This window comes from Aegilops tauschii, chromosome 2 (assembly GCF_002575655.3).
Source record: "Aegilops tauschii subsp. strangulata cultivar AL8/78 chromosome 2, Aet v6.0, whole genome shotgun sequence".
Classification (NCBI taxonomy): Eukaryota; Viridiplantae; Streptophyta; class Magnoliopsida; order Poales; family Poaceae; genus Aegilops; species Aegilops tauschii.
The window spans coordinates 403,958,378-404,030,466 of NC_053036.3; the positions used below are offsets into that span (position 1 = coordinate 403,958,378).

General features: G+C 47.4%; 1 protein-coding gene and 1 pseudogene across 1 annotated transcript; one reads left to right on the plus strand and one right to left on the minus strand.

The window, feature by feature from the left end:
- Positions 1-15,494: 15,494 nt before the first annotated feature.
- Positions 15,495-16,508, plus strand: LOC109733793 (23.2 kDa heat shock protein). The gene has a single exon (XM_020293004.3). The coding sequence runs from the start codon at positions 15,648-15,650 to the stop codon at positions 16,305-16,307; it is 660 nt and encodes a 219-aa protein (XP_020148593.1). The 5' UTR covers positions 15,495-15,647; the 3' UTR covers positions 16,308-16,508.
- LOC109733792 (syn-copalyl diphosphate synthase-like) lies at positions 16,417-28,073 on the minus strand (annotated as a pseudogene).
- Positions 28,074-72,089: the final 44,016 nt, after the last annotated feature.

Consider the following 72,089-nt stretch of genomic DNA (forward strand, 5'->3'; position numbering starts at 1 on the left):
CACGGCCTCGACGCTGGACAGTTGCAAAGACGTGCGACGCCATCAATCCACAATAAGTGAAGCTTTTCCGCCCGACCTGCCGAGCCATGGGTGGCGCAGGCACCGAGATCCTCATCCTCCTGCCGGTCAAGTCCGTCCTTCGCTTCTGCGCCGTCTACAGGGAGTGGCTCTGCATCATCGACAGAGCGTCGTTGCCTACTTGAGGTCCTCCTTGGCCTCGGTCCACCTGCAGGAGCTGGACAATAGAGGTCTCCGCTCACCAGACGGCACCACGGTGTCATCTAGCGCGCTTCCCTAAGAAGAACCGAGGCCTGAATAATAGGTATTAGCGGAGGCATTACTGCTCTCTGCTGGCCTCGTGAGACGGCCTCCTCCTGCTCCCAAACAATGAACCCTTGGTCGGCGATGACCTTGTGGTGCCCCGTGACACAGCAGTGGAGCGACCTCCCACGGCAGAGGTTGGACGCTGAACAGGAGTAACAGGAGTCCGAGTTTTATTTCCACAAGCCCTTCGGCGAGTACTGGCCCTTGTGCGTGCAGGGCTTTAGCACGCATGTGCAATTCGCTGCTGATGTCCAACTTCAAGAAAGATTTGGCCTGCCAGGGTGCGCACTTATGCAGACTTCCTCTAGGAGCAGCTCGTCTGCTACGCGGTGCTCCAGTACGACGTGAAGCAGAGCAGCTCAGAGGTACAGCGCATACGCTGGCAGCGGAGGGGGTGATGCCTTACACCAAGGGGTAGATCGGGATGATGAGGTTTGGAAAGAGAAACCCTCTTGGAGCAGCTACCGCGTTGCAGCAGCTCTTCCGGCTCATCAGCAGCCAGTTGAAGTTCAGTTCATTCGTTACTGCACACTTTGCACATACAGTTTCTGCAAATATCAGCCAGAGGGAGCAGCGTTTGGAAACTACCTCATACAGTACACCTTACTACCTTAGCTCTGATAATTTCAAGATGAGTTAATCTTAGTTCTACACAACATTAATCTGAATCATGATCATAAAACCAGCCGAGCTCGCCGTGATCCTCCGGACCTACCGGTCGCACCAATCTATAAAGTTCATATAAGCCGGATAAACGACCACGTTGTTGGCGGTATCCCGAACCTGTACCATCAATCGACAATAAGATGTGTCCAGTTTGGAGTAGTCTTCTTCCCAAACCCGTATGTTGCCCTCGATTGACCTGTGTCGCTGGCTCGCTGCCGTCTATTGGACCGCGAAACCTTCGCTCCAAACTTTGGAATGCAGCCTCTAACCTCAACTAGGTAATGGAAGTGACAATAAGTGAAGCTTTTCTATTTCCTGTCAGATCAACTTCGTTCTGGTATGGTATTGGACGAAATGAATTTGTCCAATGACCCGTCTAGATTTCCTAAAATAAAACGGATGTTTACTAGGCTAACTTGCATGTGTGGGTACGGAGAGGAGGACCTTTACAATTACACGTGCAAACTAACATCCAATCAAGGCTTGCTTTTTCTATAGTATCAACTCTTGAATATTTATGCATAGGCGTAGCACTGTATTAACAAAGGTTCACACTTTTAATTCTTCTGTGACAATACTCTCCAGTCTCCCCTCTATTTCCTATTGCCATTGCTATTTTATGTAGCGCACACACATTTAAATTCATTTTTTATAAGTGTGCATGAATTGTCGAGGTAGAATGTTTTTCTTTCTCCTAATGATGCATGTCTTGTGCCTAAGGGTGAAAAACCAACCAATATCAGATATAGCCGGCTTTTGGTGAATCCTATTTCAATAGGATGACATTATTCACATGAATATATATCCACTGTGTGGGGTCATCATAGTGATGGTGGACGACCAGGCATAATGGTGGAGATCTGGAGGATCTCGAGCAGGATTGTAGGTAATGGCCTATGACCCTATGTGCTGGGCAAGAAGGACACGACGAGGATGTAGAATTACATATAACCCTGTCCAGCTTTTATCCTGAGATTAGTCTTTCAGATATTAATATCACTAGTGCAGAACCGGGCTTTAGTCCTTGTTCGTAATGGCCTTTAGTGCCGGTTTAACCGGCACTAAAGGGTGGGGACTAAAGGTGCCCCCCCCTTAGTACCGATTTGGCACGAACCGGCGCTAACGTGACACCACGTGGCACGAGCCAGGCCCGGGTGCGTGTAGGACATTAGTACCGGTTGGTAACACCAACCGGTACTAAATTTTTGGGGGTGTTTTGGTTTTATTTTTTATTTTTCCTTTAATTTTGTGTTTTCAATTTAATTTAGTGATTGTTTTACATTATAATGAGTTGTTAAATCTTTAGGTGAAAGTACCGCAGATTAGTTTCGACTGGATGCATGTGGATCCTAGCCATATTACTTGATCACTTAGGTGATCAAGTATAATATGGATATGACATATACTTGATCACTTAGCTAGGATCCATCCAGTTGAAACTAATCTGCGGTTTCTTTCATAAATGATATAATAACTCATCATCATCATATTAATATAAAAACTCTTGCATCATATCATCACCAACAACAGTATACTAGCTAGCTAAAAATCATCATAGTCGTCACCACTATTTAATCATCATAGTCATTACCGCTATCTAATCACCACCAACACTACCTTAAAGAAGAAACATTCACTTGTACCAGAAGCAAAGATATCATCGAGTTCAACATGGTCATGATATTATAAGCGTTCATAACACCACAAAAGCAAATTACTCTTTAAGATTAAGTTCAGGACGAAGAACACGAACATGAGAGGACAAGTACTAAGAGCATGAACTAGCTAAATCACTCCTGCTGCTCTCTCTCGGGTAAAATAGCATGGAACATGTATAGCTCTCCTGATTCATCATATTGGAGCATGCAGATGAACATGTCTCCTAATCGTGGGATGCGCTTCTGATTGCTGCTCCTAGTACTTCTCTGCGATCGTTAACAATTTTGCTCCACTCTTTCACGATTAAGCATTCATCGCTTTTAGAAATCCTGAATGCACTCATGTACAATGTAAGATATCTTGGTCGTAAGCTAACCATTGACATGCGACCTTTAGTCTCGATCCACTGAGGCACAACTGTCATCGGGAGTCCCTGTTGAAGAACATCGTATAGTAATTAATATACCTAGCAATGAAATTTTAGCTTCAAAAATAATGTATGCAAAAGATGCACTGAGGACAAATAGTAAAAATCTTACCATCTTTCCTAAATAGATGTGACCGTAGTTCAATACGATCACTATTGGTCGCACGTTTTGAGTACTAAGATTTTCAAATTCAGGAAAATAATTTCTCTTGACAGCATCAAGATCCTCAAGCCATGAAACATAATGACTTATCTCCTCGCAGTTTAGTTCAGCCCCGGGACAATGGACGGTCCTGTCTACCAAGCGCCGGACATGTTTGCTTGAATGGAAATAAGCTATCAATAGAAATTAGTTGTCAACTATTTTGAATAAATAATATCGAAGACATAAATATGGTTGAGAAACTCACATAATGGTAGAACTGGAGGCGTCTGCACATCGACCCAGATGTCTCTATTACCTTCAATATCATCTTCCGGACAAATATCAAAGGTGATAATCATATCAGGCTCAAATGCATAAGCCTTGCATAGTGCTTGCCAAATTTTGCATTCAAAATAGGTGTATGTGTCTGCATTGTATAATTTGACGTTGAAAGTATAACCATGCTTGGTCTTCAGGTAAACTCTCTTTACCTCCATAGTTTCCATAGCACTGAAACATATCTTATCCAAGACAAAAATTCTTGCATGGCAGGGGATGCACTAGTAGAATAGTGAAAATTTAAAATTATAAGTTGAAGCAAATGAAGCATAAGTCATGCTTAATTACGAAAAAAGACTTGTCGTTGTGACTTACTGTATCCACTTCGAAGGTCTCATCCAGCTTGATGCTGAAGTGCCTATCATCAACAAGGAAATTTCTGTCGCACAGGCGGCGCTGGTCTTCACAGTATTCGCACATAATGAAATCTTTTTCGTCGTCAGACGACATTTTCTATGTTCATATAGGTGAAACATTAAACACTTACTAGTTCTATTAATTCAACTAATTCAACTAATTTTATTAATATTAATTCAACTAATTCAACTAAGCATTTACTAAAAATAAACTAGTTCTATTAATTTTCTTACTAAAATAAAGTAGCTAGTTCTATATAGTAATATTTTAATTAGATCATCAAATCTCAGATACCTAAATTTTCTTACTAAAAATAAACTAGTTCTATTAATTCAACTAAGAATTTACTAAAAATAAACTAGTTCTATTAATTCTCTTACTAAAATATATAGAGTAGCTATATATATTAATATTTTAATTAGATCATCAAATGTCATATACCTAAATTAATTTTCTTACTAAAAATAAACTAGTTCTATTAATTCAACTAGTTCAACTAAGCATTTACCAAAAATAAACTAGTTATATTAATTCAACTAGTTCAAATAATCTTATATACCTAAATTTTCTTACTAAAATAAACTAGTTCTATTAATTTTCTTACTAAAAATAAACTAGTTATATTAATTCAACTAGTTCAAGTCTCATATACCTAATTCATCTAACATTAACATTCTAACATTCTACGTAATTCATCTAATTCGATCATCTAATTAACAATTTGACATGCATTAATCTAAACAACAGAAAACAGAAAATAAGTAAAAAATGTGTGTGTGTGCATGTGCGTGTGTGTGTACGAGCGTGGGGGGGCGCGAGACCGCGACGCGACGGATACGGCGCGACGGGCGGCGGGCCGGGGGTGACGGCGCAACGGGCGGCGGGCTGGGGGCGACGGCGCGACGGGCGGCGGGCCGGGGCGACGACGGCGCGAGACGGCGACATCATACTGGGCGGCGGCGCGGCACGGCGATGTACGGCCGGGGCGGCGGCGCGAGACGGCGACGACGAGCGGCGGGGGCGACGACACGCGACAGGGGCGGCGTGGGCGAGACACACGGCGGCGGCGGCGATGTCGCGCGAAAGCAGTTGAAGAAGAAGTGGGGAGATGAAACTGAATTTTTCGTAAGTGCTATATATATAAGAGGGGCCTTTAGTACCGGTTGGAGCCACCAACCGGTACTAAAGGCCAATTTTGGCCAGGCCAAGCGGCGGGAAGCGGCCCCCTTTAGTACCGGTTCATGGCTCCAACCGATACTAAAGGCCACCCTTTAGTACCGGTTGGAGCCACAAACCGGTACTAAAGGGGCGCGCTGTGGTGCACAAAGTTTAGTCCCACCTCGCCGAGCGAAGGGCAGCCGCACTAGTTTATAAACCCAGTCGCGGCTGCTGCTTCGAGCTCCTCTCTAAAGTAGGCTTCTGGGCCTAACTTTGCCGCGCTGCCCTGTGAGCCTGCCTGGCTTTATGGGCCTGCATATCCACGCCCAAGGCCGAGCAGGCCCACAGGGTAGCGCGCAAATATTTTTTAAATAGTATTTTATTTTATTTATTTCGGAGTAGTTTTTTTTGCTGTATTTAGTTTCTTTGTGAATATTTTTGCTTTAGGTACAAAATATTACAAACTTTCTGTTAGTGCTAGTAGTTTTAAAATTTGAATAGTTTAAATTTTGTAGTGATTTTTAATTTCACGGTCATTTAGCTTTCTAAACAAATCGGTAAATGAATGAAAAACGGCAAATGATGTCAGAAAGGGTTGAAAATTGATGACGTCGCTTTGAATGCTGCATACTGAACGCAAAAAAAGTCTGGAGATCAAATAAGTTTAAAAAATGAAGTAACCGTGTAACAGATGAGTTATCGTCCGAAACCGTGATACTCCGAAAGAGATTGTCCAGTTTGTACACGAAGTGCGTCCATTTTTTGCCGTAACCTTCTCTACTCTTTTGCACATGCTATGTGGGTGAAATGATGATACCATGCCAAGTTTCAACATTTTCAGAGTTCATTTTGTAGTGATTTTCAATTTCACGGTCATTTAGCTCTCTAAACAAATCGGTAAATGACTGAAAAAGAGCAAATGATGTGAGAACGTGTTGAAAATTGACGAGTTCGCTTTGAATGGTGCATACGGAAGGCAAAAAAAGTCTGGAGTTCAAATAAGTTTAAAAAATGAAGTGCCCGTGTAACAGATGAGTTCTCGTCCGAAACCCTGATACTCCGAAAGAGATTGTCCAGTTTGTACACGAAGTGCGTCCAGTTTTTGCCGTAACCCTCTCTACTCTTTTGCACATGCTATGTGGGTGAAATGATGATAGCATGCCAAGTTTCAACATTTTCAGAGTTCATTTTGTAGTGATTTTCAATTTCATGTAAAAATATACATCAAAAATACATTGATTATCAATGATCTTTTTGTGTACAATCTGAATTGTCAACATGAGTCCTCAACGGTTTAGAAACCGGTGAAGGCTCATATTGCGACCACAAATTCTACACATAGAGTTCAATGAAGACCAAGTGCTTGTGATAGTTTGAGAAGTAACATATTTAAGGTGGTAAAAATCTTGCTAGGGGAGTAAGGTGGGACTAAAAACAGTCTGCCACAACCTCTTTACTACCGGTTCATGCCACGAACCGGTACTAAAGGGGCTGGCCGGGCCCCAGCCTCACAACATCCAGCCACTGCCTCTTTAGTACCGGTTCGTGGCATGAACCGGTACTAAAGGTTCGCTCCGAACCGGTACTAAAGATCTCCTCCCGCCTAGCCGTTTGAACCGGCACTAATGGACACATTAGTGCCGGCTCAAATTCAAACCGGACTAATGTGTCTCACATTTGACCCTTTTTCTACTAGTGTATCCACTTCCACATTCATAGTTCAATGATAGGGGTGCCATGTGGTGTCCCAGCTCATCTGTTTCGAATGGTCATGTTAGAAGGCGTGATCAGATAAACATTGTGGCCATCATCGGCGAGGGCGTGGAAGAGGATATACGGCAACACGAATGAGGTCTCGTGTTAATATAGAGGACATGAACCTTTTGTGGGGAGGCATCTTACCCATGTTTATACTAGGTTAAAAGCCTGTGGTATATTTTTCACCCATTGCAACGCACGGGCATGTTTGCGAGTAAAGGATAAACATCACATGCAATCAAAATATGTGACATGATATGGCCATCATCATCTTGTGCTTTTGATCTCCATCTCTAAAGCATCAGCATGATCTCCATCATCACCGCCATGACACCTTGATCTCCATCGTTACGTCGAGGTCGTCTCGCCAACTATTGCTTCTACAACTATTGCTAACGCATAGCGATAAAGTAAAGCAATTACATGGCGCTTAAGTGATTGACACGCAGGTCATACAATAATTAAAGACAAACCTAAGGCTCCTGCTGGTTGTCAAACTCATCGACATGCAAGTCGTGAACTTATTACAAAACATGATCATCTCATACATCAACACATATCACATCACATCTTGACCATATCACATCACAACATGCCCTGCAAAAACAAGTTAGACGTCCTCTACTTTGTTGTTGCAAATTTTACCTGGCTGCTACGGGCAACTGGTAAGAACCGTTCTTACCTACACAAAAACCACAATGGTGATTATCAAGTTGCTATTTGACCTTCTGCAAGGACCGCCGTAGTCAAATCCGATTCAACTAAAGTAGGAGAAACAAACACCCACCATCCACCTTTATGCAAAACAGGTTGCATGTCAGTCGGTGGAACCGGTCTCATGTGCGTGGACATGTAAGGTTGGTCCGGGCCGCTTCATCCCACAATGCCCCCAAATCAAAACAAGACATTGGTGGGAAGCAATATGAACCTCACCGCCCACAACTCCTTTGTGTTCTACTCGTGTATATCATCTACGCATAGACCTAGCTCATGATATCACTGTTGGGGAACATTGCATGGAAAACAAAAAAAGTTCTACGCACACGCAAGATCTATCCATGGACATGCATAGCTACGAGAGGGGGAGAGCATCTACATACCCTTATAGATCGCTAAGCAGAAGCGTTTATCAACGCGGTTGATGTAGTCGTACACCTTCACGATCTGTACCGATCAAGCACCGAACATATGGCACCTCCGCGTACAGCAGGTGTTCAGCTCGATGACGTCCTCGCCTTCTCGATCCAGCAAGAGAGGCGAAGTAGTAGATGAGTTCCGGCAGCACGACGGCATGGTGACAGTGGTGGTGAAACTATCCGCAGGGCTTCGCCAAGGACAACGGACATGGACGGAGGAGGAACTAGAACTAGAGGGAGAGGGGGCACCTCACACGGCTTGGGGATCGTGGTGTGTGTTGCCCCCTCCTCTCCTCACATATATATAGGTGGAGATGGAGGGAAGGCTGCCTAGGGTGCGCCCTAAGGGGGCCGGTGGTCGCCCTAGGCGCCTGCCCTAGCCGCACCCACCTTTTCCTTCCTGGCGTGTGGGGGGAAAGGCAGGAGGGGAGGCGCCCCCTTTTCCTTTCACAGCATATGGAAGAGAAGGAAAGAGGGGCTGGCCCTCTTCCTTCCTTCCCTAGGGCTGGCTGCCTTGAGGTGGGGGCGCGCCAGCCCCATGTGGGCTGGTGTGCGCGCCGTTTGGCCCAATATGCTTCCATGGCCTCCCGGAACCCTTCCCGGCTGTCCGATAATTATCCGGTGCATTCCGAAACCTTTTCGGAGACCAAATACTATCATCCTATATATCAATCTTTACCTCCGGACCATTCCGGAGCTCCTCATCATGTCTGTGATCTCATCTGGGACTCTGAACAACATTCGGTCACCAACATACATAACTCATATAATACTATATCGTCAACGAACGTTAAGCGTGCGGACCCTACGGGTTTGAAAATGATGTAGACATGACCGAGACGCTTCTCCGGTCAATAACCAATAGCGGGACATGGATGCCCATATTGGTTTCTACATATTCTACGAAGATCTTTATCGGTCGAACCTTTATGACAACATACGTAGTTCCCTTTGCCTGTCAGTATGTTACTTGCCCGAGATTCGATCGTCAGTATCTCCATACCTAGTTCAATCTCGTTACCGGCAAGTCTCTTTACTCGTTTCGTAATACATCATCTTGTAACTACCTCCTTAGTCACTTTGCTTGCAAGCTTCTTGTGATGCTGTATTACCGAGAGGGCCCAGAGATACCTCTCTGTCATACGGAGTGACAAATCCCAATCTCGATTCATGCCAACTCAACAGACACCTTCGGAGATACCTGTAGAGCACCTTTATGATCACCCAGTTACGTTGTGACGTTTGATAGCACACAAGGTATTCCTCCGGTATCCGGGAGTTGCATGATCTCATGGTCGAAGGAATATGTATTTGACATTACGAAAGCAGTAGCAATAAACGGAACGATCATATGCTATGCTAACGGATGGGTCTTGTACATCACATCATTCTCCTAATGATGTGATCCCGTTATCAAGTGACAATACATGTCTATGATTAGGAAACCTTAACCATCTTTTGATCAACGAGCTAGTCTAGTAGAGGCTCACTAGGGACACTGTAATTGTTTATGTATCCACACATGTATTTAAGTTTCCGGTCAATACAATTCTACCATGAATAATAAACCTTTATCATGATTAAAGAAATATAATAATAACCACTTTATTATTGCCTCTAGGGCATATTTCCAACATTAGGGTGTTTGGGTCCCATGAATCGACTCTCGACAGGACTTTACTTATCCAAAACAAACATTAGTGGCTTAGATTTTCTCTCGAAGAAATGTTTCTTTTATTGGATCTCCGCTTGTTCCTCAATCTTCGAAGAATATGGTGTGGGATTAGAGGCCAAAAAAATTACATGCAAACATACGGCTAAGGCTTTTTGTAAGCTTACATTCCCAAGCGGCAATCAAATGAAGGCGTGAATGCAGTAGCTTGATCACAAGGCAAGTGCTTGCTTATGCTTTGTGTACAAGTCGGCCTTCCTAGCAAATTGTGCACGGTGAGCATCATTTTTACTTATTTATAAGTTGTATTCTTCATTTTTTTCAGTTTATGGTGTGCTGAAACACTAAACTATTTGTTCGCCATGTCAAGCGAAAGACTTAATCGAAGAAAGTTTTAAGTGAGTTTGTTGTAGCATTATAGGTCGTCAGGCAACCGGAAGGTTGCCATGAATACGGCTGGGAGACCAAAGGCAGTAATAAAACAACAACGAAGTGTTCCAGCGACCAACCATGATGCTCGTCTGCACATAAGGCAGACATTGAACGAAGGTTATACATAGATCCTTTGATATCCTCGGCAATCTGAGACTACACCATCACAACAACTCTAGTGGCACAAGGTGAAGAATAAGCATCTAACTGAAGTTTTACAACTTGGAAAGATGGCCCAACGAATAATGATTCTTCTATCTGGGATAACATGCTCAGAATTTACTAGAGTTTGAGTGACTTTATGCAACATCGGTGATCAGTTGAGGGCAAACGAGAAGCTATTCAAGAACATAATAGTCTAACTCAAGTGGCTTCCGTCAGTGGTTAAGGTTCGAGGCAGATATGGTTCTTGGGTTTCATCCTTTCATGCTCTTGGCCACCTTCACTGACTATCGAAGAAAGAAGCGACAGTTCAACATACTATGTTACAAGAGGTGTCTTCGTGCCACAGTGTTCACAATGGCATTATGTGCTCACCTATAATGGTGATGACTTATGCAACTCCTCAAATCCTTTGAGGTTAGCCCGGCCTATGAAGCAATAGCATGTTGCAACTTCTTTACTACAGAAATTCGAGTTTCAAACGATGGTGTTGGCGGCAACGAATATAGATGCCTTTAATAGAATGTGTATTTCTGTTTTGGATTTGCATTCTATTTCTTTTCATTTTGGAGATTCGTCAGCTTATGTTAAGCAGTTCGCGAACCAGGTCATGTCTTTCCTTTAAGCTCAGCTCGGCCTATTGTAAGCCCAACTAAGAACTCGTTCCATGAGCCTAGTGATACGTCTCCAACGTATCTATAATTTATGAAGTATTCATGCTATTATATTATCCATCTTGGATGTTAATGGGCTTTACTATGCACTTTTATATTATTTTCGGGACTAACCTATTAACCCAGAGCCCAGTGCCAGTTTCTGTTTTTTCCCTTGTTTCAGTGTTTCGTAGAAAAGGAATATCAAAAGGAGTCCAAACGGAATGAAACCTTCGGGAGCGTGATTTTTGGAATGAACGTGATCCAGGAGACTTGGAGTTGAAGTCAGGGAAGCTTCGAGGTGGCCACAAGGCAGGGAGGCGCGCCTGCCCCCTGGGCGCGCCCCCACCCTCGTGGGCCCCTCGTGGCTCCCCTTACCGACTTCTTTTGCCTATATATATCCATATACCCTAAAAACATCGAGGGACATAATAGATCGGGAGTTCCGCCGCCGCAAGCCTTTGTATCCACCAAAAACCAATCGGGACCCTGTTCCGGCACCCTGCCGGAGGGGGGATCCCTCACCGGTGGCCATCTTCATCATCCCGGCGATCTCCATGACGAGGAGGGAGTAGTTCACCCTCGGGGCTGAGGGTATGTACCAGTAGCTATGTGTTTGATCTCTCTCTCTCTCTCTCTCGTGTTCTTGAGGTGGTACGATCTTGATGTATCGCGAGCTTTGCTATTATAGTTGGATCTTATGATGTTTCTCCCCCTCTACTCTCTTGTAATGGATTGAGTTTTCCCTTTGAAGTGATCTTATTGGATTGAGTCTTTAAGGATTTGAGAACACTTGATGTATGTCTTGCATGTGCTTATCTGTGGTGACAATGGGATATCACGTGATCTACTTGATGTATGTTTTGGTGATCAACTTGCGGGTTCAGCGACCTTGTGAACTTATGCAGGGGTTGGCACACGTTTTCATCTTGACTCTCCCGTAGAAACTTTGGGGCACTCTTTGAAGTTCTTTGTGTTGGTTGAATAGATGAATCTGAGATTGTGTGATGCATATCGTATAACCATACCCACGGATACTTGAGGTGACATTGGAGTATCTAGGTGACACTAGGGTTTTGGTTGATTTGTGTCTTAAGGTGTTATTCTAGTACGAACTCTATGATAGATCGAACGGAAAGAATAGCTTCGTGTTATTTTACTACGGACTCTTGAATAGATCGATCAGAAAGGATAACTTTGAGGTGGTTTCGTACCCTACAATAATCTCTTCGTTTGTTCTCCGGTATTAGTGACTTTGGAGTGACTCTTTGTTGCATGTTGAGGGATAGTTATATGATCCGATTATGTTATTATTATTGAGAGAACTTGCACTAGTGAAAGTATGAACCCTAGGCCTTGTTTCCTAGCATTGCAATACCGTTTGTGCTCACTTTTATCGCTTGTTACCTTGCTGTTTTTATATTTTCAGATTACAAAAACCTATATCTACCATCCATATTGCACTTGTATCACCATCTCTTCGCCGAACTAGTGCATATATACAATTTACCATTGTATTGGGTGTGTTGGGGACACAAGAGACTCTTTGTTATTTGGTTGCAGGGTTGTTTGAGAGAGACCATCTTCATCCTACGCCTCCCACGGATTGATAAACCTTACGTCATCCACTTGAGGGAAATTTGCTACTGTCCTACAAACCTCTGCACTTGGAGGCCCAACAACGTCTACAAGAAGAAGGTTGTGTAGTAGACATCACCTAGCCACTGTTTCGTTCTAGCCTGCTCTTATAGGACCTCTTTTTTTGAAAAAAAAAAAATCTTATAGGACTTCTTATTCCGAGCAGTACATGCCGCGAAGACTCAGAACGCGCACCACCTGCTCCCCCGGGCGCCCTTTTGGGCCGACCGGGATGCCCACAATTTTTTATTTCTTTTTTTCCTTTTCTGTTTTCTTAATAATTGTGGATTTTAAAAAAGTTCTCAATTTCAAAACAAATCAAAATAGTGTTCTCAAATAAAAAATCACAATCTAATTTTTGTTCATCAATAAAAACTATTCAACTTTATTGTTAAAAATTGTGAATTTGGAAATTATTTGTGATTTCAAAAGTGTTCATGATTTAAGTAAATCACAAATTTGGAGTTGTTCCTAAAATGAAAAAGAAAAAGGAAAAAAAGAAAAAAAGAAAGAAATAAACGATGACGAGAAAAGAAACAGAGATGAAAAAAATAAAAAAATAAAAAGGGAAGGAAAAGGAATAAAAATAATAAGAAACTGGTTCAGCAAAGGTTCTAGAACCTTCCCCAAACAGATTTTTAAGATACCTTCCCCAAGCAGGTTTTTTTTTTTTGAGAAATTCTTCCCCAAACAGATAGGGGAAGAAACCTAGAATGGACCGTCCAAACAGAGGACCAGACGAGCGAGCAGGTACGCGCTAGGTGGCTATTCAGCGACCTACGTGTCAAATAGGACTAGCCTGCTCTTTCTTTTAGGCCTTCTCTTACTTTTAAGACCAGACTCTCTAAAGAAAAACCTATAAGCCCTTGTGCTAAGGGAGTTTTAGAACTTTCCCAAATCTGATAGGGTAAGAAAACGAAGATCATTAATTAAGAAACACTTTGCAAAGGTCACTCTCACCTTCTCAAATTGCAACAAGTGGGCGCACTTGCGTCATTTGTCGCAACCTAAGAGTTTTCCTTTTTCCGTAGACCCGTTTATTCAAAACGTTTTCTCTCTTAAATCGCGTGTTCAAATCTCAAACGTTTTCACCGTTGGATTTCTCACTCGAGATCTCCAAAACTAAACCCCATGTTGATATGGTTTTGACGGAAAAAAATTCACGAAAAAATGGACGAAAAAGTTGAACGAAAAAATCAAACCAGGAGCACGTTTTTTGTCTTTCCGAAAGAGGCACGTCTGTGCCTCTCACCGAAGCAAATCTGTGCCTCCACGATTAGTAAACGTGTGCCTATTGCGGAAGTAAAAAAAGAAAACACATTTTTTTTCATTTTTTGAGAGGCACAACCGTGCCTCTCGCAGAAGCAAAAAAAAAAAAAGAAAATATTTATTTTTCCCATTTCGGAGAGCATGACCGTGCCTCTCGCGGTAGGAAAAAACAAGAAAACAAGTTTTTTTCGTTTCCGAGTGGCACGGCCTGGAAGGCAAATCCGTGCATCTCGCGAAAGAAAAAAACATGCTTTTTTTCGTTTGACGAACTTTTTTCACGAAATATTTGCAAAGGTCAATCCCACCTCCTCAGATTGCGACAAGTGACGCACTTGCATCACTTGTCGCAACCTGAGAGTTTTTCCTTTTTTTTCGTAAATCTGTTTATTCAAAACGTTTTATCTCTTAAATCGCGCGTTCAAATCTCGAACATTTTCACCATTGGATTTTTCACGTCGAGATCTTCAAAACTAGACCTCATGTTGATATGGTTTTGACAAAAAAATCACGAAAAAAAGACGAAAAGCCGAACCGGGAGCACGTATTTTTCTTTTCGAAAGAGGCATGACCGTGCCTCTCGTCGAAGCAAATCCATGCCTCAACGAGAAGTAAACCCGTGCCTATTGCGAAAGTAAAAAAAACACATTTTGTTTTCGAGAGGCACGACCGTGCCTCTCGTGAAAGCAAAAAAAAGAAAACATATTTTTTTCCCGTTTCCGAGAGCATGTCCGTGCCTCTCGCAGAAGGAAAAAAGAAGAAGAAAAACAAGTTTTTTCCGTTTCCGAGTGGCACGGCCCGGAAGGCAAATCTGTGCCTCTCGCGGAAGAAAAAACATTTTTTTTCCTGTTTTGACAAACTGTTTTTCTTGAAATATTTGCAAAGGCCACTCCCACCTCTTCAGGTTGCGACAAGTGGCTCACTTGCGTCACTTGTCGCAACCTGAGAGTTTACCTTTGTCCGTAGATCCGTTTATTCAAAACATTTTATCTTTTAAATCGCGCGTTCAGATCTCAAATGTTTTCGCCGTTGGATTTCTCACGTCGAGATCTCCAAAACCAGGCCCCATTTTGATATAGTTTTGACGAAAAAATTCACGAAAAAATAGATGAAAAAGCCAAACGTAAAAACCAAACCGGGAGCACGTTTTTTTTCTTTTTGAATGAGGCATAACCGTGCCTCTCATCGAAGCAAATCTGTGCTTTCATGAGAAGTAAACGTATGCCTATTGCAGAAGTAAAAAAGGAAAATATATAGTTTTTTCATTTTTCGAGAGACGCGACCGTGCCTCTCGCGGAAGAAAAAAAAGATAACATATTTTTTTCCCGTTTCCGAAAGCATAACCGTGCCTCTCGCGCAAGGTAAAAAAAGAAAAACAAGTTTTTCCCGTTTTCGAATGGCACGGCCCGAAAGGCAAATCCATGCCTGTTGCGGAAGAAAAAAAATATTTTTTTTTTCATTTAAGAGAGGCACAACTCGCGGAAGCTGCGTCTCGTGCAAGAAAAACTAGCAGGAACGTCGATTGGCCCACTGGGAGCGGAGACTTCGGGAACTCTCTCCCGCCATCGCCAACATCTGAACACGCTCGAAACCTCTCGACCGCTCTTGTCTGACGAACCTTCTCGCTCGCTCGCCACCTCTCCACCTTCCGCCGCTTCCCAGCTCTCCCAGCCCTTATAAATGGAAGACACCCTCGCCGTCCGTCGTCATCAAGTCAGTCACTCGCATTGTCACATTCCACAAGGCAACAAATCACGACCCACGAGATCGAAGAATACACGCCGACACAGAGCGCTTGCGCGCACACACAATCAGCGAAACATCTCAGGGAAGTGCGTCCTCGAGCTCGGTAGCAATGTCGACTCGATGCTTGTTGGCGCTTGGCTGCATTGCCGTGGCGGTAATGTCGCTCGCCGTGGCGCCGGCGGACGGCGCGATCCTGCCTTGGTTCGGGAGCGGCGGCGGCAGCCGCGGCGCACGCGATGACGCGGTGGCGTCGCCGCTCCAGGACGTGGCCCTGCTCGCCGACCCGTTCCGGATCCTGGAGCACGTGCCATTCGGTTTCGACCGCGACGACGTGGCCATGGTGTCCATGGCGCGCGTGGACTGGCGCGAGACCGCCGACTCCCACGAGATCGTCGTCGACGTGCCAGGGATGAGGAAGGAGGACCTGAAGGTGGAGATCGAGGAGAACCGGGTGCTGCGGATCAGCGGCGAGCGGCGGCGGGAGGTGGAAGAGCGGAAGGGCGACCACTGGCACCGGGAGGAGCGCTCCTACGGCAAGTTCTGGCGCCAGATGCGCCTCCCCGACAACGCGGACCTCGATTCCATCGCCGCGAGCCTTGACGCCGGCGTCCTCACCGTGCGCTTCCGGAAGCTGGCGCCCGAACAGATCAAGGGCCCGCGCGTGGTTCGCATCGCCGGGGGCGACGACGGCGCCGCTGCGAAGAAGACCATCGGCGACGTCGGTGCCGCTGGAGGTGAAGAGCGCCAGACCAAGAAAATCGAGCTCTGAATCCTGAACTCTGCACTGCGCGGAGTGCCAATGTTCTTGCCACTTTCCAGTACGCGCTTGTCAGTTCCGCTTCTCAGTACAGCGTGTAGAAAAATGTGATGTACTACTATTTTTGAATGTAAAAGCGACACTGAGTGGTCGATCACTGTCGCATGTAAGAGAAGTTCACCGAGGAAATAAAAACCACAGATCACTTTGTTATACTATGAATCATCCAGATGGACCAGATCTATACATAACTATGTCTAGACATTGTCTGGATAGAGTGGTGGCATACTAACAGTGAGGTTTGTTTCCACAAGCATAAATTTATTTCTTCACCAACAGGAACATAGACAGGACAGGACAGAAGGTGGTTCATCCTAGATGACATTCTGGAATATGACCTTTGCGATGTGGCCATCAACCGTTTCAGGTGAGCAATGAGCCGAGTAATAGAAGCTTTTCACAACGTGAAGAAATGTCTGCCTGGTCTCTGTTGATGTCATGGCCACTCTGATGAACACGCCAAGATAGCTCTCGCATCTCGAAATCCACTTGCCGGTCCAAGTCCTCTGTACCCACACCTCCTCCTTTCTGTTTTTGTCATTGAACACTTTTTGTTATAGCTAGTTTGACAGATCCCAAACAGGCATGCTACCCAAGCGGACGCATACATGTATACATGGATTCAGGGTATACGATGCTTGCACATACGCACCTGAGCATGAACTTTTGCGGCAAGCTTGCGGCAGATGGAAGAGGTGAGCTGCTCGAGCTGGGAGTACTCCCAAAGGTTCAGTTTCTGCTCGGCGGAGGCATGCCTTCCCGAGCAGATTTCGATTGTGCGAACCAACAGCAGTGCTGTATCCCTGTCAATGGATCTATGGCTCCAATTTGCAGTCCATGCCATGAGCCACTGCTTCCACTGCAGTTACCAAAGAAACAAGAAGCTCGGCTGCTTCATATCCAGTGAAGACTCAGCATCATAATACCAGCTGTATATAAGCGTAGGGTTTGACGAATATTACAGCTTCACGAAGGCTGCTGGAAGCGTCGTCAAAGGAAACAAGGTCGATAAGCTCTTCAAGGTTCTCCGTTGAATCCTTTGGTCCCCTGCAACTGCAATGCGTGCACACAACCAGGCACATGTTACAATTTTTTCTTTTGAAAAACGGAGGGGAAGATCCTTGGCCTCTTAATCGAGTGATGCACGCAGCCGTATATTATTAATTATTAATAATACTGAATAAATTAGTTTATAAAGAGGAAAAACCAAAAAAGAAAGAAAAAACCTTGAGGCCAGCCACATAGAACACCTCGCGATTGTGGCATCCCCAAATCTAGACATATTCCATAAAACCAGATTTCGGAGAAGGAAAACTGTGAAGCTGCATACCCTGTGTATCGGTAGTGAGAGGTCACCGCCTCGGCAAGCACCGCCATGCGAGCCCATGCTAGACGCTCTGATGCTCGGCTTGGTTCGAAGATGTTTGCTGCGGCTAAGAAGTAGGTCGTCAGTGCGCTCTTTGGAGTCCCACCATACCTTTGCAGGCGGTTCCTGAAATACCACCTGCGCATACATGTAAGCACTCCTGGAATAAGTATAGTTGTCATGTATATATGTGCTAGCTAATTAGTTGAACTTGAGGATAGAGGTGGCAAAAGTGCATGTGACCAACTTTCTGAGGCCATTCCACTCAAGTCGGGAGAGCCTTTAGTATTCTCAGAAATCAGCTTTTGCCATTTTAAGGTACAGGTCATTGCTCACAAGATCCATTCTGAAAAATTGAAGTGTCAGAACCAAGGGGGTGACCAATATTTGGCCACCGGAAATTTCTATTAACGATTGGTCTAGTATCACAAGTTAGCTGAATACTATTACCTCCGTCCCAAAATGTGTAGATACATCCGTATCTAGAGACAAGCTTTTTGAGACAGAGAGTACATATATAGGATGGTAATTACCTGTAGAGGACCTTGGTGATCCAAACATCGGTGCTGCCTCCATACTGATCAAGATACATCCTTGTTTCAATTCGGGGCAAACTTGCTTTCCAGGGGAAGTCCAATGTGTACTCGACCTGTTTTTACAAGTAGTACAAGGCACCATAGAATTGCATATTACTCTGTTGTTTTCTGAAACTCTAAACAGTAGAAAAAATATTCTATGGTATTTTCAGAATAAGTATGGTAGAAAATATGGGGGCTTCGGGGGGGGGGGGGGGGGGGGGGGGGTTGAAAAAAGGGTCAACCAATACCAGCTCTAGGCAACGTAATGACAGAAATTCAGAATTTGGATGCTATCCAAGCTTGGAAGCAAGTATTATGCTTCTTCCTAATTATGTGACGGAGAATGCTCAAATCTCCTTGAACGAAACAAAGTTTGGATTTGTATTTCTGAAGATTTTTTCATTTCTTTGCAACCAATGTTCCGGCAGCCAAGAGTGATGATATCCATGGCAATGGCTTGGGCAATTTTTATTGTCAATGGTCTAGCTGAATTGCTCAGAAATAACTAGAGTTGGTTGGCACATACCTCACCTAGCAGGTCCTTGGTGATGATCCACTTGTCATACAACTTGTTGGAGGCATGTCTCTGTTTGAGAAATGCTCGACAATAGCACCCAGCCCGTGCCAAAACGTCATCATCACCTGGGAACATGAGCTGAGAAGCACGGTATGTGTTGTACATTGGGGTGACAGATGCGTGGTTGGTCTCCATCTCCATGGAGAAGCAGAAGAACTTGTCGTCCTGCTCGAAGTGCTTAAACACGGCTGCATTATTGTAGATGCACATTAGTCAAAGTAGATCCAACATGACATAGTTGCATGCCAAAGCACCATCTAGATGGAGTAGTTACATGGAGTGACGTCGTAGCCATGCAGACGGAGCAGACGGAAACCCATGGCCGTGTCATCAATATCCGTGATTGGGCAGTGCACGGTATGAGCTAGTCCCTTCTGAGTCCAGCGGCTGTTCAAAGTGTACACATATAGCTCCTCTCAAACTAGCATCCATGCCTTTCAAATTATTTGAAGTTCTATTTTTTAAGTTGAACATAAGCGTAAATTCCCTGACTAGGAGGGATGTGATAAGTCGTCCTAAGGAGTAAGGAGCAAGGACCTCTAGGGGTAGAGGATATAGAGATTAGAAATAAGTGTGTTAAGAAAATGTATATATATAAGATAATCCCTCTGCTCACTATTATAAGATGGTCTATCTTTTTTCTAAGAGAAAAGTATGTTTTTGGTCCCTTAAGTTTCCCAAAAGTAAAGATTTGGTCCCTTAAGAATTTTTAATAGACATTTGGTCCTTCAAAAGTCTCAATACCAGATAAGTTTGGTCCAAAACCAGATTTTGAGCACGTTGACCTGGTTTGACGGATGAACAGTAAATTCAAAAAAAAGGAAACAATTTTTAAAAAATCTGAAATTTTATGACAACCAAGATGCTTGGGTGTGCTAGGTGCATGTAAATTTTTGTGGTCAAATAACACCCGAGGAGCTCTAGCAAAAAAACACAAATTTTGGCTTTTTTAAGCCATAATTTGTTTTTTTGCTACGGACTCCTTGAATGTCAAAACACCACACAAATTTTCACGCACCTAGCGCACCCAAGCTTCTTGGTTGCCACAAAATTTCAGTTTTTTCTTTCAACTTTTTGCTATTTTTTAATTTACTATTCATCGGTCAAACCCGGTCAACATGGTCAAAACCTGGTTTTGACAAAACTTATCTGGTTTTGAGACTTGAAGGACCAAATGTCTACCAAAAAACCTTGAGGGACTAAATCTATACTTTTGGGGAACTTGAGAGACCAAAAACATATTTTGCTCACTCGTTTTGAGAAGAGAAATGTCGTTTTAGCGTGTAGGTAAACCTTGAGCGACCCAATGTCTACCACAAACATTGGATGTAAGTAAACACGTTTAGTGTGTTTGTTCAATCATTTCGGTCTGTATGTATCTCATATTAAAATATCTAAAACATCTTATAATAATGAACGAAGAGACTACTTACTAAGATCGGAGTTTGATAGGACTTGCTAGGAATAAATACCTATAATCTAAAACTCTCGCTGAGGTTCAGGCTGAATCAACCAATTCATCCTTCTTGAAAGGTATCATGGGAGTCGAGAATGAATTCTTTTACAAATGGGCATTTGTGGTAGGCAATGACCTAATTACTAGGTTCTGAGAAGATGTATGGTTGGGTCATATATATATTTGATAATATCTTATGATACTTTGATGGTTTGGCCACGCTAATTATTCCCTCCAGTCCGAATTAATTGAGGCAGCCTGTATACAATGTAAGTATTGTATAGAGGCTGCGTCAACTAACTTGGATAGGGGGGAGTAACTAGTTTTATATAGGCCGGACAAGTAGTTAGGCTAAAAATCTTGACTGAATGTATTTTAGGACCCAGTTCACGTTACCTGTAAATAAAATCTAAGCATTGCTCAATTTCAGCTGTGAAGTGCTTTGATATCCCTAGACGCATCAGCCGATCGACCACCCATAGTTGCTCAAAATTATCCATAGAGTGGCAACAGGGCACTGGAAGAAAAGGAATTTATTTGAATGGCAATATTAGTATGGGCCAGTGCAAGGGAAAATTGTGCATTCGTGCTGGTTGTGCAAGAAGTAGTGATTTTACCTCCGCCCTTGAACTTGCTGACGAGATGTTCCAGGAATGCAAGACATTCCTTGTCGCCGGTGCGACTGAGTGCAGCAGCTGTGGCAGCATGCGAGGAATAAAAGGAGCCGTCCGGAAAACGCAACTTGAGTAGCTTTTCCCAGTCCAGTTGCAAGGCTGCTATTCCTTCCACGCTGAAAAGTAGTGTCGTTGGTAGGGCGTGTACATCCAGAGGTATCCTACAATTTGAGTCAGATGATTGCTTAGTAACATATCAATGTACAAATGAAATCCAGGTTTAGGCATGTAGGTACGCATACTTAGAGAGCTTTAGATTCCTCTTGACATATATCTCTTCCAAAACAGGATGATTATACCGGATGTCCAAATCCAGGTCCTTGGCCTTCTCTAGGAGGGCTGGGAAGTTAATCTCGAAGCCGGATGGCATCCAGTCTTGTGTTAGAATTAGAGATATATTTTTGTAATCTCAAACTAACTCTATATCTTCCTCTCCCGTAGTTTCTCCTATCTCCTTTGTAACAAACCGAATCCCCAAGAGATCGGTAATCTTCTTGTAAGCCACGGCAGGGGCGTTTCCTGCCCCAGATCAATATATACACATGCGGCTCCCTCACGAGGGAGTAGGAACGCTTCCCATCTAACATGGTATACAGAGCCATCCTCTTCCTATCGATCTAGCCAGCTACCTCCTTCCTCGATCGCCCTCACCATCCTTCCTCGCTCACCCTCGCCATGTCGTCGTCATCAACCGTCTCCCTCAACCTTGGCGCTCTCCCATCAGAGAAGCTCACCAAGACCAATTTCATCCTATGGAAGGCACAGGTTATGCCGGGCCTGCGAGGACCGCAGGTCACCGGCCTCCTGGACGGATCAGACGTAGCACCATCGAAGACGGTGCAGCAGCAGCAGACGGACAAAACCGTCACCACCGAGCCCAATCCTCTGTACGCTCAGTGGATATCGAAGGATCAGCAAGTTCTTAGTCACCTCCTGAAGTCCCTGTCAATGGAGATTCTCGCCCAAGTTGCGAGCAAGGAGACGACCTTCGATCTCTGGACTGCCATCACCACCTTGTTTGCCTCGCAGTCCCAATCGCGCATCACCAATCTGCGGATCGCCATCACCAACACCAAAAAAGGCTCTATGTCTAGTAGTGCCTTCATCTCCAGGATGAAGAACCTGGGAGATGAGCTTGCAGCAGCAGGACGCCCCGTCTCGGACCCTGAGATGGTGGATTACGTCCTCGCTGGGCTTGACAGGGACTATGACCCTGTTGTGGCAGCCATTGGCGCAGTTAAAAACCAGATTTCAGTAGATGATCTGTTCGCCCAGATTGCAGCGTTTGATCAGCGCGTGGAGATGCTCGGTGACGGTCCAAATGCAGGATTCAAAACCTCGGCAAACCTAGCCTACAGGGGCGCGGGCGCGGCTACAACAGAGGCCGTGGGCGTAGCAACAGCAGGGGGCGCGGCCGAGGCAGGCGACCCTCCCCAACTCCATCTGGTAGAAATAGCAGCGGCAGTGGTGGCCGTGGTCGTCCACAACAACAGCGTCAGCAGGTTCGAGACTATTCAGAATGTCAGATTTGCTTCAAACATCATCCAGGAGGTGCTCGTGATTGTTGGCATCGGTATGATGATGAAGATGAACATGAGGAGAAGGGGGCTAATATGGTCACCGACTCCTATGGTGTCGACACCAACTGGTATGCGGACACGGGCGCCACAAATCACATCACAGGGGAGCTCGAGAAGCTGACGATCAGAGACAAGTATCGTGGACACGACCAAGTGCATACTGCTAGCGGTTCTGGTATGAAAATCACTCACGTTGGTAGTTCAATTGTCAAAACCCCCATAAAGAATTTGCATCTAAAAAGAGTTCTATATGTCCCTTCAACATCAAAAAATCTCCTTTCAGTTCATAGATTTACTCTTGATAATCGTGTTCTTATTGAGTTTTATCCTTATTTCTTTTGGTGAAGGACTTGGACACGAGGAGAGTGCTTCTTAGGGGCAAGTGTGTGGGAGGTCTCTACCCACTCATATCTTCGTCATCATCACTGAATAAACAAGCTTTTGTTGCTGTCAAGCCTTCTTCAGCAAAGTGGCACAGTAGATTAGGTCATCCTTCATCAGCTATTGTCAAGCTCGTTCTTAGCAAGAATAAACTTCCCCACTCTCATGAGTCTAATGTTGAGTCTATTTGTGATCCATGTCAACAAGCTAAAAGTCATCAGTTGCCATATCCTATTTCATTTAGTGTTTCTACTGCACCTTTGCAACTTGTTTTTTCTGATGTCTGGGGGCCAGCTCCCACCTCTGTTGGTAGACACTCGTATTATGTTAGCTTCATCGATGACTATAGCAAATTTACATGGATCTATCTTCTTAAGAAACGATCCGAAGTGTTTCAAGTTTTCAAGAACTTTCAAAACCCCGTTGAGCGGAAACTAAACACTAAGATTATTGCTATGCAAACCGACTGGGGAGGTGAATACAATAAACTCAATCTCTTTTTTCAAGATCTTGGCATATCACATCATGTATCATGCCCTCATGCACATCAACAGAACGGCTCGGCCGAAAGGAAACATCGCCATGTTGTTGAAGTAGGGTTAGCTCTACTAGCAAACGCATCCATGCCACTAAAGTTCTGGGATGAGGCATTCTTGACTGCCACATACCTCATTAATTTACTCCCTAGTAAAGTCATCAAGTTTGAAACTCCCATCACACGTCTTTTTGGTACAACTCCTGACTATAAAACACTTCGTGTCTTCGGTTGTGCTTGTTGGCCTAACCTTCGCCCATACAATACACGTAAGCTTGCATTCCGTTCCAAAAAGTGTGTGTTTCTTGGATATAGTCCAATCCACAAAGGAGTCAAATGTCTTGATGTTTCCACTGGTAGAGTTTATATCTCTCGAGATGTTGTGTTTGATGAATCTGTTTATCCTTTTGCATCTCTTCATCCCAATGCCGGAGCACTTCTCAAGAAAGAATTACTTCTTCTTCCACCACATCTCCAAAACATTGATCATGGGGGCGACAATTGTACTAACCCAACTGATGATCCTACTAGTGGAACCATGTCTCCTTGTATGCAGGATCATGCAGCAGAAATCGGTGCAGAAATTGGTGCAGAAAATGCTCAAAATTTTGAAGAAAACGAGCTTATATTGCATGTGCCAGAAGAAGACGGAGCAGGCGCGGAGCACGAAGCAGATCCGCCGTCACCTAGAACTCCTGTGCGCCAGGTCGCCTCGGATCAAGCGCGCATATTTGCTCTGGATCGCGCGCCAGGCAGGAGCATGCAGCGCCAGTTGGAGGGCGACGCGTCACCGCATCGCGACGAAACTCCGCGCCCCGCACCGCGTCCCACGCGCGGGCCCAACGCGTCGACAGCGATAGGCGGATCCGGGTCAGCATCGGGATCCCTGACCCACGCGCGCGTGCAGGCCAGCAGCGCAAGATCTTCTGCGGCTGCTGCTTCTGGTGGGTCGGCCACATCACAGGCCACACGGCTCGGATCGGGATTCGCTGTGGAAAGCGAATCTGAGGCATCCCCAGGATCCTCTGCGGCTAGTCCTGCTGCATCAGCTTCTGTGCCACCTCTAGCTACGGCTCCACGTGTCACGACTCGACTTCAGAAAGGTATACGAAATCCAAAGGTTAGAACTGACGGCACTATTCCATATGGTATGCTGTATATCACAGGAGAACTGGCAAGGTTAGAAGATGCCTTAGGGGATTCAAGATGGAAAAATGCAATGGATGAGGAGTACTCAGCTCTCATGAGGAACAAGACTTGGCATCTTGTACCTGAAAAACGAGGTAAAAATATTATTGACTGTAAGTGGGTTTACAGAATCAAGAAAAAGGCAGATGGCACCATTGACAGGTATAAAGCACGCTTAGTTGCAAAAGGTTTCAAACAGCGTTATGGTTTGGACTATGAAGACACCTTTAGTCCTGTTGTTAAAGCTGCAACCATTAGGCTTGTGCTAGCAATTGCTGTGTCCAGAGGATGGAGTCTGAGACAGTTAGATGTTCAGAACGCGTTTTTGCATGGTGTTCTGGAAGAGGAGGTTTACATGAGACAATCACCTGGGTATGAAAGTAAGAAAACACCTCATTATGTGTGTAAGCTTGACAAGGCACTTTATGGTTTGAAGCAGGCACCAAGGGCATGGTATTCAAGGTTGAGCTCTCAGTTGAAGTACCTTGGTTTTGTTGCATCCAAGGCTGATACATCACTGTTCATCTACAAAAAAGCAAGTATAACTATATTTGTGTTAATATATGTTGATGATATCATAGTTGCAAGCTCCTCTCAAAATGCTACTAATGCTCTTTTGAGTGATCTGAGTTCACAGTTTGCCTTGAAGGACCTTGGTGATCTATACTTCTTTCTAGGTATTGAAGTTAAGAAGATTCAAGATGGCATAGTACTGAATCAGGAAAAATATGCCACTGAACTCCTAGCTCGTATGGGGATGAAGGACTGTAAGCCTTCACCTACACCATTGTCTTCTTCAGAAAAACTTTCAGCTTTTGAAGGAGAGCCACTTAAGGAAGTAGAGAGCACAAGATACAGGAGTGCAGTAGGAGCTTTGCAGTATCTGACACTGACAAGACCAGATATATCCTTTGCTGTTAACAAGGTTTGTCAGTATCTTCATGCACCTACCACTGTACACTGGATAGCTGTTAAGAGAATTGTACGGTATATAAAGCACACTGTGAGTTTAGGTCTTTAGTTCAGACGCTCTAACTCATCCCTTGTTAGTGCTTTCTCTGATGCTGACTGGGCAGGATGCAGTGATGACAGGAAGTCAACTGGAGGTTTTGCAGTTTTCTTTGGCTCAAATCTCATTTCTTGGAGTGCCAGAAAACAAGCCACAGTTTCCAGGTCAAGTACTGAAGCTGAATACAAGTCACTAGCAAATGCTACTGCTGAAATCATTTGGGTTGAATCATTGCTCAATGAGTTGGGAGTTAAGCAGCATCGTGTGTCATGTTTGTGGTGTGACAACTTGGGAGCCACATATCTTTCTGCAAATCCAGTGTTCCATGGCAGAGCCAAGCATATAGAAATTGATTTTCATTTTGTAAGAGAAAGGGTTGCAGAAAAGAAGTTAGACATACGATTCATTCCTTCCAGAGATCAAGTTGCAGATGGATTCACTAAAGCTTTGCCAGTCAAGCCCTTCGAGGAATTTAAGAAGAATCTTAATGTAGGATAGTTGAGATTAAGGGAGGGTGTTAGAATTAGAGATATATTCTTGTAATCTCAAACTAACTCTATCTCTTCCTCTCCCGTAGTTTCTCCTATCTCCTTTGTAACAAACCGAATCCCCAAGAGATCGGTAATCTTCTTGTAAGCCACGGCAGGGGCGTTTCCTACCCCAGATCAATATATACACACGCGGCTCCCTCACGAGGGAGTAGGAACGCTTCCCATCTAACATCTTGTTCCTCTTCTACCAACCTGCTCATATTTTCTTGGATAAATGACACACCTACAACAGAAATGGTCATCTCTAAATTACACATTTGGTCTTTCCTTTGAAAATGAATAAAAGATGTTGAGGGCTTGATATATGTGTTTTTTTAAGCGGGCTAACCCCCCTTTCCTTTACTTTTCTTTCTGAAAAGGAGGATGACCTCAGTCTATGGATCGAGCAATGCACGCCACTTTCTTTTACTAAGCATAACGAAAATACAACAATACTTTGACAGTCAAGAAAGGAGAAAGGGGGAGAGAGTTCAAACACCGTCAAAGAACCTGTACACTTTCAGCGAAGTGTACTATGGGGTGAAAACCTGACAACACCTTCAAAATACAGACTATAATACAAAGGGTGTGGCTGGTCTCAGTCGACTAAGACTTAATGAAGTCTCAGTCAAGTGATATAACATGTAAAAAGGAAAAAAAAACTGTCTTTTTTTGCATGGATCTCAATGTAAAATTTCACAAGTATAGACAAAAACAAAGTCTCACTCGACTAAGATCAACAAGATGATATATATGTTCTTGAAGAAGAAAACATGTATCTAGTATATGAGTGTTGTATCAGTGGCTCTCCTTTGGTAATATGATGATACCACGAACAAGAGTTGATTAAGTTAGGCTTACTTCTCAGTTTTTTCTCTTTTTCGCTTGTGCAAATATTTTCCCTTTGTCTGATTAATGAACAAAATAAGAAGCCGTGTAGGTAAAAGGAGAAGTTTGATCAAAACGAAGCTCTTTCACAGTTGTCGCTGTCAATGTTCCAAGACTTAACTGCCACCACACAAGCTAGGGTGCTGATCATCCGATCTTGGACCATAAAGAAAGCAGGATCACCCCACAAACCATCTGGTAGTTGATTTTGAACAATCCAGTCGATGCACGAGGGGAATTGCGGTCCATCTCCTCCGTCAAGGTTCTTAACAAGGGCGACCAACGCCGTGTCGTAGGCTGAAACATTCATTGACGTCTCAGCATCGCCCAATGACCTCAGTGCCATTCTTATGTCATTGATCATCTGCTGCATCTCGCTTGGTTCACCCTGTAGGAAGTTTTGTTCAGGGTTCGTTCAATATGTATGTTTGTCAGCTTGTGCGTAATAGTATTGGTGATTATTCAGCTCAAAATGAGTTACTTCATATGTATATAAGCTCACCGTGTGTTGTATGTATTCACCACCTTTCCATTCATGCACTTCCGCCTCAGGATATGATGGAGATTTGGTACTTAGCACGAGCCCTGAATATATCAGGCATGACAAGCGGAAAAGAACATCCAAGTCATATGGAATATCAAGTTAAAATGATGAACATAACCACATTATCACTATTAGATGTGGTACGCGTAAAGAAATTTCCGGCCTAAATTTCTAGTTCAACATCACTCCAAAGTCCCAACCTTAGGGGGGCTTGTCTGGTTTTAAAAACGAAGGATCAAATCCACACTAATCAACAAGTTAAGGAACGGAATATGTATTATTGTTTTCATAGATCATGATTACCGCATCGTCGACGCCGAGAGTGTAGGTGCAGGGAAAGTTTTTGCCATGGCTCGGACGTCGGCTCGTTGAGCACCAGAACATGTCGGACTGCAGCGGTAAACGTCGCCATATCCTTCGACTCTCCGGCCCCTGCCCCCTTTTGTGGCAACCTTTCTGGATGTTGGCTTGTCGCTATCATTGAGGAATAGGAAATCTTTGATAGCTCCATGGTACCGCTTGTTTCTAAATCGAGATAGCTATCATGCATCCTCATCAAGCTTGTCAACCCCTAATTTAGTACTCTACAAGAACATATATGTTCTGTTTCGAGGTATCTCGTACAAGAATCTTACACAGGACTAACGGACAAATGCACTGATCACGTCAGAAACGATGCTCGTTTTCCTTTAAATAAATAAACGCATTGACCTTACGGCATCTTTAACGGTGATCAACGGTCGGGTGCCTTCAAAAATGTCCACAGAGTGTTCGTACGTCTCTGCGGACATTCGGCCGGACGTCGCCCATTCAATGCAATCATTCAGGCTAACTTCCATGTACGACCTAAGTTAGACGTCCGTTTTATTCGAATTTTATTTTGGGACGGTATCCGGCTGTTTTACTGGATGCACTGGTCATGCGCTCAACGCGCGAACACATCTAGTCTGTCACGGGCGGCCGAAGTCCCTATGTGTACATTTTTTTGACTACCGAAAACACATTTCTTTTATTTCATAAACGATATTTTGATACATTGTAGTACATAATTCACCAATTCTTCGCTAGAATAGCAAGATCAAAAAAATAAGAACCATAATTAGACATTTTAAAAGATATCAAACTTTCGTAACGGCTCCCACTAGTTGGATTAATATCTTCTCCATGTTTTTATTGTTGATCCGCGGCTTCTAGAGCTTGCACATGTCGGTGCAACAAACCCTGTTGCCCGGACTGTGCACAGGCGCGGGAACAAGATTGAAGCACCAACCCAAGTCAGAGTACAAGGGACTAAGAGATTCGAAGGACCAACATAAAGATTAGACGGACCGGGATCAAGCCAGAGAAGCAAGATACCATCAGGAGAAACGCCTCCTTTGCCGGGCAGGCGAGCCCAGCAAGGGGCGAGGCCACACCTAGAAGCAGACAACCAAGGCGTCCCGGCAGGGCCTGCCGGGACTCGTGGAGGCAAAACCACCTCACCAACCACTCCACCACGACCCACGTCGTCGATCAGTGCGGTGTCAAGCTGCAAAGTGATTAAGTGGCAACCATTCGCCACATGGCAACCACTTTCTACAGAAGGAACCCACAGACGACAACCGTCCTGCGACGTGTCAAGCAAGCAGGTGCGAAGCTGGCAAGATAGCCCGACAAGCCTTGCCGGACAACCAGCGATGTGACGTTGAGCGGTGCATTTAATGCGCCCTGTCAGCCCGCAGAGTTAGGTATGATACCACTGTTTGCTATCTTATCAGTGCATAATGACTACTTTGTCATTGTGGTGACCCCTTAATCTATAGAAGGAGGCCCATGACACCCGTAGAAAGAGTTAGAAGGTTGGATAACTCACACCCCCATAGGCGCGTAGCCGCTGTCACCCTTTGGCAACCCCTGCCGGGCAAGTGTACTATGCTCCACCACCATCTTTCCACCATCAATCCACCAAAGCAGGAGTAGGGTTTTACGCCTCACGGCGACCCGAACCTGGGTAAAATTGCATGCGTGATCTCTGTGGTGCTGCCCCACGCTTGTCTGCTCTTTGTGCAACACGACGTCCCCCTGCCGAACCAGCAAGGGACCCTCCTAGTCCCATAGGTGGCTATGGTTTCCCGCGACATCTTTGGCGCGCCAGGTAGGGGTCTCGCTTGCTAGAACCTGAAGGCGTGCGCAGCGCGTCATCTTCATCACCATCTTCATCTTCGACGCGCCATCGACCATGGCACCCAAGAAGAAACCCGGTCCTTCGGCTCACCCATCCACCTCGAAGGCTCTGTCGCCCGCGGCCTCTAACGCTGCGAGGGGTGCGGAGGCAACGAGGACACGGACGCTGCTGGGGATGTGGTCAGATCAGGTGGCACCGTCACCACTTCCCCCGCGGCCGACGCGGGAGCAGGAGACATCTGAGGAGAGCATCATCAGCAACTCCCCGACGACCACGCTCCGCAAGGTATGGGTGAAGGGGTTACTTCATCTGCGCCCCTCTCTGCCGCCGATGGGCACAACCACAGCAACGGCGCACGGACCGGGGCGAATCGCCGCCCTCCGGCCGCTCCCGCCACGAGTGCGGTCGCAGCGCGTGTGCCTCCCCCGGGGCGGGTCGACCAAGACGCTGCGCCTGACGGAGCCGCTGGCCCTCGAGCGCCTTCGCCGCACCACATCCAGGTGGTCGCCCCGTAGCAGCAGCGGGGCTGCGGCACTACCGCCGCTGGCACCGTCAGGAGCCGAGCGACGGTGTGATCGACTTCTTCATCACGCATGCCAAGTACAGCTTCGGAGGCCATGGCGCGAGCTCAACTGTTGCTGAGGTTTCCGCCAGCGGCCGAGCTGATGGACGAATGGTGTGCCACCATCCAAAGTCTGCTCGGTTTCGCCGAAGCTGGGGGCTCACGGCGAGCCGGCCTGCCACGGCCTCCCCAAGCGACAGCAACGGCTCGTGCTGCTGACCGTACGGAAGGGGCCATCCCCATGGTGTAGTCCCCGCCACGGCAGCCAGCGCGAGCGCAACAGAATCAAGACCCCGACGACGTCTCGGTGGCCTCTTCTGACCCTCGAGCGCGTCCAGGCCAACGACGAGCCCTGAAGGATAGGCGGAGAGGAGACACGCGCATCGTTCTCGAGCAATGCCGCGACGACCTCCGCCGGACCGATGGGTGCGGCGGCCCCGACATGGACGAGCCCGTGCTCGATATTGGCGGGTGCCTACCTTTCGAGGTGTGTTGCCCTACCTTTACTCGTGAGTTGCGGCAAGTCCGTTGGCCGTCCGTTCGCACGTTCAAGCCAGAGATACCTAAGAAGTACGATGGGAGGCTGAACCCGGCAGAGTTCCTGAGCATCTACACCATCGTTGTTCAGGCTGCTGGGGGAAGAGATGAGAAGGTGTTTGCCAACTACTTCCCTTTGGCCCTCAAGTCCAATGTGAGGTCCTGGCTGATGCATGTACCGGAGAGCTCCATCTCGTCATGGGTTGACTTGTGCCATGAATTCATTGGCGCCTTCACTCGCGGTCATCAAGAACCCGGCAGGCCCAGCGACTTGCAGCTTCTCCACAGAAGGAAGGAGAAACCCTTCGTAAGTATTTATAGAGATTCAACAAAGTTCATAGAAATATCCCAAATATCCATCCGGTAGCCGTAATAGCTGCCTTCTAGTCCAATATGCGCACCCACCGGATTCGTTCCAAGATGAACGTGCAGTTGCCCAAGACTGTGAAGGAGCTCTACACATTGGTGGATAAGTGTGCTCGGATGGAGGAGGGAAGGAAGTTGCCTGGAGAGGAAGATTGCACCAATGTTGATTCAGAGGATGGTGATGAATCAACCAGTCAGAAGAGGAGCAAGAAACACAGTAAGAAGCGAAGGGATAAAGCAGTAATGACTGTTGAAGGATCAGGTACGCCTTGTACCGGCAAGAAGGCCAAAGCTGAGCCCCCCAGCAAGGAAGCTACCGTGTGCGCTGACTGCCGGGAAGCCGCTGCTGCCGAGAAAGCCGGCAAAGATGATGGGCCGTATTGCAAGATTCATCGGACCAAGGACCACGACCTTCAAGAGTGTTATTAGGTTCAGCAGCTTGTCAAGAGACAGAGAGCAGAGTATGAGAAGCGTGACAAGGAAAAGGGTCAAAATGTTGCTGACGGTAAGGGCCGAGGCGGTGATGTAAATCGCCCCGGCAAACCCCTTCGGAACCAAGGAAAGCCTGCCAGAGGTCGAGAGAAGGAACCCCGTGATGATGAGAGTGATGGAGGGAATGAAGAGGAAACCAGTGAGCAAGAGTTTCAGAAGGCCACTGACGCCCTGTGCATTGACGGGGGTGCATCTTTGCACACCTCTCACCGCCAACTCAAGCGGTGGGCGCGAGAAGTCAATGTCGTGGAACCAACGCCAGAGGCCCGAAAGCCGCTCAAATGGTCCCGTACGCCCATCATCTTTGATGAAGAGGATCACCCTAGCTGAACCACAGCGGTAGGGTGTTTGCCATTGTTGGTCTCCCCAACAATTCGCAACCTCAAGGTCACAAACATGCTAGTGGACGGCTGGGCCGGGTTGAATCTGATTTCTCCCGCAGTTATCAGCAAGCTTCAGATAGCAGAAGAAGAACTAGAGGTTACCGGCATGTTTCAAGGAGTTAATCCCGCAGGATCCATCCTAAGGGAAAGATCACGTTGCCGGTAACATTTGGGGGAGAGTTGAACTACCGGACCGAGAAGATTGTGTTTGATGTGGTTGACCTCCCCCTGCCGTACAATGGGATTCTTGGACGCCCGACCCTAGCTAAGTTCATGGAGGCATCCCACTATGCCTACAACACCTTAAACATGCATGGGCCACTGGGAGTCATCACCATCCCGTCAGATGAGAAGGACGCAATCATTTGTGTGGACAAGATGTACCGGGACGCGGTCGCAGCAGATGATTGTAGGGACTCCGGCAAAGAGTCCAGGAAGCGTGTCCCCACCGGGTGCACGGTACCCGTTGAGGATGTGCCGGAGTGCTCCAATAGCAAGAGATCCAAGGTTGCTGCACCCCAAGTGAAGAAGGTCCCGGCAGGGCTGGCTGGCGTTGATGTTACTTTCACTATCAACGCCACCCTTGATGACAAATAGGAAAGCCCACTCGTTGCCTTCCTGCGGGCAAATATCGATGTGTTTGCCTGGCAACCATTTGATATACCCAGTGTTCCCAGGGAGCTAATCGAGCACCACCTTGTTGTCTGCCCACACGACCGACCTATCAAGCAGAAAGTCCAGAAGCAGGCCTTGGAGAGGCAGCAGTTCATTATGGAAGAGATCAAGAAACTTGAGGCAGCTGATTTGGTCAGAGGAGTGTTGCATCCCACGTGGTTGGCAAATCCAGTGGTAGTCCGGAAGGCTAACGGGAAGTGGAGGCTTTGCATAGATTTCACGAATCTCAACAAGGCTTGCCCGAAGGACCCGTTTCCCTTGCCGCGTATCGATCAGATTGTGGATTCCACTTCAGGTTGTGATTTGCTCTCCTTTCTGGATGCATATTCTGGGTATCATCAAATCTTCATGCCCAAGGAAGATGAAGAGAAGACGTCGTTCATCACTCCATGTGGTGCGTACTGTTTTGTCCGCATGCCATTCGGATTAAAGAGTGCCGGGTCCACTTTTGCAAGGGCAATCCAAGTTGGTTTTGAGTCATAGCTGCACAGAAATATAGAAGCTTATATGGATGCCATTGTGGTCAAGACCAAGGATAGAGCCATCCTTATTCAAGATTTGGAGGAGACGTTTGCTAATCTACGCAAGATCAATTTGAAGCTCAACCCAGAGAAGTGTGTATTTGGTGTTCCCTCCGGCAAGCTGCTTGGGTTCTTCGTATCCCATCGTCGGATCGAAGCCCACCCCGACAAGATCAAAGCCATCGAGCAGATCCAAGCGCCAAGGACAGTTAAGGATGTGAGGCGTCTGACAGGATCCGTTGCCACACTAAGCAGATTCATCTCCAAGTCTGCCGAGCGCGCCCTGCTGTTCTTCAAAATTTTGAAGAAGGTAAGGCCTATGAAGTGGACCCCGGAAGCAGATGCAACTATGCAAGGGTTGAAGGCCTACTTGTCCTCTGTGCCTACCTTGGTTGCTCCCAAACCCCAGGAGCCGTTGCTACTGTACTTAGCGGCAACCAACCAAGTGGTCAGTGCAGCCTTGGCAGCGCAGCGAGAAGTGGATGAGACAGAGAGTGATCAGGGACCGGCAGAATCAGAGAAGGATCAGGACAGCAATGGGCACGTCAACGAGAGCAACCCCAAGGACGCGGCAAGGAAGAAAGTGGTGCAGCACCCAGTGTACTTCGCCAGCTCCTTGTTATAAGGGGCAAGATCAAGGTACTCTGGCGTGCAAAAGTTGATCTTTGGTCTCATCATGGCCTCAAGGAAACTGCGCCACTACTTCCAAGCCCATGAGATCACGGTTGTCACTCGTTTTCCGTTGCAAAGGATACTCCAAAACCCTGAGGCTACCGGCCGAATAGTGGAGTGGGCTTTGGAGTTATCTAGTATTGGTTTGAAGTTTGAGAGCACGTCAACTATTCAGAGCAGGGCATTGGCAGAGTTTATTGCAGAATGGACGCTAACCCCTGACTAAGAGGTGACAAAGACAGTTATCCCCGGCAAGGAATCGCCCCAAGAATGGATTATGTATTTCGATGGTGCCTTTTCCCTGCAAGGTGCAGGGGCTGGCGTGCTTCTTGTTGCCCCCCTCCGGAGAGCACTTGAAGTATGTGGTCCAGATGCATTTTGCCCGGGAAGAGGCAACCAACAATACAGCAGAGTATGAAGGGCTCCTTGTCGGGCTGAGGATTGCAGCAGAATTGGGAATTAAGAAGCTGATCATTCGAGGAGATTCACAGCTTGTGGTGAGACAAGTCAACAAGGATTACCAAAGTCCATTGATGGAGGCATACGTCGAGGAAATGAGGAGATTGGAGGAGCACTTTGACGGATTGCAAATAGAGCACGTACCCCATGCGGAAAATAGCATACCTGATCAACTGTCAAAGTGCGTTGCGCAGAAGCTTCCTGTGGAACCAAGGACTTTTGTTCTCCATCTCACTCAGCCCTCTGTATCCCCAGCAATAATGGCCCGGGAAAGGAGAAAGTTGGACACCGGTAAGCCTCTCCCGGTAGAGCCGTCCGCTCCTGGCAGAGACCCTGCCGGAAACAACTCCTCACAGCCTGCTGGACCACTCCCTCCAGCCAGGCCCATGGACCCCGCGAACGAGGCTTGTGCTCCTGCAGCAGAGGAGGTGCCGCTAGTCCTCGTTGGTGAGCCCCAAGCTCCAACTTGGGCAAGGCACATTGTCCACTTCCTTCAAACCGGAGAGCTTCCCGGCGACCAAGATGAAGCTGAAAAAGTAGCCCGGAGGGCCAATATGTATCAGTTTGTCGATGACACTCTGTACAGAAGGAGGCCCAACGGTGTGAAATTGAAGTGTGTCTGTCGGGAAGAAGGAAAGGAACTGCTGGATGAGATACACAAAGGCATGTGCGGCTCCCACATTGGATCAAGGGCATTAGTTGGGAAAGCATTCCGGCAAGGATTCTATTGGCCCACAGCCCTCCAAGATGTGGTTGAGCTAGTCACCAAGTGTGAAGCCTGCCAGTTCCATTCCAAGAAAACCCACCTGCCTGCCCAAGCTCTTCAAACAATCCCTCTATCATGGCCATTTTCGGTCTGGGGGCTCGATATCCTCGGCCCCTTCCCCCGAGCAATCAGGGGCTTTGAATTCTTGTTTGTTGCTATCGACAAGTTTACAAAGTGGCGGGAAGTGACTGCCGTGAGAAACGTGACTGCTTAGTCAGCTATCAAGTTCTTGAAAGAACTGGTGTGTCATTTTGGAGTTCCAGCAAGTATCATTACCGACAACGGCACCCAGTTCACGAGCCGCGCCTTCATGCAATATGTTCATGCCCTCGGATGCAAGATCTCATTTGTCTCTATGGCACACCCCCGGAGCAATGGACAAGCTGAGAGGGCGAACACTGAAGTGCTGCGCGGACTCAAGACGAGAACCTTTGATATGCTGCAGAAGCACAGCAGGCGGTGGATCGAGGAGCTGCCGGTAGTTCTCTAGTCCCTCAGAACGACACCAAACCGAGCTACCGGGGTAGACTCCCTTCTCCCTGGTCTATGGGGCAGAAGAAGTTATCCCACCGGAACTCATTTATGGGTCGCCTTGAGTGCTTGCCTACGATGAAGTAGCGCAAGATCAGCACCGGCATGATGATACTATGCTACTCGAGGAGAACCCTCTCCGGGCTGCTACGCGTGCTGCACGTTATCAGCAAGCCCTGCGTCGCTATAATAGCCGCAGGGCTCACGCCCGGTGTTTTGAGGAAGGTGACCTTGTCCTTAGACGCGTTCAGTCCGCCAAGGGTACAAACAAGTTGTCACCGAAGTGGGAAGGCCCTTACCGGGTAGTACGAGTCACCAGACCTGGCGTAGTCCGTCTGGAGACCGGAGATGGCATTCAGTTGCAAAACTCATGGAATATTGAGCATCTATGCAAGTTCTACCCGTAAGGCGCGGCTGTCGGGCCCTGCCCGGCAGCCACCCTTTTGTACAGGCCTTGCCTCAGCTGCATGTGACCCCTTGTACAAAGCCAGGGCAATGACCCTGTGCAAGATAAAATAAAGAAGCGCTGCGGGGCCCCCCCGACCAAGACTGCCTGCACGCATGAGCATTCCAAGATCACTGCATAAGCATTTCATGAGCATTTGCATATGCATATAGATAGGATCACATCCTGCATTCATTCTCATCTGCATGAAGCTGCAGGTTCCTGTCGTGAACTTGGCTTTGACAAGGAGTTGAGAAGATTGCCCGGCACTGCGATCCTTGGCAAGCCAAATAGATAAGTTCTACCTTCCATCCATTAGTGTTCTGTAAGCTATAACTTGTGCATAAGAAAACCTCGCCACCCTTTGAGAGTTAGGTGTCCCATCCCTGACTCAAACGTTACTTCGGTCATGATGGTCGCAGTGGCCTTTGGTAAAAAGAAGTTGGCGGGGGGCTGGTCCCTTTGTCTGTTACCCGGTAGATGCAGCTCTCCGGCAGATAAAAAGGGTGCCCGCAGGATAGCCTGCCGGGGAAAACTCATTTATTTACATTAAAGAGGTATCTCACCTCTGCATGGACATACACATGCACGGGTTCCTGGCAAGGTTCATCTTTTTCATTAATATGCTGATATAAGTACAAGCATTACAGAACACAAACATGGACTCGAGAGATTACATTATTTGAATTAAAGTTTGGCAAATGCCTACAGGTTTAAGATTGATAAAAGATAAGTGCTCCGTAAACTCCTCTCCCTCTTGTCCCAGGTAGTGCGGTGGGAAGAGAAGGAGAGAGGGACGCGCACAGGCACGACGCCACCCCGATACTGTCGAGGCCTGCCGAGTGCAGCCTGACAAGATCGGGAGTGGCGAGGCTGCGAAGGAGGAAGATGGGAGGAGCACCGCGGCGGCTGAGGGAGTCCTGGACTAAGGGGTCCTCGGGCGTCCGGCCTGTTGTTCATGGGCCGGACTGATGGGCTTTGAAGACATGAAGGCCGAAGACTGTACCCGTGTCCGGATTGGACTCTCCTTGGCGTGGAGGGCAAGCTTGGCGACCAACTATGAAGATTCCTTCTTATGTAACCAACTCTATGTAACCCTAGATTCCTCCGGTGTCTATATAAACCGGAGGGCGTAGTCCAGATAGGACGTACTCATTACCATAGTCATACAGGCTAGACTTCTAGGGTTTAGCCATTACGATCTCGTGGTAGATCAACTCTTGTAATACTCATATTCATCAAGATCAATCAAGCAGGAAGTAGGGTATTACCTCCATAGAGAGGGCCCGAACCTGGGTAAACATTGTGTCCCCCGTCTCCTGCAACCATCGACCTTAGACGCACAGTTCGGGACCCCCTACCCGAGATCCGCCGGTTTTGACACCGACATTGGTGCTTTCATTGAGAGTTCCACTGTGACGACGACGAAAGGTTCGATGGATCGCCTTGTCCTTAAAGACAGCATCACCTCCGGGGGAGTCCTGGCCCCAGGCCAAACCCTCCGGCTGGGCGACTTTACCATGATCGCCCGTTCGGCCGTTGAGCCTACAATGACCTCTCGGGCCATCGAAAACCCCCTTCGCATCAACTCCGAGCACTCCAAGCAGATGGATCCGGCAGAGTTTTCGTCCTTGAACGGACTCCTAGATCGCATTGCCGCTTTGGGAACCGCCACAGATTACGACTGGATCGGGCCTAAAACCGATTAAGGAGAAATTGAAACTCCACGGTCACCCACCAGATAGCGGTAGTCGAGGAGCAGGACGGCGAACCTTCTTTCTATATCGAAGATGGACTATGTTCGGATCGCCGATCAGGAAGAGCTGGATACCCGCCAGCGAAAGGATGCGACCAGCCCTCCGAACATAGAATCATACGGCAGTCCTAAGCAATCAGAAGATATTCCAGAGTCCGGACTCTTGAGTCTGGAAGGTCTTCAGACGCCGGATAATCGGTCAGGTTAGGGTTCGGATTCAATTCCACCCACCCACCCGGACATAAACGCCCTCACGAGCATAAAACAGCAGTCCCAGGAAACGGTTCACCACTTTTGGGCCAGATTCCTCCTTGTCAAAAACAAGGTGAAGGATTGCCGCGACGAGGACGCAATATCTGCGTTCCGCAACAATTGCGCGGACGAGGGAATCCTCAACGCCATAAATCGTTGCCGCATACTGAAGTTCGCTGACTTAGCAACTATTGTACAGAAGTACAGCGCGATGGAAAGCGCCTGGAAAACTCAGGCAGCTTGCTGGGAACCGTCGGGCCCAACTCAACTCCTCCTACAGGCGAAGAGGGCGCACCCCCATGGCACGCCTAGTCCAACAGTCAAGATACATAAACCCATTACGCGGCACGACACTGTTCTGGAGGGATGGCTCGATGGCCCATGCAAAATACACACGACGCCAGATACCGTGGCAACCCACAGCCTTAGAGCTTGTTGGGTACTCCGGCAGGTGGCCAAGAGCGGCGAGGCCATCCTCATCAAGGACGCCCCAGAACAGCACCCTCCAGCAAACGACGACACAAGAGTATTGACGGTCTTCGAGACATTCGCTTCAAACAACAAGCGCAAAAGAGCACTTCGTGACCTCGCCGAAGTCTGCCAAATCGCTGCAATAAACCCTTGGAACGACACGGCTATAACATTTAATGCCGGCGACGTGCCGAAGTACAAGACATTCCGAGTGCCAGCCGCATTAGTCCTCAGTCCCATCATGGACGGGTTTCGACTTACCAAGGTCCTCATGGACGGCGGCAGCGGACTAAACCTCATTTACGAGGACACACTCCACAAAATGGAAATAGACAGGAGCCGTATCAAGCAAAGTAGCACAACCTTCCGAGGAATCATTCCCAGTCGAGAGGCGCGATGCGCGGGAAAAATCACACTTGACGTGTTATTCGGCACGCCGGAGAATTATCGGTCCGAAGAAATCACTTTCCAAGTGGCCCCTTTCAGCAGCGGATACCACGCTCTGTTGGGGCGGGACGCTTTCACACGCTTCCAAGCTATACCCCATTACGGGTATATGGAGCTCAAAATGCCCGGACCGAATGGTATAATCACTCTCGTCAGTGATTCGGACATAGCACTCCGAGCTGAAAACAAAACAGCATCCCTCGCCCTTGAGGCGTTATCCGAAGCCCTCGCGTCCGAAGAATTAACCGCACTACGCTCCATGGTGGACAGGGATGACATGATCCTCGACAAACGCCCCAAATCCACCTCTTTCAAACCAGCAGAAGAAATAGTCAAATTCCAGGTCCACCCAACGGACCCCAAGAAGACAGCATCTATCGGAGCACAACTGAACCCAACAGTTGACGCCGCACTACGAGAATTCCTGCGTGAAAACTAGGACATATTTGCCTGGCACCCTTCAGATATGCCAGGGATCCCACGCAAGCTGGCCGAACATAGTCTCAATATACTAAAGGGGTTTAAACCGGTCAAGCAAACACTGTGGCGCTTTTCTGAACCCAAGCGACAAGCCATGGGGGAGGAGCTGGGCAAGCTTATCGAGGCCGGATTCATTAGAGAAATCAAACATCCGGACTGGCTAGCAAACCTGGTGATGGTACCAAAGAAGGACAAATCCTGGCGCCTGTGTGTCGATTTCAAAGACCTCAACAAGGCTTGCCCTAAGGATCCCTTCCCCCTCCCCCGCATTGACCAAATCATTGACGCCACTGCAGGACACGACTCACTATGTTTCCTCGATGAATATTCCGGATACCATCAAATCAAAATGAAGGAGTCCGATCAAGCTACAACAGCATTTATTACCCCATATGGGCCATTCTGCTTCAACACCATGCCCTTCGGGCTCAGGAACGCCGGCGCCACATACCAACGCATGATTCAAACATGCCTGGAGAAGCAGATCGGCAAGACGGTAGAAGCTTACGTCGATGACGTCGTCATCAAAACTAGGCACGTCGAAACACTAATAGACGACTTACGTCTTACATTCGACAACCTCCGTGCGTATGACATTAAGCTCAACCCAGAAAAGTGTGTCTTCGGCGTCCCCGCTGGAAAACTGCTGGGCTTCATTGTTTCCAATAGAGGAATCGAAGCAAATCCAGCCAAAATCCGAGCTCTCTCACAGTTGGCTACGCCAACAAGACCTCAAACAAGTCCAAAAACTAGCTGGTTGCATGGCAGCATTAAGTCGCTTTATCTCCAGATTAGGAGAAAAGGCACTACCACTCTATCGCCTCTTGCGGCGCACCGATAACTTTGAATGGACAGACGCAGCGACTGCCAGACTGGAGGAAATAAAGGCCCTCCTAGCAAGCAACCCAATCCTGGCCGCGCCAGACGTCGGCGAACCCATGTTGCTATACATATCGGCAACACATCAGGTGGTGAGCGCCGTGCTCGTCGTCGAACGAGAACAGGACGGACACAAATTTCCGCTCCAAAAACCAGTATACTACGTATCTACTGTCCTCGCGCCATGCAAATCTCGGTACCCCCACTACCAAAAGATAGCATACGCGGTCTTCATGGCATCCCGAAAGCTACGGCACTACTTTCAGGAGTGTTCAATCACGGTGGCCTCTGAAGTCCCACTCAATGACATAATAAACAACCGCGATGCCACGTGACAGATCGCCAAATGGGCCATAGAGCTACTTCCATTTGACATAACGTACAAGCCACGTCGAGCCATCAAATCCCAAGTGTTGGCTGACTTCGTCGCCGAATGGACAGAGGCCGAACTCCCTAAAGAGTACGGCCCATATTCCAACTGGGTTATGTATTTTGACGGCTCCAAAATGCTGGCGGGGCGAGGAGCGGGCGTCGTGTTAACGTCCTCCACTAGAGATGTCGTCTAGTATGTGCTCCAAATATTATACACAGACTCCAACAACGCAGCCGAATACGAGGCCTTATTGCATGGTCTTCGGATGGCCGTATCCATGGGCATACAACGCCTGGAGGTGCGCGGGGATTCAAACCTTGCAATATCTCAAATAAACGGAGACTTCGACGCCAAAGATCCAAAGATGGCAGCTTATCGTAAGACCGTCCTAAAAATGTCGGCTCGGTTTGAGGGGCTTGAATTTCATCACGTCGCCCGAGAAAGTAACCAGGCGGCGGACGTCCTTGCTCGCATTGGCGCTAAGCGCGACCCCGTCCCACCTAACATCTTCCTGGAAAGGCTTTTCAAGCCATCCGTGGTGTGGCAAGAGGAGGGCGGCAACAACAGTCCAGATCCGAACACAACCCTAGATTCTGAACACACTGATATCATCGGGGGCTCAGCCACCGAAATTACATCGTCGGGCCATCTCATTATGGCAGTCATTGCCCCATGGACCAAACCCTTCTTGGACTACATTAATAGGAAGGAGCTGCCCAAAGACCAGAATGAGGTCCGCCGCATTGTCCGGCGCTCGAAGGCCTACAAGGTCTATGACGGAGAGCTCTACAAGAAAAGTACTACCGGAGTACTTCAAGGATGTATCTCCGAGGAGGAGGGGCGGCAGCTTTTGGCAGAAATTCATGCTGGTCTAGGTGGACACCACGCCGCAGCCCGGGCCCTTGTTAGCAAGGCCTTCCGTACAGGGTTTTATTGGCCGACGGCCCGAGCAGACGCGCAGGACCTTGTCCAACGCTGCGTCGGGTGCCAACTCTTCGCCAACCAAAGCCACATGCCCCCAACTGCCTTACAAACTATCCTCATCACTTGGCCTTTCGCGGTCTGGGGACTGGATATGGTTGGACCCCTTAAAGGGGGAAGCCATAAGAAAAAATATCTGCTGGTTATGGTGGACAAATTCACTAAGTGGATAGAGGCTAAACCGGTCAAAACGGCTGAGTCCGGCCCGGTGATAGACTTCATATCCAGTGTTGTGCACCATTATGGTGTCCCACACAACATCATCACCGACAACGGCTCTAATTTCACAGCCTACGAGGTAAAAACCTGGTGTGCTAATCTGGGCATTAAACTCAATTACGCCTTCGTCTACCACCTGCAAACCAACGGTCAAGTCGAACGAGCCAATGGTCTCATTATGAGTGGCATCAAGCCCAAACTAGTGTGGTCTTTGAAGGAATTAGACAAGCACTGGATTGAGGAGCTCGACTCCGTACTCTGGGGGCTGCGGACCATGCCCAACCGTACTACCGGATACACACCTTTCTTCATGGTGTATGGCGCAGAGGCCGTGTTGCCCTACGATATTATTCACGACTCACCTCGAGTACGTATGTACGAAGAGAGAGAAGCCGAGCTTGATCGGCAGGACAGCCTAGATACCCTGGAGGAGGAGCGAGATGTCGCAAAAGCTCGTTCAGCATTTTACCAATAGTAGGCTCGAAGATATCAAAGCAGAGAAGTATGGGTCAAGACTTACAACGTTGGCGAACTCGTTCTACGCCTGCCGGAGAAGAAAAAGGACAAACTCAAGCCCAAATGGGAGGGTCCCTTCATAATTGACGAAGTTCTCACCGGAGGAGCGTATCGTCTTCGTGATGCATCATACAATTGCCTCGAGCCGAACCCCTAGAACGCGGCCAGACTCCGAAGATTCTATGCCTAGCGCCGAACTCCTTGTTCGTCTCCTTCTCCCCTGTAGTTTCCATTATTTTTTCTCTCTCTTCCGATTATTTTTTCCTTTATCGCTTTAAAGCTTTGGTACGGCTAGACCGCACACCCCTGACACATACATCTTTTAAATATGTATGTCCATTATACCTGGGGGCTTCTGGGACAGAAGCTTTTTATTATTGTTCCTCGAGCATCAAGCTCTTCACATATGAGTTCTTCCATATGTACCTTTTCTTCGCCATTATATGCATCGATATGACTTAAGTTTTGGCCAAGCTAGGTTGCCTGGCTCCTGTGCTTATGCCCTACGTTCCCGTTAGTTCGGCTAGGGCATAGGGGGAGCACCTCTGCGATTGTTACTGCCGGGTCATCCGGATGTGTATCTCAGACTGGGTGAAGCCGAAAGCTAGCATTCTTAAGGGAATACTCGGTCGGTGAATTAAAGATGTTTTTGCATTTACCCCATTGCGAACCCCCAGAAGTTACATACACTGTGATTTTTCCATCACAATTCGGACATGTACATTAATACATGCACACCCAGGGAAAGGAACCCTTAACGGAACTATTCTCTCTGGAATATGTTTCTTACGATCTCAATGTAATATAACATAACTAGCAGGATACAACTTGTTTGTTCAAGCAACTATGACCCCTACGCCTAGTTTTCCAAGCATACCCCGGTCTATTCGGCCGCGAGGGTATTAGGAAACACTCCGCACCCTCGGGTCTGGAGGTTGAAGCGAAAAGGTCTGCCATGACAAATGATATACAATTCAGCTAGAATTACACATGGTAAGGAAAGTACATAGTCACTTGGACTTAAACACTTCCTCCTCTATACCGTCCAACAGGCGGTCTAACTTACAATCCTGTTGGGAATATTTGGCGGCCACCTCTACTTGGTCATATACTAAACTAACGGGAATTTCTTCCCCATTCGACCCTAGCGGTCTGACCCGGGCCATGTGATTAGGATCCAGCTTGGTATATCGCGTTTTCACCATGGCCGAGACCTCTGGCGCACCTTCTCGGCAGGCCGATATCTTCCATAGTCGGATACGCCGCCGCGCTCCCTTGAACAGCTCTAAAAGCTCATCCATACTTCCTGGAGGGGAGGCGGATGGCCATAGGGCCTTGGCAACACTCCGCATTGCCAGCCGAGCCTGCTCGTGCACTTGCGACAGCCTTTGCAGCAGATCACTTGATAATCCGGACACCTCCTCAATATACCTACAATCATAATCATATCAATTCTATTTATCTCCGAACTACTTTCAAAGTAGTTCAGACACATAATGAATATACCGCCCCGCAAGGTCCTGTTCTCCTTCACGGAGTCGGCTAGCTGGGCTCGTACATCTTTCAATTCTTCGCCCAATGCGGTGTTCGAATCCTGTAGCTTGTTTTTCTCGTCCCTAACTCGGGTCAACACACGCTCGCCTATGGCATGTAGCCTTTTTGCCTCTCTTTCCCCTTCTTGGGCGATCTTCAACTTCTCTTCAAGTTGATCGGGCGATCCTATTATGCAATCAGCAACAATATTAGTACAGTTGGTATACAATTGTCGTTCCTCGATGGAGGGGAATGTTACCAGAAGATGCCTTCTTGAAGTTTTCTAGTTCGGTGGTAGCAGCATTTAGCTGCGCCCGACACTGCTCTAGCTCTTGGGCTAGCAGGGCATTCTTCTCGGTAAGGACCTGGTTATAAAACGATCCTTAAATCAGTTGTACCAACTGTTTTCAGTCTCGGGGGCTACGGGCACATGGTTATCCTTTTCGGACGAAGAAAAAACTTACCTGCACATCTGTCAAATGTTGCTTTGTGGCTTTTCTAAGCCCATCTCGAGCAGCTCGGATGTATGCGTCAGCCGAGCTGAAGGCATTGAATGCCTCTTCCGAGAACTTGGGGTCTCATAGGACAGCCCTGCAGCGCCGACGATTCATGGCACTCTCTACTTCCGAGTTGGTAACAGACATGTCTTCCGAACCCTCAGCCGAAGGACAGTCCGGCGTTGTCCCCATAGCAGCCCCCACCTCTCCGGTGGGATCTAAATCCCGGTTGCTGGGAGTGCGACCGGCCGAATCCCCGGGCATAGTCCGGTGAACCATTTTCCTGATACAGGATCAACATGACAATCACGGTTGGGTACGACTGCCAAAGCATACCTTTAAATCCATACCTCTTCGACGAAGGGCCAGCCTTGTCTTCGCCAACCTTCCTTTTCGAGGGCTTGCTCGGCGCGGGAGCTGCTCTTTTTGGAGTCATCCCTGGCGTAGCATGACGCGCCGAACGTCTCCCCTTTGAAGCACGAGATAGTGCGGTGGGTGGGGCAGTGCGAGGAAACTCTTTCGAGGGGGGTTTCACCTGATTACTTACGTGAGAAGCTGGAAGAAGACCAGGATAATCGGCGATGATGGCCACTTCTGTGCCGTCATAGCTCGCCTAGTAAAACACCCCTTCTGCGAGTACCACGAATATATCCGGGTCCTCTTCGAACCCAGGATCAAGCTCCCGGTTGTGGCTCTCCGGCTGTGGGGCAGGGATATTAAGCCCCTCGATTACCTTCCGCCAGTGCTGTTTCAAAATAAGACGGATTGGGGATTCATTAAAAATGGCCAGGAGAGCGGAGTGAATAAAAGCAAAGGGGTTGGGTCTTAACCAGCTGGGGGGTGTACATGGGATGCCCCTCTCTGCGATTCATGCGGAGAAATTCTTCTTCCTCCCCTTTAAACAACTCGGCCAGTATCTTGGCTAGAGCGGCAGGAGTGTCCGGACCTTTCCGACCATAACGGGAGGCGTCGTCCTCCCCGTTGTAGTGCCACATTGGGAGCCCTCTGTATTGAAGTGGTTGAACCCCTCGCACTATGGAGGTCGCCATTACCTCTACTATTGTAAAGCCAGATAGGGCAAGCATCCTTATCTTGCCCAGGAGCTGACGAACCTCCGCACTATCCTCTTCTTCAAGACTTTGGGGGCGCTAGCTGTGGCGTTTCCTCAACGGAACACTTGCAAATTCTGGGAGACCCTTCCGAACTGGGTCGGGAAGCGCGACGTCCTCAATATAGAACCATTCGGAAGGCCATTCTTTAGATGCCTTCCTTGGTGTGCCGGACAGATATCCGGTATCGGCGATGCGCCATACTTCGGCTCCGCCCACTTCAAATATAGACCCCTCATGATTGCGCGGGACAAGACATAACAATTTCCTCCATAGCTCAAAGTGGGCCTCAATGCCCAGGAATAATTCGCATAAAGCGACATAACCCGTTGTTGGCGTTCTGGGAACGGGGCTCCCCAGACTTGCCTGCCTACGGCCCACGGTGTGGCTGTGCTAGCAGGCCTGTACGGCCCATCTTCATCAACAAAGCATTCAAGACCCTCGCGAGGGGCCAAGCCTCGCGAGGCGGACGACGCAAGACCTCCTCATGAGCGGCCTCTCCAGGCTGCCTCGCGAGGAGCGGAGTGATAACCCACAAGTATAGGGGATCGCAACAGTTTTCGAGGGTAGAGTATTCAACCCAAATTTATTGATTCGACACAAGGGGAGCCAAAGAATATTCTCAAGTATTAGCAGTTGAGTTGTCAATTCAACCACACCTGGATAACTTAGTATCTGCAGCAAAGTATTTAGTAGCAAGGTAATATGTAAGTAACGGTAACTGTAGCAAAAGTAATATTTTTGGGTTATGTAGTGATTGTAACAGTAGCAACGGAAAAGTAAATAAGCAAAGAACAATATGTGAAAAGCTCGTAGGCATTGGATTGGTGATGGAGAATTATGCCGGATGCGGTTCATCATGTAACAGTCATAACATAGGGTGACACAGAACTAGCTCCAATTCATCAATGTAATGTAGGCATGTATTCCGAATATAGTCATACGTGCTTATGGAAAAGAACTTGCATGACATCTTTTGTCCTACCCTCCCGTGGCAGCGGGGTCCTAATGGAAACTAAGGGATATTAAGGCCTCCTTTTAATAGAGTACCGGACCAAAGCATTAACACATAGTGAATACATGAACTCCTCAAAATATGGTCATCACCAGGAGAGGTCCCGATTATTGTCACTTCGGGTTGCCGGATCATAACACATAGTAGGTGACTATAGACTTGCAAGATAGGATCAAGAACTCACATATATTCATGAAAACATAATAGGTTCAGATCTGAGATCATGGCACTCGGTCCCTAGTGACAAGCATTAAGCATAGCAAAGTCATAGCAACATCAATCTCAGAATATAGTGGATACTAGGGATCAAACCCTAACAAAACTAACACAATTACATGATAAATCTCATCCAACCCATCACCGTCCAGCAAGCCTACGATGGAATTACTCACGCACGGTGGTGAGCATCACGAAATTGGTGATGGAGGATGGTTGATGATGACGACGGCGACGGATTCCCCTCTCCGGAGCCCCGAACGGACTCCAGATCAGCCCTCCCGTGAGAGTTTAGGGCTTGGCGGCGGCTCCGTATCGTAAAACATGATGAATCTTTCTCTCTGGTTTTTTCTCCCCGAACACGAATATATGGAGTTGGAGTTGAGGTCGGTGTAACGTCAGGGGGCCCACGAGGGAGGGGGGCGCGCCCCCACCCTCGTGGACAGGTGGTGGCCCCCCTGGCCTTGATTCTTTCGCCAATATTTTTTATATTTTCCAAAAATAAGTTCCGTGGAGTTTCGGGTCATTCCGAGAACTTTTGTTTCTGCACATAAATAACACCATGGAAAGTCTGCTGAAAAGAGCGTCAGTCCGGGTTAGTTCCATTCAAATCATGCAAGTTAGAGTCCAAAACAAGGGCAAAAGTGTTTGGAAAAGTAGATACGACGGAGACGTATCAACTCCCCCAAGCTTAAACCTTTGCTTGTCCTCAAGCAATTCAGTTGATAAACTGAAAGTGATAAAGAAAAACTTTTACAAACTCTGTTTGCTCTTGTTGTTGTAAATATGTAAAGCCAGCATTCAAGTTTTCAGCAAAGATTATGACTAATCATATTCACAATAACATTTAGGTCTCATGTTTACTCATGTCAATGGCATAATCAACTAGCGAGCAATAATAATAAATCTCGGATGACAACACTTTCTCAAAACAATCATAATATGATATAACAAGATGGTATCTCGCTAGCCCTTTCTAAGACCGCAAAACATAAATGCAGAGCACCTTTAAAGATCAAGGACTGACTAAACATTGTAATTCATGGTAAAAGAGATCCAGTCATAGTCATACCCAATATAAATTAACAGTAATGAATGCAAATGACAGCGGTGCTCTCCAGCTGGTGCCTTTTAATAAGAGGGTGATGACTCAACATAAAAGTAAATAGATAGGCCCTTCACAGAGGGAAGCAGGGATTTGTAGAGGTGCCAGAGCTCGGTTTTGAAATAGAGATAAATAATATTTTGAGCGGCATACTTTCATTGTCAACATAACAACGAAGAGATGGCGATATCTTCCATGCTACACACATTATAGGCGGTTCCCAAACAGAATGGTAAAGTTTATACTCCCCCACCACCAACAAGCATCAATCCATGGCTGGCTCGAAACAACGAGTGCCTCCAACTAGCAATAGCCCCGGGGGAGTTTTGTTTGCAATTATTTGATTTGATTTGCATAAAGCATGGGACTGGGCATCCCGGTGACCAGCCATTTTCTCGTGAGCGAGGAGCGGAGTCAACTCCTCTTGAGAATAACCCGCCTAACATGGAAGATACAAACAGCCCTAGTTGATACATGAGCTATTCGAGCATAAAAAACAGAATTTCATTTGAAGGTTTAGAGTTTGGCACATACAAATTTACTTGGAACGGCAGGTAGATACCGCATATAGGAAGGTATGGTGGACTCATATGGAATAACTTTGGGGTTTAAGGGATTGGATGCACAAGCAGTATTCCTGCTTAGTACAAGTGAAGGCTAGCAAAAGACTGGGAAGCGACCAGCTAGAGAGCGATAACAGTCATGAACATGCATTAAAATTAATATACACTGAGTGCAAGCATGAGTAGGATATAATCCACCATGAACATAAATATCATGAAGGCTATGTTGATTTGTTTCAACTACATGTGTGAACATGTGCCAAGTCAAGTCACTCGAATCATTCAAAGGAGGATAGCACCCTATCATACCATATCACAACCATTTTAATAGCATGTTGGCATGCAAGGTAAACCATTATAACTCATAGCTAATCAAGCATGGCACGAGCAACTATAATCTCTAATTGTCATTGCAAACATGTTTATTCATAATAGGCTGAATCAGGAATGATGAACTAATCATATTTACAAAAACAAGAGAGGTCGAGTTCATACCAGCTTCTCTCATCTCAATCATTCCATCATATATCGTCATAATTGCCTTTCACTTGCACGACCGAACGATGTGAATAATAATAATAGTGCACGTGCATTGGACTAAGCTGGAATCTGCAAGCATTCAATAAACAGGAGAAGACAAGTTAATATGGGCTCTTGGTTAAATCAATAATAATGCATATAAGATTCACTTCAACATTTTAATCATGGTCTTGTCCTATCGACCCCCAAAGAAAAGAAAAGAAATAAAACTATTTACACGGGAAAGCTCCCAACAAGCAAAAGAAGAACGGGAAATATTTTTGGGTTTTCTTTTTAATTATTACTACTACAGCATGGAAAGTAAACTAGCTAAAGCTACAACTAAATTTTTTTGTTTTCTTAAGGTTTATTAAACACACAAGAAGAAAGCATAAAAAGAAAATAAACTAGCATGGATATTACAGTGAAAAAGTATGAGCACCGACATCTAGCAATGAGTGTGTGAACATAAATGTAATGTTGGTGAGAAATACGTACTCCCCCAAGCTTAGGCTTTTGGCCTAAGTTGGTCTATTGCCACGGATGGCCTGGAGGATATCCAAAGTTGTAGTTGGGGTCGTACTGAGATGCAGCAGTCATTGCATCGTGGGCTGCAGCCTGGAGGTGAGCTATCTTAGCCCTCCTCTTATACTCTTCCGCCTCCTCTCTAGTTATAAAATATCTCCCTTTTGCCTGAAAGTCAAAGAAAGTAGAAGCAGGGAGAGCGACGTGATAGGTGCGTCGTCTGTCAAAGATTAGTCGGTACTGGAGGAACTGATCGTTCCTCTCAACAAAATGATGACGAACCATAGCCTCATAATCCAAATAAGCAGGAGGCAACTCAATATCATCCTCACGTATGGCTACACCAAGAAAATTAGCTATATGGGTTGCATAAATTCTGCCAAAGAAATCTCCATTAAATCTATTATGATGCAACCTATGTGCAACAATGGCTCCCAAATTATAATGTTTATCTCCCAATACAACACTCCTGAGAACACTGAGATCAGGGACACATATGTGACATGCTTCATCCTTACCATTTATGCACCTACCTATGAAGAGAGCAAAATAATGTATAGCAGGAAAATGGATGCTCCCTATGGTCGCTTGTGCTATGTCTCTAGATTCCCCCACAGTTATACTAGCAAGAAAATCTCTAAATTCATATTTGCGGGGTTCACTAGTACTACCCCATTGTGGAAGTTTGCAAGCAGTGGTAAAATCCTCAAAGTCCATAGTATAAGAGTTTTCATAAAGATCAAACAAGACAGTTTGAGAATTGCGTGTAGATGAAAATTCAAACCTCCTCACAAAGGAACTAGGGTAGAATATTCAACCCAAATTTATTGATTCGACACAAGGGGAGCCAAAGAATATTCTCAAGTATTAGCAGTTGAGTTGTCAATTCAACCACACCTGGATAACTTAGTATCTGCAGCAAAGTATTTAGTAGCAAAGTAATATGGAAGTAACGGTAACGGTAGCAAAAGTAATATTTTTGGGTTTTTTAGAGATTGTAACAGTAGCAACAGAAAAGTAAATAAGCGAAGAACAATATGTGAAATGCTCGTAGGCATTGGATAGGTGATGGAGAATTATGCCGGATGCGGTTCATCATGTAACAGTCATAACATAGGGTGACACAGAACTAGCTCCAATTCATCAATGTAATGTAGGCATATATTCCGAATATAGTCATACGTGCTTATGGAAAAGAACTTGCATGACATCTTTTGTCCTACCCTCCCGTGGCAGCGGGGTCCTAATGGAAACTAAGGGATATTAAGGCCTCCTTTTAATAGAGTACCAGACCAAAGCATTAACACATAGTGAATACATGAACTCCTCAAACTATGGTCATCACCGGGAGTGGTCCCGATTATTGTCACTTCGGGGTTGCCGGATCGTAACACATAGTAGGTGACTATAGACTTGCAAGATAGGATCAAGAACTCACATATATTCATGAAAACATAATAGGTTCAGATCTGAGATCATGGCACTCGGGCCCTAGTGACAAGCATTAAGCATAGCAAAGTCATAGCAACATCAATCTCAGAACATAGTGGATACTAGGGATCAAACCCTAACAAAACTAACTCGATTACATGATAAATCTCATCCAACCCATCACCGTCCAGCAAGCCTACGATGGAATTACTCACGCACGGCGGTGAGCATCATGAAATTGGTGATGGAGGATGGTTGATGATGACGACGGCGATGGATTCCCCTCTCCGAAGCCCCGAACGGACTCCAGATCAGCCCTCCCAAGAGAGTTTAGGGCTTGGCGGCGGCTCCGTATCGTAAAACGCGATGAATCTTTCTCTCTGTTTTTTCTCCCCGAACACGAATATATGGAGTTGGAGTTGAGGTCGGTGGAGCGTCAGGGGGCCCACGAGGCAGGGGGCGCGCCCCCACCCTCGTGGACAGGTGGTGGGCCCCCTGGCCTTGATTCTTTCGCCAATATCTTTTATATTTTCCAAAAATAAGCTCCGTGGAGTTTCAGGTCATTCCGAGAACTTTTGTTTCTGCACATAAATAACACCATGGAAAGTCTGCTGAAAACAGCGTCAGTCCGGGTTAGTTTCATTCAAATCATGCAAGTTAGAGTCCAAAACAAGGGAAAAAGTGTTTGGAAAAGTAGATACGATGAAGACGTATCACGGAGTTATAAAGGCGGGGAAAACTTGGCGAGGCCCTTGTGACGTGAGCCATGACGATCGACACCAGGCAGGCGCCAGGCGGGTGCCAGTGCACGCAGCGTCCTTGTTTCCTCTTTGGTGCTAAGGAGGCCAGCGCAGGCGCGGAGTACCGAGGCATCAAGCAAAGGTTTCCATATCAGTGCAATGAGACCAAGACTAGCGGGCCAGCAGGACGGAGGTCACCGTGGAGCCCAAGACGACGTCACCACCAGAGCCTTTTGCAGGCAAAGACCACTTTTGTCAGGATAGCTTGTACTAGCTGTCCCCTTTCAAATTGCCCATCGTTGTTGGCTCCCTTCCCGCTCAATATTTGGGGAGAGGACCAGGGCCTATATAAGTAGAACTAGCCACCACAGTAGAGGGCAGCCGATAACTCATGCAGAGGCATCTCACCCACACAAGCTAGTCGAGCACAAGAACACCTCAACCTCAGGAGGCTGTTCTTCCCCTTGTACTATTCATCATCAGCCCAAGAGGCAATCCACCACCACACACTGGAGTAGGTTATTACACCACAACGGTGGCCCTGTAACACCCCGGATGTAACTTTCCATATTTGTAACTCCAACTCTTGCCATATTCGGCTATGTATTATGATATTCCCTCCGTGGTTGGGTTTTTGTCTTTCGTTTTGCATCTTGTTCATGTCATGCATTTCATATCATGTCATCATGTGCATCTCATTTGCATACGTGTTCGTCTCATGCATCCGAGCATTTTCCCCGTTGTCCGTTTTGCAATCCGACACTCCCACATGCACCGGCGCACCCCTCTTGCTTCTTTTCGTGAGCGGGTGTTAAACGTTCTCGGAATGGACCGAGGTTTGTCAAGTGGCCTTGGTACACCACCGGTAGACCACCTGTCAAGTTTTGTTCCATTTGGAGGTCGTTTGATGCTCCAACGGTTAACCGGCTAACCGCAAAGTCCTTTTGTGTGTTGCAGCAAAAAACCCCTCCAAACAGCCCAATAACCCATCTAAGTCCCCTCCATGCTCTCGGGCGTTCAATCACGATCGTGTGGGCGAAAACCGTGCCTCATTTGGACTCTCCTAGCTCCCTATGCCTATATAACACCTCCCCCTCCGAAATTTCGGGTCCAAACCCTAGTCTCCCCTTCCCTCGCGCCGCCGGACACGTCCGGCCCGAGCCGGACGAAACGCCGCCGCCGCCCCAAGCCAACGGGCGCGCGCCACGTCGCCCTGCCCGCTCCCCGCCGCCGCAAGCCCGCCAGGACCCGGATCGGGCCCTCCCGGCCCGCGCGCCCGAGCCGGCGCGCCTCCCGCGACCCGCGCGGCTCCCGCCGCCGCCCGCCGTCTCCGCTCCTCCGCGGCCGCGTCCGCCGGCCTCGCCCGTCCCCGCAACTCCGGCCGGCCACCCTCTTCCCCTCCTTTCCCGGCGAGTAGCAGGCCCGCCTCGGCCCGCGCCAGATCCGATCTGGAGGAGGTTGACTTTTTCCCTCACTCCGATTTTCTCCGAGTCCCGTAATATTTGCAATATGTGCCTCTGTTCATTGCATCATAACTCCGTGACCATAGCTCCGTTTCGTTCGTGTGATATATCGAAATGTTCGCCTCGAGATGCCCTTAATTTTGTTCCATTGTGCCATGCTCGTTTGAGTCCATCTTGATGCAAATCTCTGGTGAAAAGAGTGCTATATGATGTTTACTGCTGTTACCTATCAGAACTTGGTGATTTGTTATTTTTGTTGCAATTGATGTGTGCATCTTATGGGCATGAACTCTACAGGTGTTCTGATCTATGTCACGCCATCTTTACAGGGGTGAATGCCATGTATTTTTGTGATCTATGTGGTGACTAGCACAAGCATGCAAACTAGGCTTCGTGATGTTTCTGTTTTCTGGGACTTGGGATTTTTGCCAAGTCTATTACTGCTGTTATTTTGGTGCTATGTATCCATGTGGCTACAGAGAGATCCATGCTTCTTTTGGGCATGTTCAGTAAGGATGTTTTGTAGATATAGTTGTACTCTATCCATCCATGCCCCTGTTTGCAATTATGGAGTGCCCTAGCATGTCTTAATGTTGCTCTACTTTTGCTACAAAATATTTCTGGCAGAATGTTAACATGAGATTCAATTTTGCCAAGGTTGTTGTAGTTGATCCATACATGCTATGAACTTGCTCTTTCCATGGTTAGCTTCATAAACATGCCATCTTGCTGTAGGTATGCCTGTGTTGTCATGCATTGCGTTTGATGAGTGAATCAAGCTCACCAAGATGCCTTCATAATGCTGTTAATGCCATGCTCTGTTTTCTGCTAAGTCTGGAACCTGTTAACGAAACTTGCTATGTTTACATGGGTGCCATCATATCTTCTGATCCTTTTTGGCTCATGGTCAGTAAGGGAATTTTGTTCTATGCATTTAGTAGATTCATTCCATGCCTTGTTTTGCTATGTTAAGTTCCTGTAGCATGTTGATTGCTTGCTCGGAACATTGCCACCTGATGTTGTTTATGCCATGTCCAGTATTTTCACCAAGTCTGTGAACCTGATATCTTTTGCACTTTTGCCATGCTTGTTAGAACATGTTATTGTGTGATCTAGCCGTAGCTCATTGTTCATCTTTTGTGAAGAATCTCCTGTATATTATTACCATATGCTTTGTTGCTATGTTGGGGTGCTGTAGCATAGTTACTTGATGTATTCTAAGTGCTATTATGTTGTTAATCAAAGAATCGTGTCATTCTTGTTTTGCTTGCCATTTGCAAACCGTGCATCCGTTTCCGGTGATCTTTATATCGATTTCGACCGAAATCATCTCATCTTTCCAGTGGCATACTTGGTTTGCCAAGTTACTGCCTTGTTCATCCTTTTTCTTCCGGAGCACACATACGCATCGCATATCATATCTCGCATATCATGCATCTATTGCATCATGTTGCTTGTGCATTTGCCGTGATTGATTGTGGTTCCATTGCTTGTGTTCTTGCTGTGGGTAGAGCCGGGAGACGAGTTCGTGAACGAGGAACCTGTTGAGTACGCTTACGAGGATCAAGCTTTCGACAACTCTGAGAACCTTGCAGGCAAGATGACCATACCCTCGAAATCACTTCTATCTTTGCTTTGCTAGTTGTTCGTTCTATTGCCATGCTGCGTTACCTAGCACTTGCTATATCATGCCTCCCATATTGCCATATCAAGCCTCTAACCATCCTTTCCTAGCAAACCGTTGTTTGGCTAAGTTACCGCTTTTGCTCAGCCCTTCTTATAGCGTTGCTAGTTGCAGGTGAAGTTGAAGTTGGTTCCATGTTGGAACATGGATATTTTTTTGGAATATCACAATATCTCTTATTTAATTAATGCATCTATATATTTGGTAAAGGGTGGAAGGCTCGGCCTTATGCCTGGTGTTTTGTTCCACTCTTGCCGCCCTAGTTTCCGTCATACCGGTGTTATGTTCCTTGACTTTTGCGTTCCTTATGCGGTTGGGTGATTTATGGGACCCCCTTGACAGTTCGCCTTGAATAAAACTCCTCCAGCGAGGCCCAACCTTGGTTTTACCATTTGCCACCTAAGCCTTTTCCCTTGGGTTTTCGCGAGCCCGAGGGTCATCTTTATTTAACCCCCCCCCCCGGGGGGGCAGTGCTCCTTTGAGTGTTGGTCCGAACCGAGCAGCCTGCGGGGCCACCTTAGGGAAACTTGAGGCCTGGTTTTACTTGTAGCTTGACTTATCCGGTGTGCCCTGAGAACGAGATATGTGCAGCTCCTATCGGGATTTGTCGGCGCATCGGGCGGCTTTGCTAGTCTTGTTTTACCATTGTCGAAATGTCTTGTAAACCGGGATTCCGAGACTAATCGGGTCTTCCTGGGAGAAGGTTTATCCTTCGTTGACCGTGAGAGCTTATAATGGGCTAAGTTGGGACACCCCTGCAGGGTATTATCTTTCGAAAGCCGTGCCCGCGGTTATGAGGCAGATGGGAATTTGTTAATGTCCGGTTGTAGAGAACTTGACACTTGACTTAATTAAAATACATCAACCGAGTGTGTAGCCGTGATGGTCTCTTTTCGGCGGAGTCCGGGAAGTGAACACGGTTCGGGTTATGAATGAATGTAAGTAGTTTCAGGATCACTTCTTGATCATTTCTAGCTCGCGACCGTTGCGTTGCTTCTCTTCTCGCTCTCATTTGCGTATGTTAGCCACCATATATGCTTAGTGCTTGCTGCAGCTCTACCCCATTACACCATCCTTTCCTATAAGCTTAAATAGTCTTGATCTCGCGGGTGTGAGATCGCTGAGTCCTCGTGACTCACAGATTCTACCAAAACAGTTGCAGGTGCCGACGAGACCAGTGCAGATGACGCAACCGAGCTCAAGTGGAAGTTCAATGAGGAACGTGGTCGTTACTATGTTTCTTTTCCGGATGATCAGTAGTGGAGCCCAGTTCGGACGATCGGGGATCTAGCATTTGGGGTTATCTTATTTTCATTTGGATTTGACCGTAGTCGGTCTATGTGTGGATTTTTGGATGATGTATGAGTTAATTTATGTACTTGTGTGGAGTGGCGATTGTAAGCCAACTCTCGTTATCCCATTCTTGTTCATTACATGGGATTGTGTGAAGATGACCCTTCTTGTAACAAAACCACAATGCGGTTATGCCTCTAAGTCATGCCTCGACACGTGGGAGATATAGCCGCATCGTGGGCGTAACAAGTTGGTAATCAAAGCCATCCCCGACTTAGGAGCCCCCTGCTTGATCGAATCGCTGGCGTTGTTGAGTCTAGAACAAAAAATGTTTTGAGTCTTAGGATTATATATATCGGAGAGTAGGATTCCTTTTACTCCTCAGTCTCTTCGTCGCTCTGGTGAGGCCTCCTGACGTAGAAGTTTGGACTCTTCTCTCCTCAAATTTCACTAAAAAAAATTTTAGGATCACGCGGGTATCTTGGAATCGTTCCGATGGTTTTGTGACGAGAACATTGTTCTTGGTGCCTCCTGACATTTAGGGGTTGTGGCAGTGTCCCGGGGAGTTGAGCTCCGAGGTGTTGTCGTCACAATTTTATCGTTGCAGTTCTGGAATACCTGAGTTTCGTCGACATCGAAAATCTCTTTTATGCAGTTGTTGGTGAGATCACCTCGACGCCACCCAGTACTGGGGCGGGAGTTCGGGAGTATTGCCATAACTCGTATAACGGATGCTTTTCGAAGGTTGAGGTACACGATTTCCGAAGGTTTCTTGGTTATGTGTTGACGGATGGATACAGCTGGATCTAGGGATTGCTAGTTTGGGTGATATATTTTGTGTCCCCTGTATCCCCAACACCAGATTGCATAACCAGAAAGTTTTGGGAGTTTATAGGTGGGATTCAAGTAGCTCTTAGCATTTCTTCCCGCAGATATTTGGTTTGTGATTGGGTAATCCTTACCATTTATTTGTTCCAGTTGCACCTTGTTATTTTATTCATCAACCCTTTATCAAGTGGCTTCTCACCTTAATGGAAGTGTGATGATTTACTATGGAATTCATTCGTTCATCCTCGTTCGAATGTTTATTGTGAAGACTATATGTCGCAATTTTTGTCCGTTGATTCAACTTGTCTATTTGTCTATCAAGATGCTAAAGGATGTCACCCTCTTCAGGATGGCTCCGCCAACGCGTCAGAATCCGGAACGCAATGAAGGGAGTCAGGCGAACCCTCCGCCACCACCTCCGCCTCCGGAGGCATGGCAAGCTATCATGGCAGCCACCAACACCAATGCTCAGATGATTTTGCAACTCTTGCAAGAGCGCACCCAAGGGCAAGGCAATCAAGGAAATCAAGGCCAAGGCAACAATCAGCCTCACTTCGCTACCCTCAACCAGTTCCTCGCAAATCAGCCAAAGTCTTTCAGCTACTGTGCCGAGGCCACAGACGCCGATGATTGGCTCGTGGACATCAACAAGCATTTTGAATGTAGCAATGTCAGGCCTGAGGACTTTGTCAAGTTCGCTTCTTTTCAACTCAAGGATCAAGCTGCCGAGTGGTATCAACAATACAAAGATTCCAGAGGAGGTCGTGTGATTACCTAGGATGATTTCCGCCGAGACTTCAAAGCTCACCACATTCCACAAAGTGTTGTTGAGAGCAAGCGTGAGGAGTTCCACAATCTCAAGCAAGGCAGCATGTCCGTGTATCAATACAATACTCAGTTTCAGAAACTAGCTCGCTTCGCTAAGCAAGACGTTCGTGATGAAAAGAGCATGATCTATCAATTCAGAGGTGGCCTCAGAGAAGATCTGCAATTACCTCTCGTGCTTTTTGAGCCGACCAAGTATGATGATTTCTACAATATGGCTCTGAAGCAAGAGGCTGCTCAGCTCAAGTGTGAGGCTTCTAAGAAGAGAGTCAGGGACGCAGTTCAGTCTTCTTCTTCCTCACTAGTGGCTGCTAAGCAACAGAAGTTCTGGTTGCCTCCTCCTCCTTCGTTTCATCAGCCTTTCCAGCAGAAGAGCAAAGGTGGCCATGGATCTTCCCACCCACCCAACCCTGGCTATCAGAACAAGTCTCAGAATCAAGCTCCAAAGTCGAATGCTCCTTATCATCGTCCACTCTCAGAGGTGACTTGCAACAAGTGTCAGCAGAAAGGTCACTATGCTAACAAGTGCTTCAACCAAAGGCGTCTTCCGCCTCCTCCTCCTGTGAGATCTTCCAGCAATGCAGTGGTCAAGCATAATCCCAAGTATGCAAAGGTGAACATGATGAATGCAGATCAAGCGGAGGAATCTACTGATGTGATAATGGGTAATCTCTCAGTTAATGATATTCCTGCAAAAGTCTTATTTGATACTGGTGCTTCGCTTTGTTTCATGTCAAGACCATTTTTTGCCAAGCATGAATTCACTTGTTCACATTTGGGTTAACCCATGGATGTCGTTTCTCCGGGTAAACGTTTGAGTTCTAGTTTGGTGGTTCCGGATGTTTCCATCAAGATGGGAAACGATAAATTTATGTCTTCTCCAATTGTCCTTGGTGACTTGGATATTGATCTAATTCTCGGGATGGACTGGCTTTCTAAGCACAAGGCCCAACTTGATTGTGCTGCCAGGGAATTTCAATTGACACACTCTTCTGAGGATGTGATTATCTATGCCGCTCGTGACGAGACCATTCGGTTATCTTCTCTCAATGAGAAGGGCGAATTGGATGTTATTTCTCAAATTCCAGTCGTTTGTGAGTACCAAGATGTCTTTCCAGAAGAGCTTCCGGGTATGCCTCCTCACCGGCCAGTTGAGTTCGTTATCGATCTTGAGCCCGGCACTGAACCCGTTTGCAAGCGTCCATACAAGCTTGGACCCAAGGAGCTGAAGGAATTGAAGAAACAGCTCGATGAACAAGAGCGTTTGGGTTTGATCAGACCGAGTTCATCTCCGTGGGGTTGTGGTGTTCTTTTTGTCCAGAAGAAGGATGGCACGGACCGACTTTGTGTCGACTACTGTCCATTGAACAAGAAGACAATCAAGAACAAGTATCCACTTCCCAACATCAATGAGCTATTCGAGCAACTTAAAGGTGCTAAAGTATTCTCCAAGCTTGACCTTCGAATGGGTTATCATCAGATTCGCATTCGTGAAGAAGATATTCCCAAGACAGCATTCAGAACAAGCTTTGGTTCTTATGAATATACTGTCATGTCTTTCGGCCTTGTCAATGCTCCTCCAACATTCTCTCGAATGATGAATTTCATATTCAACCCCTATACCAATGAATTCATCCTGGTGTATCTCGATGATATCTTGGTCTTCTCCAAGAATAAGAAGGATCATGCCAAACATATGTGATTGGTGCTCGACAAGCTCAGAGAGTATCAATTCTATGCCAAGTTTTCCAAATGTGAGTTTTGGCTTGATGAAGTTCTTTACCTTGGTCATATCATCTCTGCCAAGGGCATCGCTGTTAATCCCGAGAAGGTGTCCGCAATTGTGAATTGGTAACCTCCTCAGAATGTCAAGCAGCTTCGCAGTTTTCTTGGTCTTGCAAGCTATTGCCGAAGATTCGTTGAGAATTTCTCTAAAATTGCAAAGCCTCTTTCCAACCTCCTCCAGAAGCATGTGAAGTATGTCCGGTCTCCTGAGCGTGACGTTGCTTTCAACACTCTCAAAGATAAACTCGTCACAGCTCCTGTATTAACTACTCCTGATGAATCCAAGCCATTCGAAGTTTTCTGTGATGCTTCTCTTCAATGTCTCGGTGCTGTGTTAATGCAAGAGAAGAAAGTTGTGGCCTATACCTCTCGTCAGTTAAAGCCCAACAAAAAGAACTACCCCACTCACGATCTTGAGTTGGCGGCAGTTGTCCATGCATTAATAACATGGAGACATCTCTTGTTGGGAAGAAAAGTGGACATATTCACCGATCACAAGAGTCTCAAGTACATCTTCACTCAGCCCAACCTCAACCTCAGGCAAACTCGATGGGTCGAAATGATTCAAGAGTACAATCCGAGTATTGAATATACTCCAGGCAAGGCCAATGTCATTGCAAATGCTTTGAGCAGGAAGGCTTATTGCAACAGTTTAATTCTCAAGCCCTTCCAACCGGACCTTTGTGAAGCTTTCCGCAAACTGAATCTCCAAGTTGTTCCTCAAGGCTTTCTTGCCAACCTCATAGTCTCTCCTACTTTGGAAGATCAAATTCGTGAGGCACAACTTCTTGATGCCATGGTGAAGAAGGTGAAACGTGGTATTGACAAGGGTCTTTCCAAATACAAGTGCTATCGCATTGATGACAGAGACACTTTGTTCTTTGAGGACCGGATTGTGGTTCCTAAAGGTGATCTAAGGAAAGTCATTATGAACGAGGCACACAATTCTCTTCTTTCCATTCATCCTGGAAGTACGAAGATGTACCATGACCTCAAGCAGTCGTATTGGTGGACTCGAATGAAGCGAGAAATCGCTCAATTCGTGAATGAATGTGATGTATGTCGAAGGGTGAAAGCAGAACTGTCGTGGAATTGTCACGGCAGATATCCTCAAGCTAGGACTTAGTCGTGGAGCCATCGCCACTAGGAAGCTTGAAGGGGTTAACGGGACAAGGAACACGAGGGTTTATACTGGTTCGGCCCCTTACGGTGAAGGTAAAAGCCTACGTCCAGTTGAGGTGGTATTGATTAGGGTTTCGATGACCAGGGAGCTTAACTGCTATGCCTGGCTCTCGATGAGGTCTTTCTTGTCCCTAAACCGCTGCCGGGTCATCCCTTTATATAGGGAGGCTGACGCCCTAGCAGCTCTCAGAGTCCCGGCCGGCTCATAAGAGTATCCGGCTCGGACTCTCAACTATTCTTGCCTTACACTACAAGTTTTACCATAATGATGATTGTAACTACGGGCCTTAAGCCATATCCGGGTCTTAAGCCCATCTTTGGCCCACTGTCTTCAAGCTTGGCGCCGGGCTTCTGGCGATGACCATTATGAGTAACCCGGCCCCTCCTGGCGGGTGACTCTAAGGTATATATCCTCAACATTAGGCCCAGATTGATTTGAGCCGGCTCATGTCAATCTTCAATTCTTTCGACATAAAACCTCCAGCTTACAATTGTGTGAAGGCCATAACCCGGCGTGACGTCATCCTCTGGACTCCGGGTGATCCGCCGTGACGTCATCTTCCATTAAGTCCATTTTTTACTCCACCAGATCCGCAACGGATCTTATCTTTACTGCCATCCGAAAATCGAGGCGCCTCTCGGGCGAGATAACCGCGCCGTGACCTCCTCGTTTCTCACGCCCACTTATGAGCTCGCCCTTATAAATAGTCCGACCCGACGGGCCTTCAGCCACCCTTCTTCCTCCTAGAGCCACTGTTCCTCCGCTCGAGCTCTGTTGCCGTCGCCGCCGCGGGTCTTCTCGTCCTCACCGACTCCGGCCGCTGCATCAACCTGTTGTGTCCAGAGAACGGCAGCGACCTCCGCAACTCTCCAGCCCCTGTAAGTTCTTGCAGCCCCGTAGAACAGATCCGCCGTGGAGCTTCTTCCTGTTCTTCCCATGTTCTTCGTCATTCTTCGCGGCCCTCGGTAGATTTGATTTTTACTGCCTCTTCTTGATCTTAGGATAGTATAGAACCAATGCGGCGGCTGTTTAGTACTCATTTCAAATGCAAGTAGACCTCTTTTTCCTGCATAAAGGCCTCGTTCGAGCCCAAAAACTTCCCCTGCGTCTGTTTTTAGGTCTAGGAACTTTTCTTTTGACCGACCATTTTGATCCAAATTATTTACTGCAATGTGTGAAACCTGTTTTCACCACACTTAGTAAAAAAATTGCACTCGTTGAGTCATGGCGGTTTATATTTCCGGTTTAAAGAAGCCACGCGCCGTAGAACCTTCCGGCTCAAAGGAGACCATGCGCCATAGAATTTTCCGGCTCATCTGTGATAAGGCTGTAGACAATCGAATTACTCTCAATACTTGGACGGCTTAAATAATCCGATGCACCTAGATATATGTCATTAGTCCCCTCCATAAACCGCCACTTTAACATTGAACTGTAAATTTCCTCTGGCTTATAATTAAACCGGACGTTTCCTTTTATCATAGGCTGCCGACTTTCACCATGCCTCCCAAAGCTCCTAAAGCCTCCATCACTTGCAATTGGATGAGGTCCAATGTCACCAACGAGACTTTAGCGGATTTTGTCAAGTCAGGTTACCTACCTAAGAAGGACGTCCTGTCCTACCGTGCCCCTGACCCGTCAGAGGAGAGACCACAGCCAAAGGACGGGGAGGTAGTGATTTTTGCGGATCATATGAGCCGGGGCTTCGCACCGCCCGGCTCAAAGTTTTTCAGGGATGTACTGAATTTCTTTGACCTGCGGCCACAAGATATAGGACCCAACTCGGTGTCCAACATATGCAATTTCCAAGTGTTCTGCGAGGTTTATCTTGGAGAAGAGCCCAGCCTGCTACTCTTCAGAGAGCTCTTCTACCTGAACCGCCAGAACGAGTGCGCCAACGGGCCAAGTTTGGAACTTGGCGGAATCTCCATTCAGCGACGGAGAGACTGCCTTTTCCCTTACGCCGAGCCACCGAGTCACCCAAAGGACTGGAACCAGACGTGGTTCTATTGCCAAGACACGTCGCCGGCTGACGAGAGCCCGCTGCCCGGCTTTCGCCCTTCACGTCTGGAGCCGACTCACCCTCTGTCTGACAAATTAACTCGGGCGGAGCGCCAACCTCTGCTCCCCACCATCAACAAGATCAAGGCTCTCCTGGGCAATGGTCTCAACGGAATTGATCTGGTCCGGGTCTGGATCTCGTGGCTGGTGATCCCCCTGAGCCGCTGCCCCGGCTTAATGTGTGAGTACACAGGCCGGAAAGATGACCCCCTTCGACACAGCCGCAACGATCTTCCTGAAGACGTTGCTGAAGACATGACCAAGGCTCTCTTGAACGAGAGCTTGGCAGACTGCGGGAGGACCGGGTTAGCCCCCTTCTGCAAGACTAATCCAGCCCCAGCAGTAAGCCGCTGATCTGAACATTTTATCTTCTTCTGTAGATAACTTTCATCTGAATCTTTAAGAAATAATCATTGTATTTTTCAGGCTGATGAAAAATTCTGGAAGGTCAAATATGACCATGAGGCGGCCAAGAAGGCTAGGAAGGCGAAGAATTCCGCCAAGAGAGCCGCTCCCCGTAAGAAGGGAAGTAGGCCTACTACTTCAGAGCTGATGCAACTAAGCGACAGCTCCGAGTCAGAGGTAACCCCTAAACCTGTAAGCTCTTTGTTATGTTTATTGTTTATTCCTGTCCGCCTTATCAATACTGTTCATCAACAGGATGACACCGGAGCAAGTAACCCGGTGGTTGAAGAGGTAATGTCACTTTCCTCCGACTCGGAGCCCTTGCCAAGGCTGAAAGTCCGAAAGGTAACCCGGAAAGTAAGATTTTTACATCCTTTAGCTTATCAAGATCCTCAATTTCTTTTGAAGCGACAGACTCATGAGAGCGGCGGCACACCCGGACCAACAAGGACGCTGACCTCTCTTCCGGCTTACCTGACGCGTCGAGGAAACGCCGGACCGAGGTGATCTCAAACTTGTACCCTTTTCATCCTTTGGCGGGTGTTATACGTCAACCGCTCAACTCTTCTGACTCAAATTATCAAGAAACTTCCCCCTCTTCTGGCGACTCTATGCAGTCGAACCTGCCGGCTTTCAAGACCATGCCCGGGTAATGTTGATCATCTCATGTTGTACTTGTCTTTACTTACACTTTTGTACTTAACCTTTTTGTCTTTTCAGTGCCCAGGCAAAACTCAGCAAAAGGGCGAAGAAGAACGAGCCGGTCGAAGAGCCGGACTTGCCTGAACCGGAAGTAGCCGCTCAAGAACCGCTAGCTGCCTCTGCTCCTGAAGCCACTGCTCCAACCGACAAGCCAATAGCAAAAGCTTCTGCTGACCCGGAGGCCTCCAACTCGGCTCAACCAGCAGATGACCCGGACGTGGTAATCACCCGGACGGAATTTGTTGAGCCGGGGAGACCTATTGCGCTGGCCAAGTGCTCCGCCAAGGGGGAGTTGCTACAGCCCCGCCGGGTTAATCTGGACCTCACCGACTACGCCAACCTGAACATCGGAGAGATCGTCTCCGGCTACGTCAGCCAAGTGCACAAGAGCCGGGACCTAGAGATTGCCATGGTGAACCAGATTCAGCAGAAATCTGAGGTATCATTCTTCTGTCTTCTTACTTACTGCATAGTTATCTTGTCATCCTTACCATACTCTAGCCCCCAAGTCTGCTACTCATGGTAGAATGTGTTGTAGACTTAAGTCCCGGCTTACTCGCTTGAACCGGCAGTTTGTAAATAGAAACGTGCAATATGCATTAGCCCCCAAGTGCCAAGTGTCTTTGCTTGGAAAGCGCTTGGGACTTTTAAAATTGTATAATAACTGTTCATCCTATGACCCGGAATTTATGCAGGCTGCTGGCAAGAAGTTTGAAGCTGACATCTCTGATCTTAAGACCCGTCTGAAGACGCAAGAAACTGAGACCCGGAAAGCAAATGCCAAATTTGTGTCCAGTATTGCTGCGCAAGAAAAGCTGAAGACGGACTTTGACGCTGAACGGAAAGCCTGGGCCGAAGAGAAGGCTACTCTGGTGAACCGGGCCGAACAGGCGGAGAAGGCTCTGTCAGAGAAGACCGTCGAACTCTCCGGTTTAAAGCGCCAAGTGTCCCAGATGGTTGCCGCAATCTTCGGTAAGTCATTTCACCGGCTTTCATCAAGTTTAGAATCTTTATATCTCATAACTCATCCTTGTCGGCGGCTTATCTTATTCTGTTAAACAGGTCCCAGAAGCGCCAACCTCAACCAAAGTGTGGTAACCAAGTTGAAGGCCGTGTACACCCTGGTGGAGCAACTCTACACCGAGTCACAGCGTGCTTTGGCTGTGGTGGCCCTATCCAATGAGGTGCCGACTCACCTGGCAGAAGTTCTTCGCCGGCTCGCTGTTCTTCCGCAACGTATCCAAGAGCTGCGACAGGCCTCTGCAAGAGCCAGAGCCATAGCTGCTCTAAGCCGGGCCAAGGCGTTCCTTCCAGAACTAGACCCGGCGGACATCGCTCTAGGCTATCCCAGTTTGAAGGAAGACGGCACCGCCTTCAACCAAAAAGACTTCGCAGCCTGCGTGAAGATCGTACGCCCAGTGGCCACTCTGATTGGCAATGATACAGATCTGACTAAGTACCAGCCGGGTTACGACGCAGAGAATCAGAGGATCCCCACTCCGCGCTATGAAGCCCTCAGCTTAGTCCCGCCGACTCGTAAGCACACTTTTGCCCCGGAGATTGACCCGGCCGGGTTAATTGACGAGGAAGCGGAATTTGAAGCTCTGAGCGGCATTGACTAGAAGTCGTCAACTTTCCAGGTCTTGGGAACAGCCGGAGGAGAGGAGAGGGATGAGCCGGAGACTTCAACCCAGCAAGCGTCGTAACTCTGTAGACGGTTTATGGGAAACAATGCTTCACCCTTTTAGACTCAATGAGTCTTGTAATAGAATAGGATCAACACTTTAACTGTGACGTGCCATCGTGCACGTGTTGAATGCTGAATTCTTATGAAAGTTGCTTCCTTATATGTCTCCGGGTTACAGTTGATCAGTCATGTTCCTTAAGCTTAAATAATTGTCTTTAACTATCCTGCATAAAAAGACAAATCACAAGCCTCGAGGCGGATTACCGCATGGAGAATCATAGTCTTATGCATATAACCCGGAATATGAATCACAAAAGACTGGTCCTCAATTATATCCTTGATATAACCGTAACAACACACTTACCAGCCTGCAAGCAACTTCCAGCTTTAGATAACCCGGACAATAGGGTTGGTACCTCAATTCTAGTTTACCAGTCGTGATAACGCCGATTGTATTCGACTAGCACTGTAAATCAAAGTTAAGCCGGCAAAGTGAGACCCGCCGTGCATACTTGAGATAATCAGAAGAACTTGCTATAAATCAGAAAAATGTAGGGGCTTCCGGTTCGAATACGGCCAGAGACCCGTCCCAAAGGGGTTATGCTAGGATTCGAATGCGATCATATAGCCCCCAGTGGGTGTGGCGATGCCAATCAAGAGGGTACCGACAGCTATGTTCTCTTTGGTTCGAATACGACCCATGTTTGAACAGGAAGCCCCCAAATGACTTTAAGAATTGTTTAACGACGCTGATTCGAATACGATCCACGTCGGTTCCCAAAGGGAGTTGAACTATGATTCAGATATGATCAGAGAGAACTCCTCAATGAGCTCGGCACTTTGCCAATCAAATGGGTATCGACAGCTATGTTCTCTTTGGTTCGAATACGACCTATGTTTGAACAGGAAGCCCCCAAGTGACCTTATTGCCTACGGCTAGATTCGAATACGATCATAAGCCGGATCCTCCTTCAAGCTATCATGTGATCTTGCAATGAAAATAACACGTGCACATTTGGAGGAGAAAAAAGGACAGAGGTCCTGCTTTATTGCTTATCATAATATATACATGGCTTAGGGAAATATGTACATTATGAGAGCCGGTGGCTCAAGTGTAGTAAGGCCGAAGCTGAGCTATATTCCACGGCCGACGGGTCTCTTCCTCCGACTTACGTGAATCTTTGTGCTCCCGAATGTCAATGAGGTAGTATGACCCGTTGTGCAAATTCTTGCTGACCACAAAAGGCCCTTCCCAAGGCGGGGATAGCTTGTGCGCATCTGTTTGATCTTGGATGAGCCGGAGCACCAGATCGCCTTCCTGAAAGACCCGGGATTTAACCCGGCGACTATGATAACGGCGCAGGTCTTGCTGGTAAATCGCTGAGCGAGCTGCTGCCACATCACGCTGTTCGTCCAACAAGTCAAGAGCATCTTGGCGCGCCTGTTCATTATCCGCCTCAACATAAGCCGCCACTCGAGACGAGTCATGACGGATGTCACTGGGGAGGACTGCTTCTGCTCCATAAACCATGAAGAAAGGCGTGAAACCTGTAGACCTGTTAGGAGTAGTGTTGATGCTCCACAACACGGAGGGTAACTCCTCCACCCAACAACCCGGCGTCCGTTGCAAAGGGACCAAAAGCCGGGGCTTGATGCCCTTCAGAATCTCCTGATTAGCCCTCTCAGCTTGACCATTGGATTGAGGATGAGCCACTGATGAAACATCAAGTCGGATATGCTCTCGTTGACAAAAATTCCTCCATGGCGCCTTTGGATAGGTTGGTACCATTGTCAGTTATAATGCTGTGCAGAAAGCCAAAGCGAAAAATCACCCTTTTCATAAATTGAACCGCCGTGGCTGCATCACACTTGCTAACTGGCTCCGCTTCAACCCACTTGGTAAATTTGTCAACTGCCACCAAGAGGTGGGTCTTCTTATTCTTGGACCTTTTAAAAGGCCCAACCATATCAAGCCCCCAGACCGCAAAGGGCCAAGTAATTGGGATCATCCTTAGCTCCTAAGCCGGCACATGAGCCCGTCGCGAGAACCTTTGGCAACCGTCACATTTACTGACCAAGTCCTCCGCATCAGCATGAGCCGTCAGCAAATAAAAACCATGACGAAAAGCCTTGGCCACAAGAGACTTTGAGCCGGCGTGATGGCCACAATCCCCTTCATGAATCTCACGCAAGATCTCTTGACCTTCCTCCGGGGAGACACAATGCTGGAACGCTCCCGTAACACTGCGGCGATGCAACTCACCATTGGTAACAATCATCGACTTAGACCGCCGGGCTATTTGTCTGGCCAAAGTTTCATCCTCAGGAAAATCTCCCCGGGTTATGTAAGCCAAATAGGGCACTGTCCAGTCCGGTATGATGTGGAGAGCCGCCACCAGTCGTGCCTCCGGGTCAGGGACAGCCAAGTCTTCCTCTGTAGGCAACTTAACAGAGGGGTTATACAGGACGTCCAGGAAAGTATTAGGCGACACCGGTTTTCGCTGAGAGCCCAGCCGGCTTAAAGCGTCAGCCGCCTCGTTCTTCCTGCGATCGATGTGCTCTACTTGGTAACCCTGAAAGTGCCCAGCAATGGCATCAACTTCGCGGCGATAAGCCGCCATGAGAGGGTCTTTGGAGTCCCACTTTCCTGATACTTGTTGAGCCACCAAGTCTGAGTCGCCGAAGCACCTCACCCGGCTCAAGCTCATCTCCTTAGCCATCCGAAGATCGTGGAGCAAGGCCTCGTACTCAGCTGCATTGTTGGTGCAAGGAAACATCAATTGTAGCACACATAATGGAACTTGTCACCTTTAGGGGAAGCCAATACGACTCCAGCCCCCGAGCCCTCCAATTGCCTGGACCCATCGAAGTGAATAGTCCAATAAGTGTTATCCGGTTTTTGTTCGGGCACTTGTAGCTCTGTCCAATCATTGATGAAATCCACCAAAGCTTGAGATTTAACAGCAGTGCGTGGCACATACCTCAGACCATGAGGCCCGAGCTCTATAGCCCACTTAGCCACTCTCCCTGTGGCCTCCCTATTCTGAATGATATCTCCAAGGGGGGCAGAACTGACCACAGTGATGGGGTGACCCTGGAAATAATGCTTAAGCTTCCGGCTTGCCATGAACACACCATAAACAAGTTTCTGCCAATGCGGATACCGCTGCTTGGACTCAATGAGCACCTCGCTGACATAATAAACCGGCCGCTGAACCGGATGCTCCTTACCCTCCTCCTTGCGCTCCACCACCACAGCCACACTGACGGCTCGTGTGTTAGCCGCCACATACAGTAATAAAGGCTCCTTATCAACCGGAGCAACAAGGACTGGGGGCTCTGCCAGCTGCCTCTTCAACTCCTCAAAAGCAGTATCAGCTGCATCATTCCAGACAAAGTCATCAGTTTTCTTCATCAACTGATATAATGGCATGGGCTTCTCACCCAAACGGCTTATAAACCGGCTTAAAGCAGCGATGCGGCCCGCCAAGCGCTGGACGTCATTTATACACGCCGGCTTAGCCAGGGAGGTGATGGCCTTGATCTTCTCCGGGTTAGCTTCAATACCTCTGTTAGAAACCAAGAAACCCAAGAGTTTGCCTGCAGGAACACCAAAAACACATTTGGCCGGGTTAAGCATCATCTTGTAGACCCGGAGATTATCAAAGGTTTCCTTCAGATCATCTATCAAGGTTTCCTCCTTCCTAGATTTAACCACAATATCGTCCACATAAGCATGAACATTGCGCCCAATCTGATTATGAAGACAGTTCTGCACGCAACGCTGATAAGTCGCCTGTGCACTCTTGAGTCCAAAGGGCATAGACACATAGCAGAAGGCTCCAAAGGGAGTGATGAACGCCGTCTTCTCCTGGTCCTTAACTGCCATCTTAATCTGATGATATCCAGAATAAGCATCCAAGAAACTCAAACGCTCACAACCCGCCGTAGCATCAATGATTTGATCAATACGGGGAAGGGCAAAAGGATCAGCCGGACACGCTTTGTTCAAGTCCGTGTAGTCCACACACATCCGCCAGGTGCCGTTCTTCTTGAGCACGAGCACCGGGTTAGCTAACCACTCTGGGTGAAAGACTTCAACGATGAATCTGGCCACCAAGAGCCGGGCCACCTCTTCACCAATAGCTTTCCACCTCTCTTCATTAAACCGCCGAAGGAATTGCCTGACTGGCTTAAATTTCGGATCAACATTGAGAGTGTGCTCAGCGAGTTCTCTAGGTACACCTGGCATGTCAGAAGGCTTCCATGCAAAAATGTCCCTATTCTCACGGATGAACTCGATGAGTGCGCTTTCCTATTTTGGATCCAGATTGGCACTGATGCTAAACTGCTGAGATGAATCACCTGGAACGAAATCAACAAGTTTAGTCTCATCAGCCGACTTAAATTTCATTGCCGGCTCATGCTCCGTAGTCGGCTTTTTCAGAGAGGTCATATCTGTTGGGTCAACATTGTCCTTGTAAAACTTCAACTCTTCCGTTGCACAAACAGATTCTGCATAAGCCGCATCGCCTTCCTCACACTCCAAGGCTACCTTCCGGCTACCGTGAACCGTAATGGTCCCATTATGACCCGGCATCTTGAGCTATAAATACACGTAACACGGCCGTACCATGAACTTGGCGTAAGCTGGAAGCCCAAATATGGCATGGTACGGACTTCTTATCTTGACCACCTCAAAGGTCAATTTTTCCACCCTGTAGTTGTGCTCATCTCCAAAGGCCACTTCCAACTCGATCTTGCCAACTGGATAAGCCGACTTCCCAGGTACCACACCATGGAAAATAGTGTTTGACTGGCTAAGGTTCTTATCAATCAACCCCATACGACGGAACGTCTCATAATAGAGGATGTTGATGCTGCTGCCTCCATCCATGAGCACCTTAGTGAACTTATATCCTCCCACCTGAGGAGCCACCACCAAGGCCAAGTGACCCGGATTATCCACCCGGGGAGGGTGATCCTCCCTACTCCACACTATAGGCTGCTCAGACCACCGCAAGTAGCATGGAACCGCCGGCTCAACAGCATTCACAGCCCTCTTATGAAGCTTCTGATCCCGCTTACACAGACTGGTGGTAAACACATGATACTGTCCACCGCTAAGCTGCTTTGGATTGGTCTAATAGCCCCCTGCTGCTGTTGATGACCTTGACCAGACTGCTGATTGAAGCCCCCTTGACCGTTCTGAGGATGAGAAGTTGAGCCGCCGCCCGGGCCATGAAAGCCGCCGGCGTCTGAACCACCGCCCGGGCCATTGTTGCCGTTAAAGGCGTTGGAATTCTTAAAGGCCTTCATGATTGCACAATCCTTCCATAGATGAGTAGCCGGCTTCTCTCTAGAGCCATGCCTTGGACAAGGCTCATTCAACAATTGCTCCAGCGTTGGACCTGACCCGCCACCTCAGGGAGGGGGCCTCCCCTTGTGTCTCTGGCTATTGCCCTATGAGCTGGCATTGGCTACGAACTCTAGGCTGCCATCGGGCTTGCGCTTGCCACCTCCTTGGTTCCCCGGGTTATGCTGATGACCCTTGCCATTGCCATTCTTCTTTCCCTTCCCTGTCCTTTCATCATCTGAAGCGGGGTCCTTGGTACCATCAGAATCGGTGTACTTGACGAGAGCCGCCATCAGTGTACCCATATCATTGCAGTCGCGTTTAAGCCGCCCGAGTTTCATCTTCAGGGGCACGAAACGACAATTCTGTTCCAACATTAAGACTGCAGAGCCGGCATCCATCTTATCAGATGAATGTATTATTTCCTTAACCCGGCGAACCCAATGTGTCGTAGACTCACCCTCCTGCTGCTTACAGTTAGTCAAATCCACAATTGACATAGACTGCCTACAGGTATCCTTGAAATTTTGGATGAACCGGGCTTTTAGCTCAGCCCAAGACCCGATGGAATTCGGTGGTAGCCCTTTCAACCAAGTGCGGGCAGTCCCATCTAACATCATGGTGAAGTACTTGGCCATTGCCGCTTCACTGACTTCCAGCAGTTCCATGGCCATCTCGTAACTCTCGATCCAGGCTACGGGTTGTAAGTCAGCTGTGTAATTAGGCACCTTCCTAGGGCCTTTGAAGCCCTTGGGTAATGCTCATTGCGGAGAGCCGGCACCAAGCAAGGGACACCTCCAGTCCTGGTAGGGATACCCACGTCGACGGAAGCCGTCGGATAAGCCGGGGGAGTCTGGTAAGCCGTCAACTGAGGCACCTGCTCCGCCTCTTGCCGCACTCTGTCTTGGTCTGCTGCATGAAAGGCTCTGTTATGAGCCGGGCCATGGCCAGGGGGC

Coding starts and splice junctions, on each gene's coding strand:
- LOC109733793 (XM_020293004.3), top strand. CDS start 15,648: ATGTCGACTCGATGCTTGTTGGCGCTTGGCTGCATTGCCGTGGCGGTA.